At 25.6% G+C, this 60,948-nt stretch overlaps 6 protein-coding genes across 13 annotated transcripts in view; 2 read left to right on the top strand and 4 right to left on the bottom strand.

Moving 5' to 3' along the window:
- Window positions 1-11,138: 11,138 nt before the first annotated feature.
- Window positions 11,139-15,979, top strand: LOC126894126 (pancreas transcription factor 1 subunit alpha). 3 transcript variants are annotated; one of them, XM_050664886.1, is made up of 5 exons: window positions 11,139-11,465; window positions 12,566-12,738; window positions 14,100-14,337; window positions 15,215-15,426; window positions 15,515-15,979. In XM_050664886.1, the coding sequence occupies exons 1-5, from the start codon at window positions 11,290-11,292 to the stop codon at window positions 15,616-15,618; spliced, it is 903 nt and encodes a 300-aa protein (XP_050520843.1). In that variant the 5' UTR covers window positions 11,139-11,289; the 3' UTR covers window positions 15,619-15,979. The 3 variants fall into 3 exon arrangements, with proteins under 3 accessions (XP_050520843.1, XP_050520841.1, XP_050520842.1); XM_050664884.1 differs by having other exon boundaries at window positions 12,554-12,738; XM_050664885.1 differs by having other exon boundaries at window positions 11,140-11,465; window positions 12,554-12,738; window positions 15,218-15,426.
- Window positions 15,980-16,278: 299 nt separating this feature from the next.
- Window positions 16,279-19,529, bottom strand: LOC126894125 (phospholipase A1-like). Its single transcript, XM_050664882.1, has 6 exons — window positions 18,871-19,529; window positions 18,675-18,811; window positions 18,197-18,490; window positions 17,929-18,099; window positions 16,829-17,069; window positions 16,279-16,769 (listed from the first exon to the last, which is right to left on the bottom strand). The coding sequence occupies exons 1-6, from the start codon at window positions 19,005-19,007 to the stop codon at window positions 16,718-16,720; spliced, it is 1,032 nt and encodes a 343-aa protein (XP_050520839.1). The 5' UTR covers window positions 19,008-19,529; the 3' UTR covers window positions 16,279-16,717.
- A 262-nt stretch (window positions 19,530-19,791) lies between these two features.
- LOC126895451 (lipase member H-B-like) lies at window positions 19,792-30,791 on the bottom strand. Of its 4 annotated transcripts, none has more exons than XM_050667310.1 (7): window positions 30,299-30,791; window positions 26,198-26,294; window positions 24,102-24,238; window positions 23,729-24,019; window positions 22,180-22,350; window positions 20,126-20,357; window positions 19,794-20,048 (listed from the first exon to the last, which is right to left on the bottom strand). In XM_050667310.1, exons 1-7 carry the CDS (start codon window positions 30,426-30,428, stop codon window positions 19,994-19,996), a joined length of 1,113 nt encoding a protein of 370 aa, XP_050523267.1. In that variant the 5' UTR covers window positions 30,429-30,791; the 3' UTR covers window positions 19,794-19,993. The 4 variants fall into 4 exon arrangements, with proteins under 4 accessions (XP_050523270.1, XP_050523267.1, XP_050523268.1 ...); XM_050667311.1 differs by lacking the exon at window positions 30,299-30,791 and adding an exon at window positions 25,136-25,274 and having other exon boundaries at window positions 19,796-20,048; window positions 26,198-26,459; XM_050667312.1 differs by lacking the exon at window positions 26,198-26,294 and having other exon boundaries at window positions 19,796-20,048; window positions 30,299-30,374.
- A 10,401-nt stretch (window positions 30,792-41,192) lies between these two features.
- On the top strand, window positions 41,193-45,515 carry LOC126895453 (valacyclovir hydrolase-like). The gene is made up of 5 exons (XM_050667314.1): window positions 41,193-41,360; window positions 43,131-43,242; window positions 43,538-43,728; window positions 43,791-44,203; window positions 45,039-45,515. Exons 1-5 carry the CDS (start codon window positions 41,304-41,306, stop codon window positions 45,253-45,255), a joined length of 990 nt encoding a protein of 329 aa, XP_050523271.1. The 5' UTR covers window positions 41,193-41,303; the 3' UTR covers window positions 45,256-45,515.
- A 3,434-nt stretch (window positions 45,516-48,949) lies between these two features.
- Window positions 48,950-54,089, bottom strand: LOC126895454 (valacyclovir hydrolase-like). The gene is made up of 5 exons (XM_050667316.1): window positions 53,945-54,089; window positions 53,164-53,266; window positions 50,995-51,167; window positions 50,533-50,939; window positions 48,950-49,279 (listed from the first exon to the last, which is right to left on the bottom strand). The coding sequence occupies exons 1-5, from the start codon at window positions 53,999-54,001 to the stop codon at window positions 49,201-49,203; spliced, it is 819 nt and encodes a 272-aa protein (XP_050523273.1). The 5' UTR covers window positions 54,002-54,089; the 3' UTR covers window positions 48,950-49,200.
- A 1,721-nt stretch (window positions 54,090-55,810) lies between these two features.
- LOC126895455 (protein LZIC-like) overlaps window positions 55,811-60,948 on the bottom strand; it is a 6,213-nt gene continuing 1,075 nt past the window's right edge. For 2 of the 3 annotated variants that reach the window (XM_050667318.1, XM_050667317.1), the window contains 3 exons: window positions 60,732-60,887; window positions 59,025-59,166; window positions 57,482-58,315 (listed from right to left, as the gene is read on the bottom strand). In XM_050667318.1, the coding sequence (XP_050523275.1) occupies window positions 58,275-58,315; window positions 59,025-59,166; window positions 60,732-60,887 (339 nt within the window). In that variant the 3' untranslated portion in view covers window positions 57,482-58,274. Of the gene's footprint in view, window positions 56,125-57,481; window positions 58,316-59,024; window positions 59,167-60,731; window positions 60,888-60,948 lie in introns of those variants that run through there. The other variant, XR_007701658.1, reaches the window with a different exon arrangement.

Here is a 60,948-nt window from a genome sequence, read left to right as displayed (position 1 = left end):
TTCAATCGCACGCTTCAGAATCTATTTTGCAAGCAAGTATAAATTACAATGAGTATTGAGAATAATAAAAAGTGTATTTTACAAATAGCAGTATATTACTATGAAAATAAATTTTAAAAAATATATATTTACCATATTTTATAATATATAAGGAAAACTGGAGGGATGCCGGTCACAGGGTAATACCCATTACGCAAATTTTTTCTTAATTAAAACAATGAGTATGACATGGATTGCAAAGTAAGATAATCATTATTATTATTATTACTTAAAATATGATGACTAAAGGTAGTATAATAATTTTTCTCGCCAAAACAACGATTTTATTATTTCGTTAATATTCACTTAACAATTTCGCAACTTTTAAATTACTTTTTAGACGAGAATTTCTATGGCATTTTTCTCCTACATGTGTATAATAGGTTTTAAATTGCAAAGAGTTGAAGATTGTTTTGAAAATATTGATAAATGGCATTACTTGAATTATGGAAAAATTGAATAAATTGATTATTATCAAATGTATGCTAAAGGTGTAATACCCGACCAAATACATTTATCATATAATATTAATTTTAATCTAATAATGAACTTATAACATTAATATAATGTATTCAATATATTATTGCCTTAGGGATTCCAAAATATTTAAACAAAAAACTTTTGACTTATGTCAAAAAAACCACCAAGGTTACGGCATTACAGTAGTCCTCCATATTAAATCAATCTTTATAAAATTATTAGTAAATTAACTTGATTCATGTGGTAATTAAAGAGCTATATAAATTCATAATACTTAGTTTTTATTTATTTATGTATTTGTATCATATTAAATTTGAATACATTTCAATGGAGTTTTAATATGTCCAGTATTACCTCTATGTCAGGTTGATTCCGGTCAAAGTTTAAAAAAAAAAAATGTAATAAAACGAATATTATATAAAAAACTTAAAACTTTGATATAATGATCCTACATTAATTTCCTAATTATTTCAAAATATTTATATGATAAGCATTTGATTTTTATCAAATATTGCTTATGTGTAAATATTCTTTCAGTCACCCCATTTAGTTTACTTAATAACATAATATTTAATTTCATTAAAGTCTTAGAGCCTCTCTTTGGAGTAATTAAATTTTATACGGTATACTAGACAATTTAAATATTAATTTCTTGTTAATAATGAATTGAGTATGTGGTAAAGTATTGAAAAACGATAAAAAGTTCTTTAAATTGAATATTTTTACTTAAATATAAAAATAATATTTAATAATTCTTTTTCTTTTTACTCGCCTTTATCCCAACTACTTTGGGACGGCCCACATGGGAAATAATTAATTTTGATATTTAAAACCAAAACCTAAATAAAATGTTTTAAATCTTTTTAATTAATCAAAACATTTTTATATTTAATTTACGCAACATCTTTAATTCGGCGGCAGTAACGACTTATGTATTCAACTATGTAATTATCATAAAAAAGGAGTTTATTAATGAAAAATTTGTAGTTTTAATGACATTTGAAAAAAACGACAACTTCTTGAGTTATGTACCATAATTATAATTTTTAAAATAAGGTTTATGCAGAATAGTAATTTTCTAATTTGTCTGTATAATAAGAATTGATCACTCATGTCTAATATTATTTAAAATTAGAAATATATTTAAAATATTAGTTTAAAACTAAAAAATATTGAACTCAAAAAACCATAAAAATGATTAAAAAATAGCGTAAAAATCTATGTAAATACTTAAATATTATGTTGTTCCTGGGATACGCAATGTTTTAGTCATTTTTTGTGGTTATTCCAGTTAAATATTTTTAATTAATATTTCACACGTATTTTGTTTACCCTATAAAAATGTATTGCTTAAGTATCATATATCTGTGAGTTAAGTTATAATTGATATTAGAGAGAACAATAATCACACGCTATTTTAACTTCATTACTCATTTAGTGTTATCGAGAACGATTTTTATGCATTTTATTTGCTTAATACAGTTGAGAACAGTGAGAACAAAATAATAATGTGTTTGTCAGTTAGTATTTTTCGGGTTAACGCGTTTTAACGTCGATTGATTCAATAGTCGACAATCGAAAACGACAGTTGTATGGATGTTGCAGTAATTAATTCAAATCTCAGCCTAACCGCTAACAAAAACCGCAGTATCATCACGTGCGTACGGAGGTGTCGACGATATGCAAATTATTTTATTGTGTTTCCGTGTGCTTGTACGTCACTAGTATTTTCCTGTTGTAGCCGGTGCGCCAATTGAGAATTAACAAATTGTCCGGTCCGGTGAGCACAACACGGCACACGTGCCACATCCCTTTGGCCGGCGTACGTTCCTTGGCAACGCACCGCCGTCGTCCCCATGTTACACGTAATGAATGGCAGAGCAGCCCCTGGGATGGTGGTGATATGGCGCGCGCGCGCACACACGCACAATCGTTGCAGTCCTACACCGGACGCTGTACAATAATAGGCTAATAAATAAATATGAAAATCGCTTCTTTTGAATTTTTTAACAACGACAAACTTCAAATCGCCGGAAGCGGATTTCGATTTTATGATTGACATATTGCTGCTTATGACCCCTAATCGTGTGACCAGAAATACAAAGTTATTGTATTTAACTATTTTGGGTATGTTAACTATGCATTTGTATAAGATTCATATCACATGCCGTATTATGCGACCGCTAATTTACCTCTTCTATCTTGATCGACTGCACAGGATTATTAAATTAAGTTCTTTCAAAGTTTAATAAATATCACAGACACTTAATATTAATAACAAATATTTTATTTAACAATTTGTTCGATTAATTTTAGTATATACAAGGTGACTATCGTTAATAGTCATAACTATTCAATTACTTACAAGATAGAACAAATTTAGGGAATAATATTTTATATTTTTTAGCTTTTTTAGTTGCATATGTGTCTCGAATCTATTAAGAATCTCTCGGTTCATACCTTACATCAACTTTATTTTTTGTTAATAGAAATATTAGTATCCGACTAGTTTATGTAATAAAAAAATGAAATAATAGTAAAAAAGAAGAAAAATGACTGGTCGACAATAAATTATTTCAGAATTAATAACTGTTTCTATACCTAGTCGGCAGGAGAAAATGTCTAATATGTCACATCAGCGCAATACCTTCATTCTATAATTTAAAATCGTAATCATTTCTGAAGTAATTGGTCAAAATTTGTTATCGATCAGTCATTTTTATAATTACATCGTTTTCTATTATAAAAACCTGTTAAATATATACAATGTATATGTATATTATAATGTATATATGTATATTATACATATATATATATATATATGGCCATTAAAAAATATAAATTTGACACCCTCATAAGGTCTAAGAAATGGATTGAAAGAGTACTTGATAATTCTTCAATCAAGAAATGTTTGTAAGTAATATGTGGATTATGATAAACGGATCACTTTACTCGTGAATATTAAATATTATTTTATGATAGTGTTGGGATATTTTAAGAAGGAAAATTGTGGACACAGAGTTAATATGTTTATGACAAATAAGCTCTAGTAATGTACGAACAGATCTAAAAATCCATTCGCCAATTTGGTCATTTTCATGACAGTAAAAATACTGAAACTGCCGTATATATTAAACACATTTATTTTGTATTCGAGTAGTGACATTTTGACAAAAAAGAAAAATTCTTGTTCAAATGAACACTTAAATCACAACAAATATTTCTCACAGATCGTATGCGTCAAGAGATTTCACTTGATATGTTTTCACTTTTTAACTGTTAATTCTTAATTTAACATATTATCACACAACACGTAATCATCCCTGTAAAGGTAATTTTCAATTAAAAATGTTTAAGATGCTGCATACAAACAAAATGCATCGGTTATGCCACACATTTAACATATGTATAACAACGTGACAACAAATCATGTGTTCTGTGCCGCGCGACCACTCGAAGATGAATTGTCTGCCGTGTGCACAGGACATATTATTCTACTAACGATTCTGTTGACGACTTGGGCGCGTGGCGGTTTTATTTGCTTAACCGTGTCCAACACACAACATGTACACAAACAACCGCCGCACCAGTTCTTCGCGGTTTCCCATAGACAATAGTCGGTCACTCGTACGATATTGTATCGAAAAATCTGATTGCCTTTAGTGGGGAGGGCAAAGGGGTCGTTCATGGACCGATTATTCGTGTTTACTATTGTGTGTATGCGTATCACGGCGAGGGTTGTGCTCGTGATAAGCGTACGCTTCGAATTAGAACAAGACCGCGGCGTTTGACAATATAACCAGGGAATTAGTGTCGGCCCATTAACCGCACCGTTGGGTTCCCACAGGACTCATCACTGTCTAATTCAATAATAAAAACTCTCGAGGACCTTTGGATATTGAAAGTGAATCCGCCGGACAAATATTTGCACTGTTCGATTGTATGTGTGTCTGTAGTGGGTGTTTTTCTGTCAAACATGAATATGTATTACAATACCGTACCTGGTAGTAAAAAGTGTAAACGTGAGAACGGTAAATATTGCTATTACGAAGAGAGAGCCACTATAATTTCTCCCGAGTCAAAAGGTTTTATCGAGTGGAGGCACTTTGTATAAAACAATTCACGCAAACAATTTTTGTATCAAAACTATAATAGCAATATGCTATGGAATATAATTATTATGTTAAATTAAATTTAGTTGCTTTTCTTAATATATTCATTATTCATTTTATTATTGACATAGACATTAATAAAAATAGTTATAACAATATAATAGATTTAATATTTAATTATTTTATTTATAAGTGAACGATAAACATGAAAGAAATAAGTGTCATGGATGAGTTTCAAAAAATGTATGGTAAAGTTTATCCCCATATTAAATTCTCCTCTCCATTAAATACAGTTAAAAATGTTATTTTTGCAAATACAACAAATTTCAGTCATAAAATAATTTTAATGATATTCTAAAAAAATTTTACTAACATCCAACTGCATAATTTTTCTTTTACATGTCATTTGGATAATAAAGTTTGATGAAAAAAATTTTCAAGTTAAAACCACAAGCAAATAATGAAAAAAATTTAAGCAACGTAAAATTAGCTATTTTTGGTTTTTTGATAATTTACAGTAAATAAGTTCCTTTTTTAAACATTATAAGTAAAAATAACAAGAAAATGTATATATTATTTCATTTCAACTAATTGATTTAAAACGTAATCGTTTCAACTCCTCTTTAATCGACCATAATGAATCCTGATGGTAACAACAAATTTTCGGTATTACTAGCAAGAAAACGCTCCATATCACACATCCGAGAAAATTCTGAAATGAATCAGTAATAATCAAATTACTCTTTTGGAATGGTCTGCCCGTTATCTAAACACCAACATAAAATAAAATGCTTGAGATCAGTTTGTAAGTTCAATTTTTTAGTATTTAGTTGCTCCTCCTTTAGCTTCATAGAAAACTCTTTTTATTATAGATTCTGCAAGTTTACTTTTTATAAATCATCATGTTCGCGCACGTGTTTATCTTTGATCATTCTCTCAATTTTATCCCAATAATACCAATATAAATATAAATACGTAATACCGAAAATTTGGTAACAGCTCTGCATTTTCAAAAATAAAAGTAATTTTATTTAAAATGCATTAAATAATTTAATTTCAAATAATTTTCATTATGCATAAAAAAATGTTTTGGAACCACAATAGATGCAATTTTCACGCGAAATCATCATAACGAAAAAAGTTTCACTTCATCCACGCTTACTTGTAAAACGTACTGAATATATTTTAAACACTTCTATGCCTTCTTATATTTTAAGCATTTCTATGGCTTCTTAAATTTTAAATATTTCTATGGTTTCTCGTATTTTAAGCATTTCTATGGCTTCTTAATTTTATATATTTTTATGGCTTCTCATATTTTAAGCATTTCTATGGCTTCTTAAATTTATATATTTTTATGGCTTCTCATATTTTAAGCATTTCTATGGCTTCTTAAATTTTAAACATTTCTATGGTTTCTCGTATTTTAAGCATTTCTATGGCTTCTTAAATTTTAAACATTTCTATGGTTTCTCGTATTTTAAGCATTTCTATGGCTTCATAAATTTTAAACATTTCTATGGTTTCTCGTATTTTAAGCATTTTTATGGCTTCTGTATATTTTAAGCATTTCTATGGCTTCTCATATTTTAAGCATTTCTATGGCTTCTCATATTTTAAGCATTTTTATGGCTTCTTAAACTTATACATTTCTATGGCTTCTTATATTTTAAGCATTTCTATGGCTTCTCATATTTTAAGCATTTCTATGGCTTCTTAAATTTTAAACATTTCTGTGGCTTCTCATATTTTAAGCATTTCTATGGCTTCTTAAATTTTAAACATTTCTATGGTTTCTCGTATTTTAAGCATTTCTATGACTTCTAATTTTCACGTGATATCTTCATAACGAAAAAAGTTTCAGTTCAACCGCACATACTTGTAACACGCATTGGTTATAGTGTTTTCATCAAACTTAATTATTTGGATAATTAAGTTTAATACCTAATAATACCAAAAATTTGGTATTACCATTGGGATTCATTTTGGTTGATTAGAGAAGAGTTGGAACGATTACGTTTTATATAAATAGTTGAAATGACATAATATATACGTTTTCTTGTTATTTTTACCTATAATGTTAAAAAAAGGAACTTATTTGACAGTAAATTGTATACATGTCTGTTGTAAAAATTAGAAAAAAAATTTGTTGCAATTTAAAAAGACCCAGAACAGGGGGGTCGTGGCACAGTGTGAACGTAACATAGTTGGAACAAGTATAGATGACATCCGAGAGTGATTAAAATCACTAACATAAGAAACGCTTTGATACAAACCTGTAGATAGTGTTTAATTTTGAGAAATTGATGGATTATTTCAAAAACAAAATTAACTCCTATTTCCTTCATTATTCCTAATTAGTAATTTTATGATTAATAAGTATAATATATGAAAATATATCTATTATAGCAATTAAATATTGTATGAAATAGATATGTAATAATTTAATATTGTAATTTTTACAAAGAAATAATAAAAAATAATAAAGTAGTGTATTTTGTTACTTTTATGATAAATATGTATAAAAATTAATGTAATACTTTATAAAAATAATTTTTTTTTAAATACTTGTTTACGTATAAATAAATACATTAGTCTACAAGGAATTTTTATCAAACATCAAATATATATTTTTCTTAACCCATTTTTGCGCCGATTTCAAATCTGTAATTAGAGTTTCGCATATGGACTAAATAATAACAAAATCCTTCTAATTAATATAACAAATATGTATGTTTGATTATTGGGTTACGTATCCCAATCAATGAATATATTTTTATTAAAAAAATACCTAACAAGCAGAATGTAATATATGCAGTATATCAATATAAATAATTATTTAAATATGAAGAGTTATAGATATGACTAATAAGATTTCTATTTAAATGATTTATTACAAGAATTAAGTGTTATTGAGAAAAATAAATGGCAGATAAAAAAAGCCATTTAGTAAAATATTTTAATATGACTAAAAAATTGCTTCTCACGAGGGAAACTACCAGTGTTTTGTACGAGGCAGCTAGACTGTAGGACGGCTAGTTGTGCACCGCACTAGAATGCCGTTTTACCTTAAGCCTGTTTAAAAAACGTTAATTTTGATGTGAGTAGATCACCTAGGAGATGACGGCTAATTATACATCTAATAAGTAAACGAGAGTAGACAATAATTAAATAACAAATAATCACATATATTAGAAATTCCTCAGAGAGTATCTTAAATTTAAGGGGTAACGGGGAGCCATTAAATACTAGTGGCCGGCGAAGCGGCATAAAACAAAATAATTGATCTCAATTAAAACAAACAATAATTAACATTAAAAATAATATAAAACTCAGCTGTATAGATGACGCTGTTAATAGTGATGAGTGGACTGTATGAGATCTTGTGGTAATGGTGCCGAACTTCTGAGTATGACGAGTCAGTGTGTAATTCCAGGCACGTAATGGCAGATGAGAACAGACTACGGCAATGATAATGTTTAGTGATGGTCAGGGCCCAATCACTAGTGGCGTGCAAGGGCATGTAAACTTTGAGCACAAGAGTGCAATAAACAAATAAAAGAATGACGGCGTACAATGGCCGAACAATTTACTATTCAAGCGAAGGCGCTTGTAACAGAAAAAGAGTGACACAAAAACAATTGACTGACTGACTTACGACAAAAAACTGTACACGGATGACAATCGACACGGAGGTCATCGATTTGCCGTGATGGGTAGGCAAGGGGGTGAGTAAAGCAAGATGCTGGTGATCAGCTGTCCCACGAAATAATATAATCAATGTAACAACTGATCAACTAGATCCTTCTAAAGGCGTTCTGTATCATTCATACAGTGATGGGATAATTGAATTTGTTCAATCTAAATGAGATAAAAATCAAACGTACTTTGAATTTATTTCCACCTCAAAAAAGAATTCAGAAGAAGATGCAAAAAAAGTTGGTTTGATTGGCGGGCTTCGAAATTTGAACTAAAAACTATAAAACTTAATTTTTTTTGATTTGTTCATTTTTCAATAATATGGCAGTTTCAAGAAAAAAATTTCGAAATCTACCAATTTTAAAAATCGTAATTTTTTGAGGGATTTCCACCATTTACGAAGAACGAAAGGAAGATTTTCAATTTCTGAGGGTATTGTCTTCAAATAGATATGATTTGTAGTCTTATTGATGTATCGTTGAGAAAAATCAGTCTTGTGAGAGCTGATAAAAAGTGGCGACAAACATAAAAAAAAACACTTTGTAGTAAAATTAATACCTTCTCAGCTTCACATCGAAGCTAAAAGAATTATTTTAAATATAGCACATATTAATTATTTTACACATTTTATTGATAGAATCGCAATACTTAATATTTACTGTGACAATAGTAGATCGATAAAAACTTATCATTTTGTTGAACACGCTGTTAACTAATTTGGTCGAAGCTTTGAGTATTGTAATAATATATACTACATGAAATTCTTATTCGCAACAAAAGCAAACATTTAATTCAATTTCAAACAAATCAAATTTAAGTACAGTCAGATTGACTATAGATAATGAAGTATAAAATATTTTCTCGGATTCGCATCGAGGCTAAAATCACTTAATACAATTATAATACAATACATTTAAGAACTTGCAATACTTTTGAATCATTGTGGTTTTATGTGATAAATTGTATGTTGATAAATATTTTTCGTGTATCCATGACTTTCCGTAAGTATAATGTTTAAATTTAAAATGTTTATAACATAATGATACTGAAACTTCATTTATTGATTAATTCCCAAAGTTACCAGTTGGTTAGTGTGCACATGACAGGTCCATTTGCAATCTGAAGATCACTACTTTGCGACCGCCTTTATCCACACTGACTTGCGCACCAAAGCGGTTTATTATACGATATGTCAAAAGCACACAGACACTTGAAGTAAAACACACCCTTCTTACTTAACCCTCAAACTCGTTCTTTTTTTCGTATCATTTATAAATTGTTTTTTTAAAGACTTTAGTAACGTATAAATTTGATCACATAGAACATGAGACTTAAAGCTTTTAAAAAATGACATAAGTAGTTGATGAAAAGACTACTTACGAGCAACTCACTCGTAAATGTCAATAATACTTCAGTTTCTGTAAATTTATACAATTTTAAAAATAGTTATGGCTAAGATTTAAATGAATTGTTTATCAGCACTACATAATATATTTATCAATTGAAGTTTTTAAAACAAAGGTTATTTGATAACAATTCATAGAATTTATATTAGTGTTCGATTTAAGGACCATGCTGAAAAAAAGTTGGTATTTTTTTGAAACAAATGTAACAAAAGAAGAATAAGTCTACTTAACCATTATCAGATCTGATAAGTACTTACGTGTTCATAAAATGTTATACTTAAAAATATAAAAATTTTACATAACTTTGAATATTTCAGTTAGATCTATTAATAATATGCAATTTATGTAAAATAAAATAAATTCGTGTACATATAAAGAGATTTTGTTAATAATTTCTAAATGTAAAAAATAAAGACTTAATGAAATAATACACACAATAACCCAATAATGTCCTTTTAATTTATAGTACTAGTTTTGAATTCATAAAATAAATATTTAAACATTTATTTTATAGATCTATAATAATTTTATTAAATTTTTATAATTAAATTATTTTGATAAAATTTATCAAATAAAACTATTTCAAAATATAACCCAACTAATTAAAGTGATCGTCAAGGTATTAGGTTAGTTAAAATCAATATTTCTTAAAACTATAAAAATTACTGGGTTATTTTTTAAATGATGACAACGATTTGTTGTTAATGTATGATATTTATTAGATTAAATTTATTTGTGATATTATTTTTCGACTATTAAAAAACATAAAATAATAATAGTAATCCACTTTATTATTTGATTACAAATTTATAATATTTTTGTTTAATATAAATATGAAATCTTAAAATTATTCAAATATGCAATGGTATATTTTTAATTAATTTTATATTTTATGATCAAACTAACCCCATATAAATTTCATAGACATTCACTGGAGTAAATATGGCAATGATTTAATTTTTTTTATTGAGAAGCGAAAAATTTCCTTATAAATATCGTCCCTCAAGACGAAACTCTAATTACGCCATTTTAAACATTACTGAGAATGTCTTAGATCATTTTGGCTCGCTTTTTTCTATATAAAATTTACTAAAATAATTACAATAAACTGATTAATGTAATTAATGTAATAATGTTGTTTCATAAATAATTATTACTCTTGCTGCTTTTTCCGTATAAACATTAACCACGTTAACTTATATTATAAGAATAAAATTTATACTCAAAGCTTGCGAATATTAAAAACTATAGAAACGACTTCTCTCTAGCAGATTGTATAATATATGACAAGGAGGGTTGGTCGGCCATTTTATTGGGCACATACTTGTGTAGACTCCTCCTTCGTAGCGCAAACCCTTGACGAAGGGATGAAATCGATTAAAATGGAGCGGATTTGTAAATATTCCGGCAGTCAATTGATCACTTCCTACCGAAAAACACTTACTTTAGAATCAAACTTTGATTTGTATTATTTTTCATTTCAATAAATGTGTTGGGATTTTTAAAAATATCTTTTAAAAATCCCATAATAATATTATTATATCAATAATATTATGAACCACCCTATGGCTCCGTCATCAGACATGCATAACGTTTATAATTTTCATAATCATCATCATCACCATCACAGTCAACATCCTCAACAGTCACCAGATTTACTGAGAAGTGGGAGCCATGTTATTACTACTAAAGCCGATTCTTCATCGTCTTCTCCATCAACATGTTACAAGTAAAACTAATACCGTTAAATAGACAAACTCAGAGCAGTTAAATATTTTACACGAGACATCACTTAATTTTTGGTGAACAAAAATTTCGTGTTCTTGACAATACTTGTAAACATTTTACTAGTGCTATAGATTGATACGATTAAAATGATAATAGATATTTAACTGTCCAAAGTTTAACCATCGCCCCAAGTTAGTCCATTTACTAGTACCAAATATAAAAATGAAAATAATTGTCACAAGTTATTGTAAAAATTCTCTTGTTTCTTAAAATGCTTATCAAAGGTTTTATCAAAAATACATTTTCTAATTAATATTAATATTGTGAGAATATTTAAGTGTTATACTATAGTTTCTAAAAATTACAAATTTTTACGAAAATAAATTTCATTGAAACAACTGTTTTGCTTATGTCTCATTAAAAAAATTTTCTTTTTTCTAAAACAAAACAAAAAAATGGTATAAAATTTCATTATTTGACAAGAAATTCTAATTTTATTTTTATCGGTACGTCTAAAAATACTTCAGCTATTTTACACTGAATACTAAAATTAAATTAATAAAATTGTCTATTTAAATTATTTACTTAAACTTCGACTTTATCATATTTAGTAATTATTTTAATTCCCAATTTTCTTCCGACTCTTGAAAAATATGAATTTAATCATTACAAATCTCTTACTAATATTTCAATAATAAACTTCTAAAGGGAGCTTGAAAAACTATTTAAAAGGTCATATTGACAGTATTTTTTAATTGTTTAAGTTCACTCAAGTTTATTTAAACGGAAACAAACTACATAAAAAGTTACTCAAGTTGTTTATTCATTTAATGTCGTATTTGATAATTTTTAAGTGGTGTGTTTAATCAATTGATAATACTTGAGTGTTTTTACATGGTTATATATGCAAATTTACTTTGAACTGAAAATTATTTTAACATGTAGAAAAGAATACTACTATGATCAATTTCACTAAAATAGATTCATCATATTTTAAAATCAGGAATTACATTAAGTGTATTATGAAAATCAGCTCACACTGATTGCTCAACTTTTACTCATTTTTACAAAACAATTTTTTAACATTAGCAAAACGTCTAGTTTTTCTCAAGACTTCATGATGGGATCAGATACTTGCCAAGCACAGCTGCAACATGATGATGACAGTTGTAGTGATGTTGAAGATTCCACAACTTCTAGCTGCACTTACAGGGCTGTTCATCATGGAGCGTCCCCACATTCGTCGTGTTTTATAGTTTCTCCTTTACGTCAAGGTATTGCATTTATTATTTTTGATATTTTTAGTATTCAAAATGCATTAAAGAGTTTAACAAAATTCATATTTATATTATTTTGGCTAATTAAACATTGTTATTTTTGTAATCTCTCAACACATTTTTCATTTAATCTAGTTTCAGCTATAGTTTTATTCTATAAAATAATTATAATCCAAAATCGAACATATTTTTAACGTGTACAGAGTGATTCATAACGGTAAGAGCACTCATTGTTTTGGAAAATAATGAACATTTTTAATTTTCGTAAAGGAAAAAATTGTTTGATTTATTATTCTCTACAAACGTTTGTAGTTAAATAATCTTTGTTCATTCCTTCGGGAACAGATACCCAAGCCTATTTATTTATTTTAATGAAAACCTGTATTTTTAATTTGATGATATGAAAGAAAAAAATTTTCAAACATGGGCATTGGTCTATACGTTAAAGATTTTATTATATACCCACTCTATGCATAAAAATGCTGTAACGAATGAACGATTTATGAGATAAAAAAATGCATGACGTTAGGAGACGAGAAGTTGACTGAATAGAAATATTTACAAACTACTATCAATTAAAAATCAATTGCAACAATAAGATAAAACATATAAAACCAGAACAAATGTATTAGTTTTGAAAGAAGAAAATTAATTTAATATCACTCATTACTAATGTTACCATAGCGCAAAGACAATTGAATAACATATAAACAAAAAAATTCATTAAATACATGCCGCAAAAAATGTCATTAAGAACCGTATCTTAAATACTCAGACATTAAAATGTTAAAAATAACGTATATTATCTGAACCATTAAAATTGATTTTAGTTGTTTACCATTTAGAACAATTCTAGGGAATACATCGAATGAATTTTAAAGTTTAATTTTTAAGATCCGTCCTAATATACATAATAAATGATAAATGCACAAATTTTTATTTCGAACTTACATTTAATATGTTATTAACGCATATAAGGACCAGAATTTTTCAATAAGATGTACTAAATATTCTAAAAGAAAAAATTAATTTACATTTACCTAATTTGTTTATATTTATCGCATTTCAATAATAATAATTATTATTTGTTTTTTGTACAATTATTTATAATAATAATAGAGAAATATTCATTTTATGTCTTTTCAAAAGATATCAAATTTTACTCTAAAAATAAATAATGTATAATTAACATTTGAATGAATGGTTTTATTTATTTTTATTGTAAAAATGTATGTTGATTAGTCATTTATCTAATGAAATAAAAGTAGAATAATTAACATTTTTTCTATCATTTGATTAACAAAACAAATAATATTATAGTCATTTTGTAAAGTTAAAAAGTGTACTGTATTTTATAGGTGACTCGTCTATGTTATCGACTACATCAATGACACGATACAATATGACAGATGGAAACTTCTATGGTGGTGGTAGTCATGGGAATGGGCATCTTCCCCAAAGTCTTGATGTTCATGGAGGAACTAGTAGTGGTTTCAGAGTACAAAGACAAACAGCTAATATTCGAGAACGAAGACGTATGTTAAGGTCAGATTTGGCACCTACTCGATCTGCGGATAGACCCACACCGGTTAAAATGTAAGACCCTTAAACAGTTTTAATGTTTGCTATAAGGTTAGCTTTCAAAATATCTTGTTTACTGTCACAAGTCTTATAAAAATAAAAAGCGCTAAGTTATAAATGGTTTTCGTAATTTTTACTATATGAATTAACTGATTTATTTTAATTAGATGTCTGTTTAATATATTTTACTTCGATTAATTGCACACGTTCTTAGGAGTTGAATACATAGATTATTTTTATCTTAATATTTTATGATAAAGATAAATACTCAATATTCAGTACTATTAAACATTTGATTTGAAAAACTATGTATAAATTAAAAGGGTTTTGAATTTGAAAGCACATATATTATATTCTTAGGGATAGTCGTTATATTTGTTTATATTTTAATAGCGTACCATAGTAAGCTAAAGCAATCAAAATATTCTATTTTATTTTTTATAATAAATTGTTTGAAAATCTAACAGAATTCATTACTATTTTATGTTTTTTTTTTAATAATTTAGTGATACGTTAGATAATAAATTTAATGTGTGATATCAAAATATAGGCATAAAATAAAAAAATGATCACTTGTGGCTAATATTATTTAAAATTAAAATTATATTAAAAATATCATTAATGTAAAACTAAAAAATATTAAACTCAAAAAATCACAAAAAAATGACTATAAAATCGCGGATACGTATTTGAGAAACAATGTTATCACTATCAACTTTTTGAGTTCAATACTTTATAATTTTAAATTAATAATATTTTTAATATAGTTTTTATTGAAAAACATTGAACCATTTGTTTAGTTATTAAGAGTTGAGGTTCAAAGTTAAGATAATTAACTTTAAGTTAGGAATTTTATTTAAGTAATGTGTTATAATAAATCATTGATGTTTAGCAGCATCAACTCGGCATTTGATGAGCTTCGTGGCCATGTTCCTACATTTCCATATGAGAAACGGCTGAGCAAAATAGATACACTTCGACTAGCAATAGCATATATAGCTCTATTGCGTGAAGTACTATCAGCCGATTGTGACCCTTTGACTTATGTTCAACGGTGTTTGAGTGGCGAACGGCAACCTGAGAGGGCTGAATGGAACACTAGTGGTAAGATTCGTTGTTAATATTATTTAGAAAGTAATAAGATACCTTAATAAATTTCAAATATTGAGTACGATTAATTGATTAATTATAGATTTGACAGCAAGATTATCATGGATTAATTGGGAGAATTTAGGAGTTAATCCTAACCGACGAGGAGCTTTATCTTCCTATTCTATGCCAGACAATGTTAATTGAACAGCAAAAGAAAAATTGTACGCTACATAAAACTATACATTTATTATTGTGTATTGGTAATTATCGGGACAAAAATGTGCAATAAAATCTATAAGAAATTAATTTAACGACTAATAGTTTACATTTATTTAACAACCGTTACGGATAAAAAATTTAAGTCTTCATGTGTTCCTTAAAATTGTTGTATATTTGTAACACATACTAATCCAACGAAAGTGTATTAGCACGTGTTTGCTTTTAAGGCTGTAGTTATATTGAACAATGAAAACAATAACGTAAAGGTACTATACCAATAAAATATACTTGTAATAAACATTGTTGTATTACCAAATAATTATTATAATAAAAATACTAATTAATAGTCAAATTGTTAAAAATCGTAATGCTTATTACATTAACCGTACAATGCTTAATTTATGATCTGATAAGGATATATACATGTACAAACTGAACTTAAAGGATTACGTAGTATTTATATTCTCAGTGTTAATTTGAATAATACAAATTCAATGAAAACGCATTTCTCATCGTTATTTATAATTATTGTACATAAATGATTTGGTAATTATTTCATGTCTAAGTATAATATTATTATTTTTTCATTTTAAACGAAATTAAAGCCAATAGACATAAACACCTTACAAAAGTTCAATATTAATTTATTAGTTGTTTTTTACATTTTAAACAGTAATTTATTTAAGTGTTGACTGCAGTTAAAGAGTTACAAAAATTAAATTTTAAAAATAGTACCTATATATTTTATTACAAATATTATAAGTGGGGGACGTCCAAATAATTATGTCAATATATTGTTTTTTTTTTTGTAGAAAAATTTTATTTTTATTAATCTAGTTATATGATTCTTATTATCTAGATAGTTAACAAAAGCCTGTTAACATAACAACAATCGTAGAAGATCATTTATACATTAAATTTTTTTTTAATTTTATTTAATTAGAATACACTTTTTATTTTATTTTATTATAGAAACGTTTTTGCATAAATTAATTCATAATTATGTTTCCAAAAAAAATTTAGTGTAAAAATTGTAGGATAATTAACATTTCTTGAATTGATCCTTAAAAAAGTAGATATAACATTAATCGTAGAATGGTACTTTAGGAATAGAAATGAAATATACACCAACAGCACTAAAAAAATCAAAAAATTATAAGTATAAACTCTATGAAAATAAACAATATTAACTTACTCCAAAGGAACATGTTCACCAAAGACAATTGTGTGGCTTACCGACCTTGATGTAGAGTCACAGGTTAGACTTATAGCGTTATTATTGTCTCCATTAATAACAAACAAATTTTTTTTGTCCTTTACTATATCTTTAATTTCATAACAAGACTTTGCTAGTATCCGCTTATTGTTGATGGATTCAGCATAATAAAAAACGGCAGAAAGATGAGAACATCCTAAAGCCATTTTTTGATCAACGCCTATTAAACAGAATATAATGTAAATTGCCAAAAAATAATCTTATATTAATTGCGTACACAGTAGAATTTAAGTTTTCTCAAAAATGTAAGTTTAAATAAAATGTTATTGTTTTTTTTATTATTCATAGGAAATATTAAGTTGAAGGTGAAAAAAATATTATTTTGAGGGATAATTTACGAAATTTACACAAAACTCTAATTAAATTTTAAAATGCTAAGATTACAAAAAATATTAATTTGAACCTTGTTAATACCCCGTCATTGTGATTTTTAGTTAATTACATATCCCTATTTATAAAAAATAAATAAAGAATAATATTTTAAAAGTTACGTCACAAAAATACCTCCAAAAAATTATAAATATAAAAATAAAATATTATACAATTTTTGTCAGATAGTAATTAATTGATTACAAAATAGGAGATAGTATCCTGAATAAGTCATTTAATATATATATATCTAAATGTTTATACCAATATTTCTTCATTTTTTTTTTGTCAAAAGTTTTTAAGTAAGAGACTGGAAATAGACCTATCAAATGAGCAGCTTATGGTGGTGTGTTACATTTGGGACAGTTAAAATTTTACAGATTTCAAGACTTAATTTATGAGAACAAAATAAACATTTTGTGTTACTAACAATATTTTTAAAAATTTTACTAGTGCTGTAGACTGAAATGTCTAAAATGATAATGAATATTTATCTGCCCCAAATTTGCCCATTTAACATTATGTTTTGAAAAGGAACGCTTTATTATTGAGTGCAAATTTATTATCTATTATCATTAAATTTTTTGCTTTATTTTATCTTATTAACTAATTGTCAAATAATATAAATATTTATGTAGTTAGTTTATTACTTCCTAGACAGCCAGTTTGAACTACGCCATTATTGATGTAATAATCGACTGTTCCTAAAGGTGCAGTGTATCCCAAAATACCGACATTTGTGTGCACTACGTCTACAAAACGAGCAATAGGCGTATTTGGTTTACTTGAACTTTCAAACCACGGCCCTGCTGGATCTAACGCTATAAGGGATTTAAAAATAAAACATGTAAAATCAGAGTTTCTTAATGTTAAAATTAACAAAATTATTTTTTGGTGTGAAACAGTCTTGAGATTTACCAGTTATTCGACTCAATAGACGTCCAGTCGACTGACTATAGAATTTTCCTACTTGAAAAGCTATATGTGCACCTAGACTATGACCAATCAAATGTATATCTGATAAATCGGATCTGACTTTTCTTATCATTTCAATGAAGTTGGTAATTTGTTTGGCCACTTTTGGCAAATCACATTGTACAGATTTAATATATCCCATAGGTAATTGGCCATAGTTTGTTTGAGAAATGTTGCCAGTAACACTTGAATAATCCACTAGAATGATGTTTTGATCAGCCGTTCCATTTAAATAAGCTGATAATAATAAAAGCTTTGTTAAAATCATTTAAAATTTTTTTACATGTTCACTAAAATTTTTTTTGAAATCTTTGTTTTACGTAATTCAATATTTAATATTTTCATTGCTGACATCTTATTCTCAACTCAAACGTGACATCAAGAAGCAAAATGTTGTTAATTGTTTACCAATTATACGAACCATTACGAAATATGGTAATGTAGTTGTCATCATAATGGGCAGTATATCCATGAATAAAGATAGAAACTCTATTGTTGTTTACAAACGGTAATCGTTGAACGTATTCTTCTTCCATTGTAACGTTGGTCATTTTATTTCTATGACAAAATTATAAATAGTATAATAAGTTCAAAAAAAAAAAAAAAAAAAACCTTACTTTGTGTATAAATAAAACCTCATTCCATCAGTTATTGTCGGTTTTAAAAGACATATGGTATTACTTGAACTTATAGTTATTGTAATAGATAATAACAGAGGTATTATAACCTTTAAGATGAAATTACCCAAAGCCATTTTTATCAAAATAAAATGGAACTTTGAGACTGTTCTGAATATTGATATTAAAAAACTGAAGTAATATTGTTCATCAATTTATTCATACAAATGTTTTTTATAGTTTTATTTAAAAATCCTTTCTACTTTATTTCAATTCATTGTATTTTTTTATGCTGGTTTATGTCGATAATGTCATGTAGTATTCGCAATATAATTTATAAACAGGATGTCCGGCCGTTTCGGTTCAAAAAACTGACTCAGTTATTTTTAATTGACAAACAAATTACAGTAAAAACTATATTATAATTCAGACTTAAATTTTTTTGATTTTCTACAGTATATTGAAGTCTCAGAAATTCAAGTGTGACATAAAACGATTAACCTTGCTAAATAAAGAAATATTATCATACTTGTGAACGACAAATAGCTATTCTTTTAACACAGTGTGTAGAACTGTTATTGTTATAAAATTTCTAAAAAAATTAATATGATTGTAATAGTTTAGAAATCTATATAAAATAAGAGACCCTTCATAAACCAAAATACATTAACACAAGCTTTTGATACAATATTCAATTTGTTTATTTTATAAGTTGTATCAAGAAATATTATAGATTTAAAAATAAAAATCGTTTGCTTTATTTTTTCAAACGGCAATATAGATAATTAAACTCGTTTATTTAATAGATAATTAACTTATTATCATTTTAAATAAGAGAGTGATTTTTTATCATAACTCACTCAATTACTTATAGAAAAATATAATTTTAACAATTTTTTATCTTTAGTTACATATTATTCTTAAGTTATTAGTGATGTAAAATTTTTTAAGTTCATTCCTTATACTTAAGAATAGCACTTTTAACTTAATTAAAAATAATCATCGAATTTTTATAAATAAATATTTTTAAGAATAATATTTAACTAACTACTTTTTGTCTAGAGAATAATGCATGATTGATATATATATATATTTTATGACTAATTTTACTATAGTTGATATTTTAAGGTGAGTAATTAGGCACCGTTGAATAGGGTATGTAATAAATACCAGAAGCACTGAAAAATAATAAAAAATAATAATAAAATTGGTGTTTGATCACAATTTAACAAGAGTAAATTTATTAATGACGTACTTTAAAGGAACGTGTTCTCCAAAAATAATAGAACTCTTATTAGAACTTGTATTTGATGAACAAGAAGTATTTAAAACTTCATTTAAATTAGAAGCATTCATTTTTAAGTTGTAATTTTTTATTAGATTATCAAAGTCATTACAAGGTATTCCAATTATTCTCTTGTTATTAACTGATTCAGCAAAATAATTAATCGCAGCCATGTGAGAACAAATTATTAATTCATCCAAACCTAAAACAAAATTATTCTAGGTTTATAATTTTTATTTTATTTCCAAAAGCAGTAAATTATTCTTGCACTAAATATTGTAATGAATATAAAAAATTGCATATCACATTTATAATATTAGTATTGGTATTTTTGGAAACAATACATAGAAAATTAAAATATTGAAAATAAATATAGGGTTATTCTCTATTTGTTTCTTATAAATCACTTACTTAACTATTCAAAAAATAAACACAGTAAGTTTTTTAAAAAAATATTTGTTTTTAGTGACATATATTTCTTGATTGTTTAATTATTAATTACTTTTCAATATAATGATTTATAAGAAAAATAGGTATCAACTTTAATTTTTCAAATGACATCGAACATATTAAACTGGGTTATAAAATAGGAAATGATCTCATTGGGAAAATTAAGGGTTGATAACAATCTTTAGACTAGTATTTCAAAAGTTTAAATTTTTATACTCTAATGTGAGATGGAGTGTGGTCAGGCTATTTCTAGTGATATTAATAGTTATTCCCACGCCTCTTTCTCAATCTATATTTTAAAATCATCCTAACTACTGAAGTAAAGATCCAAAAGTTGTTTTCGACGTTTCATTTTCATAAATAGATTTTTAATATATTATAAGCCAAATATCGATTGGGTCTTTTCGGATACCGGGTGTCATTTTATTTAATTATTTTTAAGTAATTAAAATAGAATGTTTAGGAAAAGGTAAAAGATANAAATATTTGGGAAAAGGTAAAAGATAAGATAAGGTACGAACATATATGAGATGTTGTGTCAATTGTGGATAAGAGAAGAGAAAATAGACTTAGATGGTTCGGTCATGTTATGAAGAGAGAGGAATCAGAAGCTGTAAGAATAGTTATGAAAATAAATGTTGAAGAAAGAAAAGGTAAAGAAAGACCAAAAAAGAGATGGAAGGTTTTTATTGAATTCAATATGTAGATAGCTGATGCGTGCGTAGATAATGTGGGAAATTGTGTTGGGTGAAGGTTTAGGAGGCGAGGTAAAAGAAGAAGAAGTAATGAACTGTGTTTTTATTAATTATTTTTATTTTATTATAAATTAACTTAATTTGATTTATGTGTGGAGAGCACGTGTTTCCTTTTCTCTATAGCCAACGAATTGAGTGTACAGACCGCTCCTGGCATTTTTCATTAATTTCCAATTAACATTCATAAATGTGTTCAAATATTGTCTGTGATGTTAGTTATATTATTTGATTTATTTTTAAATATTTTATTTTCAGCCTTTCTTTTGTAGACATGGTTTTTGATATATTCATATTTTTGTCCATGTGTTTTATAATTTTCATTTTTCAACAATTAAATTAAATCAAATTATTTTCTTATTAACCTGAGCTGTGAAATTTCTATTTAGTACGTGAGGTACTATATATTATATATATATTTACGTATATTTCAGAATCTCAGAAAAAATAATTAAACTTCATATTAAAATTCAAGTATAATATTTAAATTGTATAATTATATTAAATAATAAAAAAAATGAGAAAAAAACACTTTGTTCCGTGGAATTTGAGTTTGTGACACCAAGCACTTTGTACGTTTTACCAACCTAGTAAGTTTAATATTGAAAAATCAGCAGTAAAATTAATTTTTACTAAAATTTATAGTACGGTATAAATTTACTGGTATCGCCGGTAAAGCGATTTTAATCTCTATCACGTAAATCAATACCAATCTAAAATAATGTCTTATCTTCACTGAGATAGACCCGACTTTACTTTTTTTATTTTGCTGTTGACTATATTTATATATTCAATGAAAAAAGCATAACATTTCTTTCATACTTCCATTGCATCCAATTTGAGTCAACCCACTGTTAAAATAAAAATCCACATTTCCTAAGGGTTCGACATAACCTAGAACTCCAATATTTGTGTGCACGACATCCACGAACCTTGCTACTCCAATATGTACTCTTGAAGAGGAATAAAACAATGGTCCCGCTGGGTCTAAGGCTGAAAATAATATAAATCCGTTTATAATACATACTATAAGATGATTTCTTATAATATTTCCTGGACTATGCCTCACGAAACATGTCCAAAAATATTAGAGTTAATCATTAATTAATTTTTTTTAACAATGGTTCTTTGTTGAACATCTTTATACAAAAAAATAATTTTCTGTTACCATCACTTTTATCAAAAATTTGTTCTCCAACGTTCAATTTTCAAATGGCAACTCCATTTTTTATATTAACGTATTTATTAAAAAAAAAAAATAAATAAATAATTTTTTTTGTTTAAAACCTTTTTATATCACTCGATGTTCAACAAGTTGCAATTATTTAAAGTTTAAAGGCCACCAGAAAAAAAGTGTACTTATTTTTAAAATAAGTTTGACATCTTTATTGAGTCGTAAATTGATAAGTGCTGCCCCCCGTTTTATAACACAATGGAGTGTACAGTTTGTGACGGAGTTGATTGCGCCGCCGTGTTTCCCGTTGATCGTCGTCCATTTCAGTCACCGACACCGTCCAATATCGCTGCCGGTTCTGGGCACTCGTCTGTTAACGACACATCGCCGCCGCTCTCGGCAGTCACATCACCATTGACGATCACCTACACTGCCGTTGTGAAGTCGAAGTCACCGCAGTAGTCGAGAAAGTTGTCATCATCAGACATTCTCTCGACCCCACTGACCCACGTAGGTGAGTCGAGGTGTTACGCTCACACGTACGTGTGTTGCGGCATGTCCACGATGAGTCCCTTGTTCGCATATGTGAGTTGTGATAAATAGGATGGTGCTCAAATGAGTAACAATCAGGGGAACGTCGTCCCGCATCATACTCATTGTCATGGAGTACGTATGTTATCATGTGAATATTCGTATATGTGTAAATAGTATTTTTGTAAATATTTTTTACTGTTGTATTTAATTTGAAAAGATGCTCGTGCATTTGCAATATTCAATATAAATAAAGTTAACCACATCAAGTTAATCGTATTTTCACGGATCGATAGTGTTTATATGGTAAAGATTTTTAAAATTGAACATTATAACAAGATTCTATAAACTACTTTTTTTTTTATTTTAATAAATTCAATGGTATAAAAAACTTGTGATTGCCATATGAAAATTTAGAGATGGGGTACGAATTTAGGAAACAAGGGGTGGTATCAGAAAATTAATTTTTCGTATAAAGCAGCTCAACAAAGAACCATTATTATTTAAAAAAATTAATTAATGATCAACTCTAATATTTCAAACATATTTCGTGAAGGGAAATTGAGGAATTATACAGTATGAAATAAGATATTATAAATTTTTAAAATCAAAAAATTTAATATATTAAGATTTATAGCTTTAACAAACAAATTTTCGGAACATTACCTGTTACTCGATCGACTAAACGGCCAGTTATTTGCCCGTGTAATTTAGCTACATGGCCTACGATGTGAGCCCCTAGGCTATGTCCGATCAAATGTATGTGTTTTATTTTTGGTTTCAATTTGACTAATTGAGCTAAAAATGTTGCTATTTGTTCTGCCACTTTTGGCGAGTCACAATACACAGATGTTGGATACTGTAATCCTGATTTAATTTCCGATAAATATATTTTACCAGTTACTCGAGAATAATCAACACCTATGATATTACGATCCATCGTTCTGTTTAAATAAGCTGCAAAATAAATAAGTAACATTAAAAAATATTCAACAATTTATATTTAAATAGAAAAGAAAAAGTCATGTTTTTATGGAACCTTTTGGTATGGGGATTATAAATCTGTCGTTGTAATGACATCCAAAGCCATGTACATATACAATGAGTTCATTACTATTTGAAAAATGGGTTCGGTCAATGGACATTTGGTCACTTGTTATCTTGGTTATATTTTTTCTAAAATATTTTATTAAATTAATATTTACTTTAAAACAATAAAACTATAGAGGGTGCAGTAGAAAACGTTAGTAGCCCATTTTTCGAATTTGATCTTACGATTAGATTCGATATTAGTGTATTGAGTAATAACGTACATTAGATAAAAATGAATACATTTTGTTTATTTTGTTTACAATGTGTCTATTTTTAATTATTAAAAGATTGGAATGTATAAATTTGTTTTTGTTATCCTGAAGAACCTTATTCTCTATGATCAAATGTTACATAGAGAATAAGGTGTTCAAGGAATATTTCAAGTTTTGAACCTTTTATATAAGAGGAAATGATCCAATTTAAAAAAGAAGTATGTCGAATATAAGGAATATGTGTAAAATACTTATAAAAAAATAGTATTGATACATTTATTATTTAAAACTTATAGTAATTTAAAGTCGACAACCTAAAATATATTTTCGCGAATTTTTGACACAAACATAACATGTTTTTTGAGTACGACGGCACTTTGTACATAGCAGATACCTAATGAAAGGGAAATATCTTATGATATTAATAAAAAAAAATTTGATTCATAAACAGTTACGACAAATTTAAGTAAAAATAATAACATGAAAAATGATGACTTTTTTATACAAATAGCATTTTTTAATTTACCTCAGGAGCCATTTGTATTTAGAATATAAGATGTCTCGACAAAATTTTTCTTTAACATTTAGTAAATGATATAAGCTTAATTTTGCATACAAAAAGTTGCTATTTTGAGTCAGATTTACAAACAAATTTATACCTATTAAAATCGAAATGCCTAAGGTATTTATAAAAAAAAAAATTGTTTTTATTCATTCATTTTTCAATAAGTTATGACAGTGAAAAAATTTAAAAAATGTCGAACATTACCGATTTTAAAAGAAGTAATTTTCTGAAGGATTTCGCCCATTAACAGGAAACGAAGATATTTTTAAAGTTTTAAAGTCGTTAACTAGACACGACATTTGTTCTTTTGACATATCGTTCATCAATATCAACTTTATGAGAACTGAGAAAAAATGGCGACAGACATAAAAAAATTAAAAATAAACATATACACTAAAAATACTTTCTTAGCTTCACATTGAAGTTAAAATATTCTTTTAACGTAGTTAAAAACTGTAAATAATGATTTAAAAAAGAACACAAAATATTTAGTAAATCAAAAGTTATTGGATTTGTCAAAACATCGAGGACCATTCTATATATTTTCAAATTACCAAAACTTCTAAAGTAATGGTTCTACAGTTATTACCGACTAATCATTTTTATAATTAGATGATTTCCTTTTAATAAACATTTCAATTACGCCATTATAAAAAATTAGCTGACACCCTAATAAATTATAAGCGTGTTAAAGCTTTCACGGATTGTCTTGTTGCTTGAAGTGCTTGAGGATATATCCATGTGTTCAGTTGGTTTCTGACGTTTCGGACTCATTGCAGAGTATAGTTATTGAGTATAGTTGCAGCCACCGACTAGCAATCAAAACTCTGAAGATGAACTCTGCAATGAGTCCGAAACGTCAGAAACCAACTGAAAACATGGATATATCCTCAAGCACTTCAAGCAAAAATTATTAGCGATTATGCTAAAAATTAATTAATTGCTAATAAATTGAAAAAGAAAAAAAATATATATATATAAATAAATCAAAAACTTTTTCTTAAATATTTCATTTATTTTGCGAATAATTTAGTGTTTTATGATAAATTATTCACCCTATTTACAAAAATTTCCTATGTTTATCAGCTGTTTCACGGCAAATTTCAATTTTATACATCTTTAAAATCAAATATGTTGCTACTTCAGTTAGATATTTATTATTTGTAATGTTCATTGTTGGTTATATCGTTTTAAAAATTGTAATAGAACACCTTATTAAGTCGGTTTATTCGTTTTTTATAAATATAAAATTTTCTCTCGTCTTACTTGGTGAATAAATAGTATTCAATTCCATCTAATAGCGTTTCTCTCAAAAGACAAAACGTGTTGGCTAAAAGATCGCTTTTGACTCGTAAAAATAAAACTAATGAATTAAATAAAATAATTGTAAACAAATGCATATTGAATAATGTTAAAATGACGAATAATAGAATGATAAATATGTAAAAACGAGCTAAATGACAATTTATGAAATAATTCATCAAGACTACTTTTTCATAGTACTATTTTCTATAAATATAGAATGTAACAATATAATGATTTTATGCAATTAGTACTGCATAAAATTCTGGCCTTGACATAAATTAAAAGCAGAATTAAAATTGTATAACATATCGTGTAAAAAACATTTACATATGGTGGATGCTTATTATGATGTACCAATTAGAAAACATTATTATTGCATGAAATAAATAACGTGATTTTTTAATTTACACATTTTAAAAGTTCATCAAAACAAATAAAAATATTGTTTAGGTTAAATTAAACTAAATTGCAAATTTTTATTTAGTGAAAATTCAGTATTTCGTAATCTATTTACATTTTATACGTAGGCGGGAAATTAATAGTGATAAAAACAAGAACACCCACGCCTTATGTCTAGTCATTTCTATAAAATGTTAATAACATTTTAATAATGATCCAAAAGCTGTTATCGACCACTCATTGCCTTAATTAGACCATTTTTTATTTTATAAGATAGTTAATCGTGTATATTTTCATATCAAAGATAAATATAATAACCTTATAAGTTTTAAAAGATGAACATAAAAAATACTTTATGATTAATTAATTAAGAAAAACATGTCCTTTAAAATAACTAAAAAAAAAAAAATATTTACAATATTATTTTTTTTACAATTAATTAAGTGTTTTATGATAAATGAACTTTATATGAGACAAGGGCTGGACTTAAATAATACTTAAACATTTATAATTCAATAAATAAATTTTTATAATATTTAGATATAATTTTAGAAATAAATTTATTAGATCAAATTAAATGATCAAGTATAAATCAATCATTCTATAAATATTTCTCTAAGACCAAGTGCTGTTAAAAATTTAATGATTTAATGATTTATTTGTTATCAATCATCAAGGATTAATCTTACTGAACTATTATCGAATTGCGTATATTGATTAAGTAAATGTTTATTAATTTGGATCATTAATTTTAAATGCAACATTCTTTTTATTTTTTTAAGTCAAAGACAAATTATTAGTTGTAATATAAGTTGTAATTACAAATTATAAATTACAAGTGAACTACCTAAGTATCATACCTATAAGTAACCTATATATTTTAATTAAAAAATTGGAATAAAACTTTATTTATCAGAACCACTCTTAGTATTTATTTTAAATCTTCTCAAACCGAAAAAAGAGAAAGATTACAACATATTTATATAGGAACCATTAGGCTCAGGTCATTCTAAATTAATAATAAATGTAATTGAAGAAACAGTTGATTCTAACTGGGACACTAACTACTTCAGTTGTATCATGTAAAACATTTTTTTAGATAAAAAAAGTAGCAGTTAAAATATCAAAAACTCAAACCAACACAATATCGAAATACTATTCAAATATGCATGTACCATTTTTGTGCTGCTATAAATTTATAATTTTGATTACTTTTCTAAGAGAGCCCTTAAAGTTCAAAATTGTCAAATTAGGTCATTCACATCTAATTATGTATCATATTTATTTGCAAATTTTTACATGATGATTAGATTAGTACTAAGATTAAATTAAGAAAAATTATTTTCATAAACATAATAAGTTTATTATTATGAATATATGCAAGATAATAAAAATTCAACGACCAAAACAAAATTTGAATTGTTAATAGTTCAGACAGTCAACACTTTTTAGACATACTTTTTTTGAAAATATTAGTATAAAGTTAATATAAATGATAGGAATTCGCTACATGGTAATATTCTTTTATGTGTGATGAAAAAAATTATCCATTTTATTTTAACCTTCAAACGATCATATTTTAAAAAGCAGTTGATCAGTATTGGTTATTGACTGACACGGTGATATTCTGTGTACGTATTTTGGTTTTTGTAATAACTACCAACAGCTAGGTCAATATTGGTGCTTATTATATGCAGGATCATCGATTTATCATAAATCACTCGTTTACGTGCAAAATATTACAAAATATTTTTAACTAACTCATAAGCAATTTATATTGTAATTTCAATTTCTATTGTACGCACCTAATAAAAATTCATCCAAATATAGAAATGGCGATTATCAATTTTAATGTATTTTTATGTTTGTTTTGTACTATTCTGAATATATTTTCAAGTGGTAACATACATAATTTAAAGTTTATTTAATAGATAATGTTCCAAATTAAAAAAATGGTAGTTTGATACAATTTTTAAAGCAGTATTTTGGAAGATATTAAATCCTTATAAAGATAGGGTCGATCTGGACTAGTGAGTAGAAACGTATGTTTCAATGCACAAGTCCCAGATTCGATCCCCAAGGTGCTAACGAGATTTTTTTTGTGATTTTCTCATTGGTCTTTGGTGCAAGTCAAAATAATACCCGTCCCGTCCATCATTGGTCTAGACAAAAATCATCTTTGACTCCTCGACAAGTAAAAGAGGATGTAAAACTGATCATTTATTTTTTAATTAATTCTTATAAATGATAAAAATATTTAATGAAATTATAAATCGAACATATAATATAAAACATTTATTCAGTAATTTCTATTGTAATTATTGGAGAAATCTAGTTGTCAATGATAAATCATACAACCTGTATGGTAAATCCAAACTAATAATATACCAATAGTTCATAGTTTGGCTATAAAAAAAAACCTATCTTTTTATTGATCAATTAAAAAAGTGCACTTGATAACTTATTGATATAAAAACACAATTCCTGTTCAACTGTTATATTAATTTATAATTTAATAAGAAACAAGCAAAAAACTAGTACAATTTCCTTGACCTTATTAAATTAGTAAAACAATTTAGAAGAAAAATTACCAAAAAAATAATCTTATAAAATAATACAAAATAATCTTTTTTCTTTCGAAAAAAAATTCGAGTGTAGAAATTTTACAATTTATGAAAAGTATTTATCCCCAGCTTATATTAATATTTTTAATTTTTTTTGAGTATTATAATGAAATAGTTGTTTGGACAAAAGAAAATTATTAACAGTTTAATTAAAATAATTGAAAACAGTTTGTTTTTCAATTTTTCTAAATAGATCCTGTTCCATTTCATGATTACTACCAATAAGAAATATTTTCCAAAACTCAATTATTATTTATAATTATTATTATTAGAGAAAAAAATAGTCTTCTATGTTTCTCAACCGTCAGCTCAAAAAATAATAAGACAATAAATTGAGTTTGTTTACATAACTATTGTTCAAGTGATATAATAACACGCATTTTTTTTAGTTTTTAAAGAAAACTATTTTTGATTTTTATAGTGGTGATTTAATTTTACGAAAATATTAAGATGATGTAATTATTATCAAACTGACGGCATTTACAAAATCATAAATTGTAATTATAAGAACTTATGAAATAATGTAAATTTTCTTTTAACTTTTGGGTTTAATTTACAATGTATTGTTACTCATGGCCATAGTAGTCAAAGTTTTAAATAAATAAAAAAATATATATCATAAATTATACTCATGTTCAATATAAATATAATTTTGAATATAATAAAAGATAACTCAAATTGTTATTTTAAAAAGATTTTTAAAAATATTTTTTCAACTCATACAATGACTAATCAACTATTATAGATGTATAACAGTTATACATCTAATAGTTTTTAACAAATTACTCATCAATCATTTTTTTTATAAAAAATTTTATTTAATTGTTTATTTTGATAAAAAAAATTATTGATGAGTAATTTGTTAAAAACTATTCTCAAACCTACTAATTTCAATTTTTATTATAATTAATAATTTCTTTTATAACTTATTGGAAGTAAATATTATCTATACATTTTCTGTATACAAAATATCCTTAAAGACTATTATTAAAAAATATTATTATTATTAAAAATAAACACGTCATGGTGAAATTAATACCTTCTCCTCTTCGTATCAAAACTAAAATTGACTTGCTTATATTATCATTATATTTATTACGTTCATAATAAATAACAATATAATAAAAAACCCAGCACAGGGGGGTCGCGGCACAGTGGTGACGTGACATAGTTGGATCAAGTATAATGATATCTGATAGTGATTAAAATCACTATCAAAAATAAACGCTTCGATGCAAATCTTTAGATAGTGTTTAATTTTAAAAAAATTGGTGTTTTATTCCAAAAGCTACTTGATCTGCTGGTTCCTTATTAATATCTCGATTAAGATAAAGTATGTCGAATGAAAAAGGGTTTATTAAAAAATATTATTTCTCATAAAAAAATTGTGTGGATCCATAAACTTTTCAATAAGTTATAGCATTATAAAGTTAAATATAATATAAATAATAAAATCGAGAATTTTCACACGAAAATAGCATTCGGTAGCCATTTTCGCCGTGAAGACAAGTCCAGAGGTCAAATTTTTTTTTTTCAAATTAAAGTATATTACATTAGCTTTAATTTAAGATATATATAAAAGTGTCAGACCTTCCGGAACATTTTCAAAAGTTAAGTTGAAAAAGTTAATTTTTTGTGAAAAAGTTGTCATTTTAAATCCCCCCCTGTGGGCAGATAAAGGGTCAAATTTACAAAAAAAATATACCAAATGATAGGTAAAGACATCAAGCATCTATATAAAAAAAAATTATATTGATATGTTCATTTTTGAAAAAGTTACGGCAGTTTTTAGTAAAAAAAATTGAAAAAATTTCGAAAATTAGCGATTTTTAAATTTGTAATTTTTTTGGAGGTTTCCCCCATTTACGGGGAACGAGGGAAATTTTTTCAATTTTGAAGGGTAATGTCTTCGACTAGATACGATTTGTGATCTTTTGACGTATCGTTGAAAGAAATCCGTTCGGTGAGAGCTGAGAAAAAGTGGTAACAGACACAAAAAAAAAAAAAAAAAATAAACACATCTTAGTAAAACCAATACCTTCTCAGCTTCGCATCGAAGCTAAAAACATTAGATCATATCATTTAAATGTAACTTTAATCCAATAAATGAAATATTAAATAAAGGTATGCAGCATGTATAGCACCTAAAATTTACAAAATTAACTAATATTTTATGTGAATTGTCATAAAAGTTACATAAAATGAAATTAATTCTATTAAATATTTTCTAATAAATGTTTATATTTCTTTGTACAGAAGGAATTGATTCGAAAAATTCTAAAAATGGTTTTTGGAAGTAAAGAGATCTAAATAAAACAGATACATAAAAATTTATGTCCTGATAAAGATTTATTTTAATTGTAAAAATTACGGAACGTATTCAATTACTGAAATAAAATTATCTATTTTCTCAAGTCTACTCTATTAAACACTGAACTTATTTTTATTATTTAAATTTATGTATTGCATATTTTATAAAAACTTTTTATTACATATTAAGAAGGTCAAAAGTCATTGAACTTGTCGAAACATTAAGAACCACCCTGATCTACATATTGTAGGTGTAGGTCATTATTTTGTAAAACTGAAAGTAAAACATTTTTGTAATGTTTGGTTTAATTGTAATTTCTTGATCTATTGTTACTAAATATAATATAGTCTTTTATTTGTAAAGCTAGAAGTAAAATATTTTTATAATGTTTGGATTAATTGTAATTTCCTGAATTATTGTTACTAGACCAGGAAGTAAATATTAATAAACATTTTTAAAATGATTGTATTATGAATTTTGTAAAAAAAAGAAAATATTTTAGTATATTAGACGAAATGGAATGAATTGAAGGGAGAGAAGCCTTCGGCTGTACCGAAGGTAATCTCTTTTCGCGTTGTATGTTCAAGACATTAAGTTTTCATTTTGTGTATTGTTTTATTGTGTTTTAAGTGTATCTTTATTTTGTATGTTTTACATTGTTTGATTATATTTTTAATAAATACATTTGCGTTATTATTGAACTTTTATTACTATAAGTTAGAACAAAAAGGTTGTTACGTATTTAAATACAACATATGTAAACAAATGTCTGTCCATCTTTTTCTTTGAGTTCAAGTCTATAGATTGGCAATAATAATAAAAAAAATAGTTTAAAGACTAGCACAATATAAGGTGCATAAAAATTGATGATAAGAGGGTACATGCTAGCGATGAAGATGTAGAGAAAAGGCGGAAAGAGTATTTTGAAAAATACTTGAGATGTACAGAAGTATGGAAACTATAGAGGCATAAAGCTTATGAGTCAACATTTGAAGATTTGATAAAAGGATAAATAGATTAAGGAATAAGAGAAGAAACATTAGTAACAAAGAACCAATTTGGTTTGTGGTCATTAATATCAATAATGAAGTCAGTTTTCTGTGCGGGACAAATAATTGAAAAATATAGGAAAAAAAAAGAAAAAGTTGTAAATGGTATTTATAGATTTGGAGAAAACGTATGATAGAGTTCCGAGAGAGGTTTTAAAGAGAGAGGATTAATGAAAAAAAAAGTCCCAAAAAGATACACCAATATAATGTATGTCACTTTTAGCAGGGTAAAAAGTGTTAAACAAATAATCTCTGATTCATTTTAATGTTTACTATTATTTATTAAAAATAGTTAATAAAAATTAATTTGTATCAAAAAGGAACTAAATATAAATAAATCCAAGTGTTGTAATTTTTCAAAGTGACAATAAAACTTATTTCATTTGTCAAAAAACGTGATTTAAGTTTTTTTAATGTTCCCTTAAATCAACAATACTATTATAATATGTATTTTTAGTCATTTGCTTAAATGTGTATACATTTTAAAAATGAAGTATTTTGTTTTTAATAATACATTATGAATAACATGTAATGTCATCGACTATTTCGAAACAAGAAGTAATAAATAAAATATGTATTTTTAAAAACCCATTCATTAATACCATTTTTATTATTTATAGTTATTAAATTTAAAAGGTTAAATTATTTTTATTAGAAATAACATTTTTCTATTTTAAAAATTTATTTATTTTTTAATTACATATTTTATTAGAAATATAAATTTAATTAATTAATTTTAATGATTAAATAAAGTATACTTCTATTTTCTATAAATCCAATTAAAAGATTTTAAAAAAAACCCTATTGACCAGACATAAAATGACACAAAACGTAGAGGGAACTATTAGTCAACTATTTATAGCGTTATATGTATTTGAATAATAACTTATTGTTCGAATAAATGACAGGAGAGGCACTTATAAACAAGGCTCATTATTTACAACAATAAAAAGCGTTTTAATAAGTACTCGAAAATATTATTTTTAGCACTTTAATATGCAATAAAAAAGCCAAATTTTGGAAAAAACAATAAATTAATGTGAATTACATTTTTTTTAAATTACATAATTAAATAATTTCTAAAAAGACATAAAAAAAAGTTGTATTGAGTATTAAGAGCAAAGGCCAAGTTGCAATATACTTATTTAATTTTGATATCCAATAATTTTTTTTCTGGGTCCGCCCGATATTATTTCTAATATTTTTACTGAGACTAACCAAAGATACAGCGGAAAAAAATTAGCAAACATAAAAACTTATTTGATAACTATTTTATTATTCATATGATTCATAAAAATGTTATTTTTTTTTTTAATATTGGCCCCTTCGTTCTGCTAAATTAAGATAATTTAAACAACTGATACTAAGTTTAAAATCAGTGATTATTAAAATAAAATAAATAGAATATTACAAAATTCTTTTATCTCAAAACGAAGGATATTGGTTTAAGACAAGCCAAATTGTTTTTAGGGGATTGATTTTTAAATATTTGTAATATATAGCCGCATACACTACACATTTGTCAAGTGTGGTAAATTTTTAACGAAAATGATAAATAACTCCTATTTTTGAACGGACTGAATAATTTTTTATCATTTATTATAATCTATAAAAAAATATCATATGAATCATGGTTACACTATAATTACTCTAAATGTTATTGTTAATAAATCCAATAACTCTCAATAAATCAATTAAATTTAGAGGTTAAACATGCATTTTAATTATTCGCGAAAGTTGGATATAATGAATTATTTTAATTTTAATTTTGGTTTTATTTTTATTTGTTTTATGATAAATAAATAGAAATTTTTATATTTACTCAACTAAATAATAGATATGCAGGGATAGATTTGACGGAGGGTTTTAAGGAAATATGTCTGGTGACACGCATTTTTGAACCCACAGACGTCAATTGAAAAAAAAATTCAATCTCTTTAACGTTTTAATGATCATTGCTAAACATAAATGTAACTAGGAAAGAGGGGCTTAGCCAACCCTTTTAAAGGCTGATAGAAATACATTAAGCTCTCTTAGAAATATTACTTTAGTTGCACCTATGCCGCAACCATCGATACCGTTTTGTGGATTAAATACTCTAATTTTAATGCTAGTCACTTAATTATTATCAAAATCAGTATAAATATAGTATTTCTTAAACATAAAATATAATATAATGTACATAGATAGCTGTAATTGAGAGGAGTTGTGGGCTCAATCATAGGTTATAATTTTTTTATGGAATCAAATTATATGGAAAATACTGGGATAGGGTTTTTTGTATACACCCTATCCCATAAATTGTCCATACCTCACCACTGTGCAAACACCTTAAAATTGCAGTGAGTTGCTTAAATCGATTATACACTCCAATAATTTCTTTTGCTAGTAAATAAAAACTTAAAAATAAATATATTTTTTTATATTGTAGTAAACTTGATAAATGTATAAAATGTTCAAATAATAATTTTATGAAGTATTACTAAAGAAAAAATTAAATGTTATTTTAACAGCTTTACGCGACGTTAAAATTTAACCTTGGACATTTTATGATTTACTGAAGTAAGTTATACTAAAAGAAAAACTGCTCAAACAATTCTAAAAATTACACTTTTGGCAAAATATAGTTTTCAAAATATTGTTCTCTAAAATATCTTCAAAACTATTTCACTGTACTGAAGTAGCATTTAAACTTTGAAATATGCAAAAATATAGGACATAAAGGTTCACATAGAATTTATTGGTACCCCGAAACAAATTTATAGCTTACGTAGGTTCCCTAAGACCATTCAAAAAGAAAAAAAAATTAAACGATTTGAGTTATGAGCCCTACTAAATAAGCATTCATTGCTGAAATTCAAAATTTTTCCTGAAGTGGACAGCAATGTTCATTGACTATACGATATTATATTGGTTCCTATTGACTGTTTTATTTTTATTTATTGAATAATACGTCACGTAATGTGCGTTTATGATTTATTATTTGATTAACATATTATTTCAAAAATATCTCGCTTATCAATAAACATTTGAGTATTATTTACGCAGGTCAATTCGATAACGTTAACTATCATAATTTATGGTTTTTCTACTCGGCGATTAGTCGTAAAAAACTGGAATTAAGTTATGTATATAAAAGAAACCCAGCCGGTGGCTTTGCACCATAGTGAGTTGGCGGGATAATCGAGACAAGCATAAATGATATCTAATAGTGATTAATATCACTATCATAAAAAAACGCTTCCATGCGAACTTTTTTGATTTAACAATAACTTGTATATTTGTAGTTTCACAATTTTTACGTTAAAATTATTCATATGAAATTTTGTTTTACTCATTTTGTTTTACTTTTACAACCGATTTCTCGTGGTAGAACAATCGTAGGATTGGTTTTTTTTAATATCGTAGTACACTTCAGAAGCTTTAATTTGATACAGCTTATAAATAAGTAGATATTCTAAGAAACTTTTCGATTTGAAAATAAAGTCCTATAAACGTGGGTGGTCTCCTTCAAACCCTTCCTGTACTAAGGGTTTTCATAAAAAGCATATCAAAAGAAACATTATTGTCTCTAGCACACCTATTAAAAATTTATGACGATCGGTGTTTTTCAAATTAAGTTATAGCATTTTTTAAATGTTTCTTCCGGTCTGGGCCCTTCGGTGTGTCGCTGCTGATTCGAGGTCACGCCTATCCTCCTTGGACAATACGGTCCGTACAGTTGTTGAGAACCTCCACCTCGGGTTCGTGCACCGGTGTTTCGGTATCGATGGCGTACAGGGTGGTAAAATGTCGGTAGCTCGTTCGGTTTGGCCGTGTGGGGCTTAGTAGCTGTTGGCATTCGTGACGCGATTCAGCGCTGTACATTTGCCCGACATACCGTTCGTGAGTTTCGCGTTTATTTACTTCACAACAATACAAGTAATTCGGCCGCGTTAACAGCGGAGATAATCAGTATGTCCACGGCCGGTCAAATTTATTATTGATATAAAAAAACTAGAGTTATTATAGGTGCTAATGTTTTTGAAAAGTACCCGCGATACTTTTACTTTATTCCTCTTTTGGTTGGATTATTTTCGGGGAGCCAGTTAATACCTAAACCAAAGTCATCGTTTTGTGATTAAACTTAAAGTTACACTCCTGAAAAGTTGCGAATCATGACAACAAAATAAATCGAATAAAGTCAATGGATTGGTGAAAGAAATTTCGTAATGAGCGTGAAATTATTTTTAAAAAAAATAACACCTCTACGTCCCATACAGTTATAACTAGTATGAACAAAAAACCAATAGTTTAACAATTTTTTTTATAAAAGAGGCATATCTATGATTTGCATCCGCTCTATAACTGTTTATGGGTTGTGTGAGTAAAAATAAATTAAGGAAAGAAACATTAATTATCGTCGAACTTGGGGCGGATAAATATCAATTATCATTTTAGTCCTATCTATCTACAGCACTAGTGAAATGTTTACAAGTGTTGCGAACTGGTTCCATAAATATATTATACAGTGAACTGTATTGTGTTTTTATTATTTTTAATTGTAAGCCGGAGGTTTGTACGTACGCGCACACATCGGACATTACAACTAAAATTACATCAGTCGGTGACCATCTTTATAATTATTGTTTACCTAATCTTTTTTTTTCACTCGTATGACAACCGAGCCCAAACAACAAGTATTGTTTAACAGCACAAAAAATAATTCATAGAAATTAAGGGATGAAATATGAAAAATATTTAATTTCTCCGAGTTTAAGTTCAAAATTAAAAAACAATTCAGTCAGTTTCAACATTAAAAAAATTAATTAAAAATGTGGGAGTTATGTTCACGCATAGATATTTAACAAGATTTCCAACTGCCCCGTGTTAGCAATTAAAGCCAAAAAGTCTGTCATATTTTTTTAAGGTCAAACATTAATTTTGCTATACTTCTTGTACATATTATTTTGTTACCAAAGCAAAAAAAAATTGTTGATATCAAACATTTTTCTTTTGATTACAAAATTATTAGCTTCTCAGTCACACGTCGAACATAACTAATCAATATAGTCATTATTTGACATAGTGTACAGTTAATCGTATGTGTATATTGTTGTATAGTTGAATTACAATGATTAGGGTGGGGCAAGTTAATATCCTTAAACATTAATTAAATCACCTAAAAAAGTATTTCCCAAAAAAAAGTTAAATTCGGTAGAAATACTACTTGATATAAATGTAAAATGTTCATTAATTAATATTAATTATTTTAATAACAGTTAATTTATTTATAAAAAAAGTAAAATTCATCACATTGACCCCCACGCATGGGTCAATATGAATTTTTTTAATGTGAAAAGTTGACATACCTTAGCTAAATTTAGAAAATGCTTAAAAAATTAATTATACATGTATACCCCAACTGAGAAAAAGTCATCTCTTAGCCTCTTAAGAATTTTTGGATGTATTATGCAATTGTTTAACCAAGTAGTTAAAAAAAAAATTGTAGAATCAAAATATTTAAAAGGGGAAATTGACCTGATGATCCCCTATGGTATGCTCGTGGATAATTATTCGGATTATTTTTTTCAATAGCTGAGCTTGTTCAGCTAATTATAAACAAATAATTTGATATATCAATTCCCAAAAAAACCCAATTTGCCCATTTCATTTTTATTCAAAAATCTGGCCCTAGTATTCCTTTAATTTGGATAAAACTTCAAATTTCAAATCATTTTTATTCATGATGTTTTTCTTTAGCTAATACAATAAAAAATAATTTTTGATTTATTTATTCACGTTCAAGTTAAAACTTAACGCTTAAAAACAATAAATTTTATCGTCTTGCAAAAAAGGTGTATGAGCGATTTAAACCAAACAAATGTGTTCATTTCAATTATTTTCGAAAAATTCGTCATTATTTGGTTGAGTTATATTTTTGGTTGAAATATTTAAAAATATTTTCATAAAAAGTTCGCAAACATAACTATATTTGTTTAAATCCAAGAAGAACATAATGCCCCAAGCCTCAACTAATAATTATTGATAATTAAAAATTAAAACAAATTAAATTGTTTATAATTTGAAGTGGTTTTTATTGCGCATAACTATTAATTGTATATATTACTTTTATATGATAATTGCTGATTACTTTTGTATTTTATATTTCGTACATATTTGATATTTATTATATTATTTTAGAATTTTCAGTTTACAACCCCAACTGAATATGTTATTGCTTTAGACATTTAATATATAGGAACTTTTATATGAATAATTTTCTTCATGAAAAAATTCTTCAACATGTATTTAACGAGTAATAATGAAATAAAATTTTGAAGATTATGGTATTCTTTTTCTAAAATAACAAGAATACAAAAAAATAGATATATTAAGAAAATAAAAAAATAATTAAATCTTTCTACATCTTCTATTCAATTAACAATTTATCATATATTGACAATATATAAATATAATAAAATCATAAAGTATTTTTAAACTCTAAATTTTTCATTCCAAATTAATCGATGTCTTCAACTTTATTCGAAGACATAAGTCTTTAAATCAAAATTAAGTCGGGTTAACTCAATGGTATTTATACGATTTATGATATTTTAACTAATTCTTGAACAAAATCGATACAGTAAGATCTGAGATTATAAGTGAATGATCAAAAAATAATAATAATAAATCCATAATAGTAATATAATGTTTTCTCAGCATCGCATCGAAGCTATAATATTAAAATGTTTGCGAATTTTATTTAAATACTATATAATACATCAGTAAAAAACTTTTGAAATCGGTTAAAAATAAATCTAAAATCTGTTGATGTTTAACAGTAGATTAATTTTGAGATAGCCCTTTATTAATGAATAATTTTAATAATACTTGTTTATTTTGCAAAAACGTAAAATGTACACGTTGTAACGTTTTAATTCATATGTTCTAAATACATTTTTAGTTTCAATTTGAAATTGAGAAACCTTCTCAGATTTTGGGGTAACGAATAATCTTTGAAAGATAAAAGAATATAAACAAAGAAGAGAATATAATTATAGGCAATTGAAAATAAAATAATTTGTTTTGAGGTTTAAAGAAAATTATATGAGATAAGATTAACTAGAGTGTTAAATGTAATGGGGAATCATAGTTAAATATAGACTAGAGCCGGTTACAAATATTTCGGGATGGATAAATGGAAAAATAATAGATTGTCAATGAATTTAATATAACGAGAGCGAACATTCTAATTCGTTTAATTCTGTGGTTTTTTCCCAAAAGCCAATATGCCAAAAACATAGGTTTTTTGGGAATTTTTTTTAATTTGTATAGAGGAGAATGTTATCATTCGTGTACAAACAAATACGAATCAATTTTATTGAAATGGTTGACACATTAAAAATGTCGATTTGCATTAGACCTCATTAATAAAAATTATTTTTTATAGCTATCTTGAAAAATTTATAAAATCGATATAACAAATTTTGATAAACAGGCACAGATTTATTTTTTTCATTTATTTAAATTATAAGTGATGTAGAATTTTAGGAACTTACCAACTAAATAATACTTAAAAAATCAATGATGTCATTAAGTTATAATTTTACATGGGTGGATGTAGCTAAACATTTTTATACCTAGTTATCATTAAATCAATCAATTTATTTTTTTTTCCAGTTTTGCCCGTAGCATAACACCAAAAATATAAAATTTAGAGGAAAATAATTGACAATATTACTATTTATTTACAAATTCATTTTGTTGTGGCTATTTAACTGAAAACTTTTACCCAAATTATTGAAATTTTTCCATCTTAATATTTAGTAATTTCTATTCAAAGTGTTGTAAAAATTAGGAAAATATGAAGTATTATGATTATGTCATGAATATTATTTTTGGTATTTGATGATATTAAAATGAATAAACTTAATGAATAGTAAAGTTTATATCCTTTACTAATGAAATATATTGTTTGACAATTTATTAAAACTGCTCATAATTGTTCGAGTTTAAATATAACAATGAGGATGTTAAAGTCCCTTTAGCCTTGAATTTTGTACGTCTTTGTTACAGATAAAAGCCCGTTTGAAGCAATATTAAAAATATTCTTAGTGTAAAAAATGTGTGTCTTAAATGATATTGGAAAATGTTTTTTATAATATAATTTTTTATTTTATTTTATTATTATTTTAAAAGCGCGAGTGAAGCCATCGCCTTTGATAAAATTTTGTCTCAATATAGTATTGATTTATAAATAAAATCAATTATAATAAGGAAACTAATTTTTATTTACTATTGGTATTTGTTATTAAAAATGACTACACCCTTACTTTGATGTATTTTGTTGGGGTTTGTTTTTAGTCTTGAATATAAAAATATTTTTCTAATTTGCGAACAAATAGTTTATTTACAAGAAAATTTTCTGAAATTTATATTTTAAGGTAAACAAATAATATATTTTGCATTATTAATCTACAAAAAAATGTCTAAAACGTCTAAAAATAAAATTGTTTTTAAAAACAACATATGGTTTGCCCGATTTTGACAAATATTATTCAGATTATCAAGACTTTGAAATCATATAAAAAGGGATTGTTTTACAAGTTAGTATCATATCAATTCCAATATCTTACTGGTTGAAGAATATTGTAATACAAACAATTCATTGTTAAATTTTTTTTGAAGCTCATTCTTTAATAATGGCTTTTAAATATTTTCTTGTAGTATGTTTGTCATACTATTTGGTCGTCTCAAACGTAAGTAATTTTTAATACATTTATTCTATTATTTAAATTTTATTGAAACTTTAAAATTATATATAAATATTTTTAATTTATAAAATTTTAATGATAACTAATTTGATAACCTTATAGGTAAATTTATATAAAAGAATATGTAAAAATCATTAATCCACTTAGAGATATCTTAAATATTTATACTTACAAAAACATTATTACCTATTCATTCATTAGTATATATGTGGGTTAATTTTTTTTTTTTAGTCGTCTAGATAAATTTTATAATTATAAAATTTATAATTACAGTCTTTGTAAATAAATTATTTGATTTTCAAATTGATTTTTATGTCAAGAGAATAAATAATAGTTTTCAGTGTAGTATTTTAGATCGGGTTTTTCTTTCTAATGTCAACTTATAAAATTAATAAACGAACATATAAATTAATTTCTTACTTAAAAGCAAGAAAGAGAGAGGACGCTAAGTGACTATAGAAATACTAATATATGGTGTCAATTAAAATTATTTTTAACGATATTCTAATTTAACCTATTATTTTAAGTATATTTGGTTATCATATTAATTATACTAAATTGATTAATATTATTAATTATATTTCAATAAATAATTTTGTTATAAATTTAATTTTCGAACATTACAATTAAGTCTTACTATCAGTAATCTAAAATTAAAACCATCATAAGGGGTACACATAAATAGGACACAATAAGACAAAAATAATACATTTATGTTTTATAAATTAATCATATTAAAAATATGATAAACCGTCTTTGCATATTTTTACAAATTTGTATTTTATGAATCAAAATATCTTTTTCAGTATTTTCAATTGTTTAAAAAAAATTTTATTTTAGTTTATAATCTCAAAAGTTAAAATAATAGAGTGTTATCAGATTTTTTATTACATTTTTCGAGATTTTCTCAGGTTTAGTTTTATATTTTATAAATATTTAAGGAATTATTTATGTGAAAAAAATCTCTTTAAATTATTCGATACTTACTATTTTGCTTTGAAATAGTTCAACTATGTTACGAGTAATTGTTATTTAAGTGTTACTACTACATAGTAAAAATATATCGCGGGGCTATGTTTTTTAATGAATTTTACAATATGAAAACTTCAATTTTATTATATAAATTTAACAAAATGATACATTTCTAACAATTTTATGTTAATAATTATTAATTGAGGAAAGTTTCAAGATAAAGTTTTTAATATTGAATAATATCTTGGTTGAAGTTATTAAACAGAAATTTACACATAAATTACTTTACTTTTTATAAGTTTATGTACATTACAAACTATGGAATTTTTTTAGGCAACTGATTACAGCTCTCATTTTTAACATTGCAGTACAGCGTAAATTTATAAACAGTATAATTTTTCTATTATAATTGGACAACTGTCCTTATGAGTACAAATGGAAAAGAAAAGTTTTATCTAAGAAATAGCTAAAATATCTAATTTTTTATTTATGTTTTAACCTTTTGATTGTATGTATTTCGTTTAACATTACTCAAATGAATTAATTTTTACAGAAGTTTATAAAGGAATAAGTGATTAAAAATACTAAAAAAGTCATTTTTGAAAAAACGTGATAAAAAACATTTTAGTTTTCGTGTACGAAATAAAAAATTAAGTTTTTAAAACCGCTATATTATAAATAAACTCCGAAAATATTCAATAATATTTTATTTGAATGAATTTTTATCTTAAATAAAAAACAAATTCTATGTATTGTGTATAACATATTTATTGTTAATTATAGGTAAATTGTGAAAGAGGAGATTGTGCTACAGTTACTACTGGTTTTGGCCCTATGAAATATATGAAGGTAGGAACAGGTTCAACAATTTTGGTTTTACTGGACGGAACATTAGGTAATTTTTTTTATTTAATAAAATATAATTTTCAAATTAATCGTAATGATGATTATCAAATTTTCAATTCTTTATCAAATGTGTTAAGTAAATCATATAGCACGACGGTGATAGGGTTAGAGGCAGGATTTTGGAAAAAGTACTTAGTCCAAACGAAAATCGCATCCTTTTCACGCAAATCTATTAAGTTTAATCTCATAAATATACGATGCAATTTCGAAAATTTTCGATAGGGGGACTCCTTAAGACCCTTTGAATACTAACCTAACATTGTATTACTTAATTTTTTACACAGGTGACATTGTTGCCGATAACTTTGAAAGAATCTACAATGACTTTGATCATTCTAAATATACGATCTATCAAGTAGACTTGCCTGGATACGGAGGAAGCCGTACATTGGTAGCACCAAAAAAATATTCAAATAGAGATTTCCCTCCGGAATTTTTTGAAAGAGATGCAGATGCTGTTATTCAAACCATGATAGTGAATATCAATTATGTTTAAAATTTCAATTTTCTCTTATGTAATATGGGTTTTTTTTTTAGGAATTGAATGTAGAAAAATACTCAGTTTTAGGGTGGGGTTACGGTGGTACTGTTGCAATGTTCGTTGCATCTAGAGCACCAGATAATGTGGTTAAATGCGTCTCGTGGGCTGCTAAACCATTTTCATCGAAAACATTAGTTGCAAAAGAAAAACAAAGGTTAAAAGTACCTGTTAAAGACTGGTTGCCAGAAGTATTGGGTAAACAAACATTGAGTCACAGTATTGAAAATATAGAAGAAGCTTTTAAAGGTTTAACTGAAGCGTGGGAAAGTTTGCTCAACTCAGATAATGCATCGCCAAAACAATGTTTATCGAAACTTTCTACACCAACTCTTATATTGTATGGAAAGAATGACCCATATGCAGACTCTAACTTAATACAAGAAATAAGAAACTATGCAAAAAACACTGCGTAAATATATGTCGTTTTTATTAATTCTTTACTATTAAATATTTGAAATGAAAGTAAAACTGGATTTTTGGTTACTATACGTTTAAAAAAGATATATAAGAAAATGATATAACTCTATAATATTGTAGAATTAATTTTTTTATGGAAATTAAAAATTTTCAAGAAAACGAGCGTCTTATCTTTAATAAATCATTTTGTGTGGACTTCATAAAAAAAATTGTTCAAGTGTTTGTTCTAATTATTTGATTTTGAATTAATTAATTCATTTATTTCAATATATATTTAGAATTTTGTTTTTATACATGATATTAGTACAAAGACAGCATTGAATAAAGCCCAATATTAGTGATAGCCAAAATCCCTTTTTTTTTTAAATTTGGAATTCTTTAATATTTTTTTAAATGCTTATTTTTTGTCAGCAATTTTTTTATCATATTTTTTTAATACAACGTTAAAAGATTATTAAATATTTTCAGTATTCAATTTTAAGAGTTTTTTCTAGATAATACAAATTATTGTAATTAATACATTTTGGAATTTTTCATCAGTACAATATATATATAAATTAAAAATGAACGCTTCCATACAAATTTCTTTTAAATTTAAAAAAAAACGTTATAAACCAAATTTACAAATAATTATTTAATTATAATTATATAATTGTTGTATAATAATAATTTCAAAAGTAAAAAAATAATATTTTTATAATAAATTATAAAATACATATTATATAGTTTACAATATTAAAAAAATTAAGATTTGCTTATAATGTTTTTTAAATAATTTCACAATTATAATTGTCTGATTTAATTAAAAAAGAATAATATTCTTTCAGTGTTATTTTATTTGTTACCAAAAAACACGCTCTTCATAAACTCGATAAGTTCGCCCCAGCTGTCAAAGATTTCTTAGATAGTAATGATTACAAAATGGGCGGCGATGTGGTAGAAATTGATTGCACTGATCAAGACGAAAGGGAGGAAGAAGAAAAACAGAAAAAACGAGAAGAACAGAAAAAACTAGAAGAACAACAGGCTGGAAGTAGTAAATAAGAGGGATATAAAAGTCTCCTTAATATTGTGTAATAATTATTATTACATAAAAGTTTTATTCAGTCATTAATAAAACAATAATATTGTAATCCAAATATTTTTAAATGAATAATTTATTTTAAAATATGCAATTTTTTAATACATTTTATTGTAAAATCTTACATATAATTTTTAACAATATATTTCATTACTATTGTACTCTCTGTTTTATAAATAGCACAAAATTTTGTTCTTTAATAAATTAGTTATGCACATGAAAATTTATTTATTTATTTAATCCTTTTTTTTTTTTATAAGATTTTTAGGTTTATAAATTTGGTTTTGTTACTTCTACATATTTTTCGTTGGAGACAATAAAACTTACTGAAAAAATTAGTAAGAATTAGTGGTCAAAGAAAGCACCATGAAATATTTTATTTGTTCTTCTTTAAAGATAACGGGCTTGGTATTGTAACTATTTTAAAGTTTTATTTCATAATATGGTGATTTCATTTTTTTTATTATTAAATGGTGTCTTATGGCAATAGAAACGATAGTTTTATCAAAAGCACAAAAGCTAATTTTTTTCACAATCATGATAAATTTCCTTTTATTTCATTAGCCCATTGGAATTTTGAATAGATCATATACTATCAACAGTTGTTGATCTCAGGTGAATTCGATAGTAGGGATTATAATGTTGAATGGGACACAATTGTAGTAATTAACGCGAAGTATACATTTGTGTCCCTAAAAATTCGTGTTATCAATTTGGCCCCAAGGTATTCCGGTTCAGCCTCTCGACATCCAAATAGAATACAAGAGATTCCACCCATCTTGCCGCCATGTACAATGTCCTTTACAATGTCTATTCTTACCAAAAAATTGATATGACGTCTTACAAGTAACATTTACACGAGGATAACATTCCAACTAAAAGTCCACTTTTTACCTAGGCAGATAGTTTTATACCAGAATAAAAGCAACGATAATAATAAAAGAAATTCTACGCAATTAATGATTTTAATCAATGTATAAAATAATCACTCAAAAACCTAAAAGATTTAACAATTTAATGCAATTACTGGTGGCGAAGAGTGAAGAGTTGCTGCTATTTTTATCACTGGTCGTCTCCCGGCCGTACTCTAAGTCCCGCCCACGAATAAAAATGAGAATAACATCCAAAGTACGGGTTCAAAAGTTATTATCAACCAATTTTTTTCGTAATTCTATAATTTGCTATTTTAAAAGTTAATTAAATGCGTATCTTACCATTTTTATTAAATTAAGTTAAAACCCCTATACGTCGTTATAAACGATCATCCTAAAAAGTAATTAATAGCTCGCAAATCAAAAAATGCTCTGCTCAAGTAGTTATAGTATTTAAGTTAAATAGTGATATATGTAACTAAAAAAAGCAATTTTTTTTTTCAATATTATATTTATTCCGGGATTAATCAAATGGTTTATGATAAACCGATCATTCTGTACGCGGAGATCCGCCTACTACATAAACGTGTTGAAACGTTTTATCTACGTGTTCTGTTCAAATTTATAATACTTAATTTATATCACTAATTATTTGAAAACTGTAACGTGACGAAAAGACTTCCCTGATTTATTTTGTATATTTGTAAATGTTTTACTTTTGTTCGCCGACTGCGTGTTGCGACGGTGAAAAATTATTTATTTATTATCTACAGTAGAAATGGTAAGGCGTTTTGATCTTTTTGTGCGAGATAGTCAACTGGGTACTACTTCGGACCGGTTCGTGGATAGCATTTGTGTGTATACTCACCCCACTCTTTTCCCCTCTTGAACGCCATATGCACTGCTTACCAATTACATTGTCACCTATTGATAAATCTTAAGTCACATTTTTCTTTGTAACTTCCGGCACTAATTCTTTTCTATTATTCTTGTTTTAAAAAAAATATATTAAATTTTCTTCATTATTTCATTGTCTATTTTTTTATTTAAAAATCCTAACCGCAGTCCTTTAATATATTTTCTCGCCCAATTGGGACCCAATCTTTTATTTTTTTTTATAACACCACGAAAGTTACGAAATTTATCAGTTGTGGCCAAAGTTGATTTATTCATATTTTTGTGACCTTTTAAAACATAACACGATTTTTCTCAAACAATCATCTTACTCAGTTTTATTTTATGAACATCTACTACGAATATGTATTACCTATCATAACAGTCACTTTAGGAACTAATTAAATTAAATAAAGAAATTAATATAACTCTTAGGATCACAGTTGATATTGTATTGTTACGAATACCTTTGCAAAGGATTAAACTGATAAAAAAAGAAGTCGGTTACATTGATTACGGTTGATAACACGAAGATTATGATCGCTGTTGAAGATTAACTATGTTAAAATGGAAATTTAATATAACACCTTATCATGGTTGGCAACGTAATGTTATGAGCACTGTTGAAAATCTATTTATATAATTAATAAAAAGTACGGCCTCGCTACCATAGTCGTTTATCTTTTCTTTTGTTATGTTATGACCAAAAGATTATATATTATAATGTTCGCAATAATTACACTGTCTGCTAGATCAACATTATTTTATTCATCGCATCATTGGGCGAATTCATGGAACATCGTAACGATCGGTACATTTAAGGTTGTTTAGAAGTGAAAGGCACAATAATATTTAGAATTATTAAATATAATAAAATAATATAAATTCCTAATGAAAATATTTCTGTAAAAATGAAAATAACTAAAACTTATTTTGGGTAAAAATATTATAAATCATTTAAAAACAATAGACAACATTTAGGATGATATGGAAAAAATAAAGTCCTAGGGAAAAATATGAGAAAATACCTATTTTTTGTGAAATTTGCCAATTTTTATATCATCAAATATTTTGTACTTCATTTGCAATGAAGTAGTGTTTATAGAAAAGGTAAATTGGAAGGTTCTAGAGTTGTTACGTTTTAAATGTGTTTAAAACACCAAAAGTGTTCATATTTACGTTGGTTTTATGGGACGCTTTATACTGCGTACTTGTATTTTAAATAGATTTTTTTAAACGCGTGTTTTAACTACCCTCGATGGCTAAGGCTGTACTATAACAAAAAAACACCGTCCATCCGAAAAAAAATTTACCAAGCTTTCTTGAAGCTTATTCACACCGAACAGTCTTGTATATAGAGTGTTCAATAAGTAAGGAAAAGGGTCCTATTGTTTTCAAAATAGTGGTATTAATTACAATAAGATATCAATCTACACTGGTTTCATATTCTATGACCGGGTCCGAACTACTGAGTTTATTATTATTATATTTTCAATAGAATTTATTATAGACGTTGTTAAAGTTGAATCTGATTTTCATAGAGACATAAACAATAAGTTTGTAAATTTTAAGGGCAGGATTAAAGTAGCGTATCAACCAATTTTTTAATTTTTAGGTGAGCAATATTAAAAATGTTCATTTTCCATTTAATCTAATGAAATAATAAAAATATATAACATAATTAATGATATACCATTTTCTAATAGAAAATATTTATATATTGTTTGAAATAGGCTAATAATAAAAAAAATCTCAACTTTGATTTATACGTTCCTTTAATTCTAAGCTCTTGACTTAAGCAAAGTGATTTGCAAATTATATCATGAAAATATTTTCATTTCAATAATTTTAATTTGAAATTTCCACTAAAAAAAAAAAAAAAACTGCAACATTTTCAATCAATAATAATTATAATACCATCAAATTATAAAAAAAATCATATTAATGTTTACAGTAAAACCAAACATAATTTATGCAACAATAAAAATCTATTACATAAAGTCAATTGAAAAGTTTAACATTATATTAGTCGGAGTAATAAATTTGCATATTAATAATAATAATAATAATAATATAATAGTACATTAATTTTTTTAAATTTTTATAAAGACTACCCAAACAACATTTTTTTTAGAAATAATGTTATAAAAAACCTTTAATGAGATTTATAAAGTCTTCATCATTATGGAGAGAATGACTAGCATTTTGTAAAGTCTCAATTCTAAAAAAAGAAAATTTTGTTAATACTATTTCGAAATTGTTTGCATAAAACTTAACATAAGATTAGTACTGAAAGGTATGATAATGATATCACAAAAATTATAATTGCCAATGTGATTTCGTAACGATCATTTTCTCATCAGTTATTTATTTATTAAAAGGAATTATAATAATTATTTAATTAATGAAAGTTTTTCTTTGTATAATCGACTATTATTTATAATTTATATCAGCAATCCCCACTGTTCTAGTATTTTTAAAAGTCTAAACATAAATTTTGCACATTTTTAATGGCCCGCATACTAAAGAGGGCGATCCCGTCAAGTGGGTACAACTTATTTAAGACATTAATATTATGCAGTGCTTTCTGTAAAATAAAAATGATTAGCAAATATTTATAAGCTAGAACAGGTCTACTTAATGACTTTAATAATTTTTGGTTATTAATAACTACTTATGATTTTACATTTTTTCTAGATATCTAGATCATTTCTAGATTTATTATTTTTATTTTTTTTTTTTTACTACAAAAATAAATAAAAGTTCACTTAACATTTTTTTGGAGATATAGCCATTTTATAGAGTAATTTCAAAAAATAATTTGAACACCAAAAACTCTTAATTAAGTTCAGTTGATATATTTCTGCAGTACATGTTAAAATAAAAACTGTTTATTCTATTATATAAAATATTGATCTAGCTTGTAAAAATCCAGCACATGGGAGTCGCGGCACAGTGATGATGTGGCATAGTTGGGTCAAGTTTAATGATATCTGACAGTGATTACAATGACTGATTAAAATAAAAAAAAAACACATCACAGTAAAAATAATTCCTTTTCAGCTTCGCATCGAAGCTAAAAAGAGATATGAGTGATTGTTCATTTCCTATTGCCAATTTAATTACACTACTGAATTTTTTCATAACAATCATTAATGCTTAGGAAAACCTAATCTAAAATGATTAAATACACGTACTAATCTAACCGTAAAAAGCCGTAATGTCATCAAGTATAATATAACTTTACATATTATGACACAGTGATCTGAAACACTCTGTATAATTATATGTTATGCCCATTATTAGGATCGGTCTAGGTATTTTGTCGCATAGGAAAAAATCATTGATTTAATAGATATTTTTAATGAAGACATCTAAAATATTTTAAATGCTACCCCGAGCAGTCGCCCAGCTAGTCGCTGCATATTATGTATATTAATATATAAATTTCTTTTGAAATTAATTCAATCTCACCGTGCCGATGTTATGATTTTTTGTATTTCTAATGGCTGCTCCAATTTTACATAATTGTCTTTGATACCGTGTATCAGCAACGTCGGAACTGTAATTTTTGAAAAATATTGTGTAAGGTTACCACTTTTCTCATTAAGTAATAGTCTAAAACCATCAGCTAAATTTTTATGACATTCAATAATGTAATCTCGCGTGTGATTCTTAAGTTGTTTAATTAATTCTGGCGTATCCCAATTCTGTATATTACTCCTAGACATTGCTTGTTTAATAATTTCTTCCGAAATAAATGGTTTGGCACCCCATTCAACAACTTTTATTATTTCTTTGGGGAACATACCCGCAAGTACCAGAGCAACAGTTCCTCCGTAGCCCCAGCCCGCAACAGAGTATTCTTTTTCATTTAAAGCCTGAAAAATCGCCGTTATAATATACAATTAATTTAACTAATAGAAAGAACGTTACTTCCATAACTTCATGGAGAAAACGTGCATCTTTTTCAAAAAAAAACTTATCAGTGTAGTTTCTTTTCTCATATTGATTTCTTCCATAACCAAGTAAGTCTACTTGTATGACTTTAAATTTATTTTCGTCAATATTATTATAAATGTTCAAAAAATTATTGGCAGCTATGTCACCTAAAAATAAAAATATTTCGCACATTATCTATTGATTTAATGGAAAAATTCATCCACTCGAGTACGTGATATATAATAAATGTTACTTGTAGTATAATATTTTAATCTATAAAAAGTTAAAACTTTTTTTTCGAGAATTGTACATGTTTTTTTAAATTCTATACTAAAAATTTGTAGAATTACAAACTGTTTATTTATTTATCTACCGGCACATTTTAGCTTCGATGCGAAGCGGAGAAGGTATTAATTTTACTATGATGTGTTTTTTTTTTTTTTTTTTTTTTTTTTTTTTTTTTTTTTTTTTCCCTTTTTTTTTTTTTTTTTTTTTTTTTTTTTTTTTTTTTTTTTTTTTTTTTTTTTTTTTTTTTATGTCTGTTGCCACTTTTTCTCAGCTCTCACTGGACCGATTTCTTTCAAAAATACGTCAAAAGATCACAAATCGTATCTAGTTGAAGACATTACCCTTAAAAATTGAAAAAAATTCCCTCGTTCCCCGCAAATGGGGGAAATATCCAAAAAAATTACAAATTTAGAAATCGCTAATTTTCGAAATTTTTTCACTTTTTTTTCTTAAAACTTCCATAACTTTTTGAAAAATCAACAAATCAACATAATTTTTTTTTATACTAAAACCTTAGATATTTACCTTTCATTTGATATCATTTTTTTGAAAATCTATCACTTAACCTGCTCATTGGGGGGGATTTAAAATGGCAACTTTTTTACAAAAATTAATTTTTTCAACTTAATTTTTGAAAATGTTCCGGAAAGACTGCGTCCTTTAAACATATATCAAATTAAAGCTTATTTTATGTACTACAAAATGAAAAAAAAAAATTTGTCCCGACACTTTTTTTTCTACATTTAAACGGCTGCCGTAGTTAAAAAAACACTATTTTTGTGTTAAAATTTTCGATTTTCGATTTTAAATTTTCAACTTAAAAATGCTATAACTTTTTGAAAAATGTATATATCAGCACAAATTTTTTTTTTCTAAATACATTATAAGTACATCTTTCATTTGACATACTTTTTATTAAAATTGGACAATTTCCCCTTATATAGGGGGCGTTCAAAACTTAAAATATTGTAAAAAACATAGATCTTTTTCAACTGAACTTTTGAAAATGTTCCGGAAATACTGCGTCCTTTAAACATATATCAAATCAAAGGTTATGTTATATACTATCAAATGAAAAAAAAAAATTTGTCCCGACATCTTATCTTCTATGTGCAAATGTTTGTCGAAAATTCTAAAAAAAATGTAATGTTTGCGATAAAAATTACATTTTATCGGGATGTTTTTTGTACTTAAAACTGCCATAACTTTTTCAAAAATGAACAAATAAAAATAATATTTTTTTGTATTGAAACCTTAGATATTTCCCTTTCATTTGATATAATTTTTTTTGAAAATCTAACACTTATTCTGCTCACTGGGAGGATTTAAAATAGTAACTTTTTTACAAAAAATAACTTTTTCAACTTAATTTTTGAAAATGTTCCGGAAATACTGCGTCCTTTAAACATATATAAAATTAAAGCTTATTTTATGTACTACAAAATGAAAAAAAAAAATTTGTTCCGACGATCTATCTTCTATACGCAAATGGCTACCATATTGAAAAATATACTATTTTTGTATGATAATTATGGGTTTTGTATTTTATTTTAATAGAAGTTGATGTTGCTTTTGCAATTATCCATCAATTTTTTAAAATTAAACACTATCTACAGATTTGCATCGAAGCGTTTCTTATGATAGTGATTTTAATCACTGTCAGATTAAATCTATACTGGACCCTACTATGCAATGTCTCCACTATGCCACGACCCCACTGTGCTACCGTTTTTTTTTTTTATTATTGTATATTTTATCAATTAATTTGTAAAAATGTTATTTATTTGATTAAATTTTGACCTAAATATATAATACCCAGGAAATTTTCTCTCCTTTTAGCCTTATGTAAATATTTTTTTAAAAAAAAATAATTACCTAATGTTCCATCTATCAGCAGTAATGTATGCTCTCCATGGCCTTCAGTTCGGTAATGAATTTCTCGTCCAGAAATAATAACTTTTTTCTGAATACAGTTTATCTACAAAAATATAGATTTTCGAGACGAATATTTAGAAGTATATTTTATAACGTGTTGTAATAATATTATATTCGGCGAGTATCTAATATAAAGGTTTAATTATGCAAAATAAGTTTTGATTAAAAATTGATTATATAATGAAGTCGTATTATTTCAAATTTGAATTGTTTTCGTAAAAATTATATTGACTATAAAACGCGTAGTGTAAAACACAGTGCAATTTATACAAGGAATCGACGTTGGATTACTTAAAACATTTTTACGTGACATAAGGTTTAAGGCAAGTACAAATTTAATTTATGCTTTCAAACCACTAATAATAATAATAAAACCAGTAATAAACCACTAAGACAAATTATGCAATTTTAAGGGATATTTAACATCATTTTCTAAATATTGTTCACTACACAATCTTATACTCTATTCCAATTTAATACCTCTTACCAATCTTGTCTACTTTAAACTATTTATCTTATTAATTTTTACCATCAATTTAAATTATCAACTTTCCATACAGTTTTTAAAAATTTTCTTTTTTTTTTGTTTATTAAATAATATAAAATTACAATTATCATCCCTAAATATGACAGGAAAATTATATAAAATTAAAAATAATTAATTATTCAATTTGAATGTAGTATATGTCAGTAGGCAACATTATATTATTATAATACTTACATTTTCTATTGACAAGTAACATGCCAAAAAAATAACAATAAAGTTACTGAAAAACATTATGGATTATATAATAGTGGAAACTATAATTTTTAAATAACATTAATTGATATACAACATGTATCTAATTGTGTTGTTTTATAGTTTGAATTGTACAAATATTTTTTGCTAAAATCTAAGTATAATACAATAGGTATATGTATAATGTGGTTAAAAAAATTTCATTCATGTTTGTTAAGGTGCTTCTAATGTGAGATTTCCTTTAATGTAAATAATTCATGTCAATTATTTTTGTGAAAATACAAAAATACTTATTGTTCATATCTGTATTAATTGTATTGTATTACTCTTATTTAAATAAAATCTTCATGTTTTATCAGTTTTAAAAACAATTTTATCCTATAGTCGCACTTAAATATATTATGTTTAATTTAAAAGCTAAAAAATTAAAATTTTTTAATCTTTGAATAATATATAAGTATTTGAGTAGATTATGATAAATAGAACATATTGTACAATCAGTAACATTAATTTATAATTAAAAAGAGACTGATAAAAGTAAATCATAAGACCAAATTAATGTATTCATAAATTTAAGAGATCTATCAGCATAAATAAGTACCCAAGTCGATCTCCTTCCTGGGAATAAAATATAGTAATTAACTACTACAATAGGGACGTCGTGTAGCGCAGTGGATCATTTAGTCGCCGCCTTAGAGCTGATATTCAGCTGTCCTGTTTGCTGTTGGTTCCCGGATAGTTTACCGTACGGGAACTTAACTGTTACACACACCTTACCAATTCTCTCAGCTATAATGAGTTAGTGTCAGGTCGACGGACGGTGTAAAAATCCTGTCAAATCATTGAAAGTTAAAGCTGACCCCAAATAGCTGAGATTGGGATATATAACTAAAGAGATAATGATGATGAATTAGAAAAAAATTTTACAAATCCAGGAATAATAATAATTATAAGACTAAGGAGATAATGCACTAAATACTTTAATATGGTCTTTTGTATATTGAATCGACTAATAACGCCAAACAGCTAGGTCAGCATTCGTGATCATTATAGATACAGATATATAGGTATCCCATTGGGTTTTCCAAATTTTAACATTGGTGTATATAGTCAAATTAGTAAATGACGGTGGGACACCTACACAGGAATCGCTGATGATATAAAATAAACATTTTTACACAATACACATTATTAATAGATATTTTTTAATACAAAATAATATAATCTTGTATTTATTTGTAGGTGATTTCATCATATTTTGCTGGCAAAAAAACAAACATGAAAATTTTGCAATAAATTACTTCCGCGATTATTTCTTTTGTTCATTTAATATGTTTTCATAGCTGAACAAATACAATTCAGTTCCATTATTTTTAATAAATAAAAACAAATTAAATATATTAAAAACAAGTTTTTACCAGAAGTTTATAAAATATGAACGTCTTAAACATAATTATTATTTCATAAAAAACCAATTGTTTGTGTTAAAAATAATAATAATAATAATTTTTAGCATTTTTTTTTCAAATATATTTTATTAAATTATAATTTAGATATTATCAACATAATAATATTGTTTCATAATGAATTCGTTTGAAAAATTAGTTTTATAAACATAAACTTAATGATGACGTTTTTTTTGATCATCAAAATAATTTTCCTTCGTTTGTCGTTTTTTTGGTTGTATTGCTCAAAAAGGCAATGCATGCATAAAAAATTCAAACATCAGTACTCATTATATTTGGAACGGACATTAAGTTTTTATCTGAATAACCTCTCCTTAAATTAAAAAATTTCATTATAACTATCATGTTTTTTTTTGACGATAGAAATTTCTAGATCATTAATTACCGATCAGTATTTATGACCATCAAGTATCATGTAAAGTAGCTGCAGTATTTTATTCAAAGGAGTAGTTTATAAAAAAGCAGATAGACTTTTTGAGTGGTAAAGAAATTTCAATTAATCTTAACAGCAAAACAATAATGAACATTGGTAATAATATCATAATAACATTAAGTACATAGGTGCAATTTAAACAAAATGTGTGGAGGGGTTATTATGTGTAATTCGCCGTCCCTATTTTTTTTTCCTTTAATCAATATATAATTTTCTGAAATTTTGGAGTGGCTAAGCTCATTCAAACCCTTCCCAATTTACACCTATAATAAAACATTCAACTGTTGAATACCATAATACTTAATTATAAGGGGACATTTGGAGATGGGAAATTTATATAATATAACGGATTATATGATATAATTTTATGAGTATTAAGTAAAAAATAATTTAGTGTTAAGTAATTCAGATAATCAGATCACTAATCTTTAATTAATTTCATTAATTAAAGATTTTTTATATCCTTAAGTTAAAAAAAATATTAAATTTCCATGATTTAATGGAATCACATTTTTTTTATAAAATAACATGAAATATAAAGTAAAATATTAACTGGGTTTTTTTTTTATTAAAAACGTAATTTAAATATTTTTTTGGATCGTTAGCTTTTTCTAATATATTATTTGAAAAAAAATTATGTGAATACTGATTTATATTTTATGGCACTACTGATTCATTTTTCATTTTTATTATAAAATTATTGTATATTTTAACAACTTTAACATTATTTGGTAAATTTATTAAAGTTTACTGTATAGGATATAAGAGTTACATTCAAACAGATTTCTATGTTACCCACAGATTTTATTTTAAAGTATAAAACTACAATAAAAATATGGGGAATAATTAAAAAATACAAATTACACATTCGTAAATACATATTAAAAGCTATTTACATAAGTATAATTTTTACACTATTAACATGAAAATCATAAATTTATAGTATTTTAAGGCAGTGAAGGCTACAATTCATTTTGCCTTCTAATTTTCTTAGATCAAATTTATATTCATATTTGAAAAATTAAAACAATAATTATATTATATTTGTAACATTTTAAAATCTATAATTTTTAAAAATAGTATGTTATACTTTAATACATGTAATGGTTAAAATTGTACAAAAATCAATAAGAAAAAATTATAACACATGTTATCATAAAAATATTAAATATACAAAGTGTATCTTTTAATGATAGTCACTTGATTTCTCTTAAAGTAATGATTATATTAAGAAAATTATATTATATTAAGACTGTTCTATTAAGTTTAACTGAAATTTTTTGAATATTTTAAGTTAATTTTGTGTCATTTTTCAAAAAAAAAACTGAATTTTGAGTATTACTTTTTTTTATTTAACTTACTATCATGAAACTTTAATAAAAAAAATAGATAATTTTATAAGAATTTTAAAAATATTAACTTTGTGTATTTTGACACATTTTGTATTTTAACATAAAGTGAAAAAATGTCTGTTACACAAAATCTCGAAAATTTGCAACAAATATTATTTTTATATACTTTTTCATTATTTTTTTACTTTAGAGTAATTCAGTAATGATTTTATAAAACCTTATATATTTTTTTTACCATAAATACAATGGTGTATTTACATTTTATGTATGACAATTGTATAATTAACTATATATTATATAATCATAAAGAAAGGTTTTGATGCTAAACCAAAAAAAGAAATACTATAAGTTCAGAATTTTTTTTTTTTGAAAGAATGAAGCATTGAAAATCTTAAAAATTGTAAACAATAAATTAATTTTTTTGTTATTTGTTGTTCTGTATTATTTAGTTTCATATATTTTTTGATTTACACTTATTAGATACATTTTTAATTTATCCTTTAAACTATATAAAGGTTTTAACTTTAATTTTTTAAATGGCAATGTACACATTTAACTAGCTTATTTATTAGAAAATGGTCTATTTAAGAAAGACTGTTTGATAACAACTCTTGTACCAGTATTTTGAATGTTATTAACATTTGTATACCTAGACGGGAGGTAAGTTGAGGCTGAAAAATGTCTAATAATAAATATTATCATACATGCGTCTAACCTTTAGTCTATATTATAAAATGGTAATAACTTACAAAACAATTGGTCAATTATGTACTAACGCAAAATTTTCTTAATTAGATCAATTTTTATTTTACAAGCTAGTTATATATGTGTATGTATTTATTTAAATATTAAAGTTTACCTTATAAGATGTATGTGATGAATTTAAATTGTAACTAATAACTGATAAACCAGAAAATGCATGAAATTAAATGATATCAAAGATAATTTTCTCAATATAATCAATATTTTAAGAGAAATTGAGTGGCTAGCATTAAAAGAATTACCTGTAGACAAAAAGTTAGTAAGGTTGAAGTTAACATTTAGAAATTAAGAAATAAAGTTTATGAAAAATTGTCATCCATTCTCAAAAATGAATTAAAATCTGAAAAAAAAAAGTAAACAATTAGTCAATTATTATTAATTAACTTTCATGCATAAATATAATATATTTAAACATATTCTCATTCAAATGTATAATATACTTTTGATCGAGCATTTTTATATTTTCTAAACATAAAATTATCACTAAAATTAAGGCAATGGTTTGAGAAAGGTACAAAAGTAAAAAAAAAATCAGTCTTTCGATTTTTTGCTGCAAGTATTAGTAGCTTAGATAAACATCGGTAACATCTATTGTAAAGCTTAGTATTTGGGGGCATAGTGTGGTGCGGTGGAACATTTAATTATCTTAGCCCTGATTTTCAGTTGCACTTGACACACATTTTGTCTTCCTACTGGTTTCCTCCGCCATAATAAAGTTGTGTCAGGTTAACAAGCTATGTAAAAAACCTTATCAAATCAATAAAGTAGGCTAACCCCAAATATTTGGGATAGAGGCTAAGGAAATGATGATGATGACTGTAAAACTTAGTATTTGTTTCTTAGTACCTTATGTACCTCGATTTTCAAACCTATTTTTAAGGAAACTGTTTTGTTAAATTTTTTCAGTTTTAAGTTCTATTTTTATGGCTAAGAATTCAATCTGTTAAAAATTTAACAGTTTGTAACTTTTAGAATTATAATGCTACATAAAGAAGAAATTTATAGAAGCTATTTTTTTTAAATCTAAGTTATATATCAACAATAGTTACCAAATCCATTCAATGAATCAGTAATATTAAATCCAACAATTGATGTATTATTTGGTAATTTTCTCATTTCTTCTTGAATAAATATTTTATCAGTATCTGTTAGTTTACAACCAAGATGTCGTAAAGCTGTCAATACTTCAAACTAAAAACATGAAAAATATATTATTATTTTAAAAACTTAAAAAAAACATTAGTTAATGCATTTTGAAGCACCAAGTTTTTATTTATTTAAACCAGTTTTGCAGTTTATTTTTTTTTAAATTTAATACCCTTAATATTTAGTTTTTTTTATTTTATTTCACTATGTTTAGTTTTGGGTAATGTTATATTATTATAAGTTTTTAGTTAAACCTTAAACAGTCGCGTAGGGGTCTAGCATTCCCCCACATAAATAAAAACGGATGTATTATATTGCATAAAAGGTGTACATAGATATAAATTTAGAAGATGGTTTTTATAGTAATATTGAATAGATTTTCATAAAAAAATACCTTTGAAAAAAAAATGTATGACTTAAAATATCCATCAAAGTTGAAATGGGTCATATTAATGAAATTTTGAAAATTAATTTTTTTTTTTCGTGATATAATTTTTAGTAATGCACATAATTTTGTAATTTATTTATTTTTTAATTTTAATTTTTTAATTGTTATCCATATTTATCTATCATATGGTAACAAATTATGTCTTTGAATTAAAAAACATGAACTTTTTTATACTTTTTTTAGAAATGGGGTCTAATAGACCCCCACGCGACTATGAACGTTAAAAATAGGTACGCGCCTGTTTAAGGGTTAATCATTATACATTATTTTTATATTTTACAATTCAAATCATTATTCGGAAGTTACTGCTATTATTTTAATAAAGTTATAGTCATGTCATGAAAACGGTTTCAAGCACAGATTAATACAATTGAACTTTTAATGATCATGAAGGCTTTTATACGAGTTTTTTTTATGACACTTAATAGTAAAAAAACAAATAAAAATGTCACTTTCTATACAAGAAAAATTTTGAAGTATAAATTTTAATATAATTTATATATTATACAAATTGTAAAAAAATTCAATTTATCTATTTCAAAAAATCATAGAAGTACATTGATTTTATAAATATTTTAATTAGTTTCAAATTAATGTATTAGGTAGTGTTGATGGTAAAATAACCAGATACAATTCTTTTTTTTAAGAAAATTCACTTGTACACAGGATTTAAAATAATAGAAATGGCTATATGCGAAGGTGCAAAAATGAAATATTTCTGATAACTTTTCATGGAGCTATAACAAAAAATAAATCATGTATGATATATTTCAATGTAAAACAATTTAATTTTTTTTTTATTCCTTAAGTTTTTAAAAGTGGATATGTCTTATTACTACATTAGTACTTTTAACTTAAAATATTAAAGCTAGTTTATTTTGACTTAAAATAAACATACTTTAATGATGATAGATTTGAGTAAAATAAATAAAGTTAGCAAATAACTAGTGATCAGAAATATCGAATAGTAACTATCGAACTATTTGATAGTTGTCCACTATTCAAACTATTCGAATATTTTTTTAAATATTTGATAGTTTATGCTAAAAATAAACTATTTGGTTGTATAAAAAAGTTTTAAAAAACTATCAAATAGTATTCGATAGTATAAAATATTTGAAATGCCCATCACTAATAATAACATTTTACTGAGGAGACATACCTTTTGACGGTTACCTAGATCAGAGCTTATTTTCCCTAGTTTCATGTCTCTATCAATTTGATTACGTTTTTCTTTTAGAGCATTAGGTTCATTTTTAGCAAATAATTTTATTATTGAAGGAGTTTGGAATGCTTTAGTTATAGCAGCACTTGTTGCCTAAAACAAATTAAAAAACAATCAACATAGTAAGAAATTAATTTCCATCAAATCTGTTAAT

Source organism: Daktulosphaira vitifoliae, unplaced genomic scaffold (assembly GCF_025091365.1).
Source record: "Daktulosphaira vitifoliae isolate Bord-2020 unplaced genomic scaffold, ASM2509136v1 Scaffold_1, whole genome shotgun sequence".
Classification (NCBI taxonomy): Eukaryota; Metazoa; Arthropoda; class Insecta; order Hemiptera; family Phylloxeridae; genus Daktulosphaira; species Daktulosphaira vitifoliae.
This window is presented reverse-complemented; position numbering and strand designations above follow the sequence as displayed.

What these genes read in the sequence shown, in the direction of transcription:
- LOC126895453 (XM_050667314.1), top strand. Translation starts at nt 41,304, where the DNA reads ATGGCTTTTAAATATTTTCTTGTAGTATGTTTGTCATACTATTTGGTC. An exon ending in CTGTTATTCAAACCATGATA is followed by an intron (nt 43,729 to 43,790) that starts GTGAATATCAAT and finishes TTTTTTTTTTAG; the next exon opens with GAATTGAATGTAGAAAAATA. An exon ending in AACTATGCAAAAAACACTGC is followed by an intron (nt 44,204 to 45,038) that starts GTAAATATATGT and finishes ATATTCTTTCAG; the next exon opens with TGTTATTTTATTTGTTACCA.
- LOC126895454 (XM_050667316.1), bottom strand. Translation starts at nt 54,001, where the DNA reads ATGTTTTTCAGTAACTTTATTGTTATTTTTTTGGCATGTTACTTGTCA. An exon ending in GTTACTTGTCAATAGAAAAT is followed by an intron (nt 53,267 to 53,944) that starts GTAAGTATTATA and finishes ATATTTTTGTAG; the next exon opens with ATAAACTGTATTCAGAAAAA. An exon ending in GCTGATAGATGGAACATTAG is followed by an intron (nt 51,168 to 53,163) that starts GTAATTATTTTT and finishes TTTTATTTTTAG; the next exon opens with GTGACATAGCTGCCAATAAT.
- LOC126894125 (XM_050664882.1), bottom strand. Translation starts at nt 19,007, where the DNA reads ATGGCTTTGGGTAATTTCATCTTAAAGGTTATAATACCTCTGTTATTA. An exon ending in TCAAACTGGCTGTCTAGGAA is followed by an intron (nt 17,070 to 17,928) that starts GTAATAAACTAA and finishes TCTGTTTAATAG; the next exon opens with GCGTTGATCAAAAAATGGCT. An exon ending in GGTGAACATGTTCCTTTGGA is followed by an intron (nt 16,770 to 16,828) that starts GTAAGTTAATAT and finishes TGATTTTTTTAG; the next exon opens with TGCTGTTGGTGTATATTTCA.
- LOC126894126 (XM_050664884.1), top strand. Translation starts at nt 11,290, where the DNA reads ATGAACCACCCTATGGCTCCGTCATCAGACATGCATAACGTTTATAAT. An exon ending in TCTCCATCAACATGTTACAA is followed by an intron (nt 11,466 to 12,553) that starts GTAAAACTAATA and finishes TTTTAACATTAG; the next exon opens with CAAAACGTCTAGTTTTTCTC. An exon ending in AGACCCACACCGGTTAAAAT is followed by an intron (nt 14,338 to 15,214) that starts GTAAGACCCTTA and finishes ATTGATGTTTAG; the next exon opens with CAGCATCAACTCGGCATTTG.
- LOC126895451 (XM_050667310.1), bottom strand. Translation starts at nt 30,428, where the DNA reads ATGTCACGTCACCACTGTGCCGCGACCCCCCTGTGCTGGGTTTTTTAT. An exon ending in GAATACTATTTATTCACCAA is followed by an intron (nt 24,239 to 26,197) that starts GTAAGACGAGAG and finishes AAAATATTTTAG; the next exon opens with AAAAAATATAACCAAGATAA. An exon ending in TATAATCCCCATACCAAAAG is followed by an intron (nt 24,020 to 24,101) that starts GTTCCATAAAAA and finishes TTTATTTTGCAG; the next exon opens with CTTATTTAAACAGAACGATG.